At 41.0% G+C, this 72089-nt stretch overlaps 2 protein-coding genes across 4 annotated transcripts; both read left to right on the top strand.

Annotated features, from left to right (window-relative positions):
* Window positions 1–25656: 25656 nt before the first annotated feature.
* On the top strand, window positions 25657–29557 carry LOC134806246 (acyl-CoA Delta-9 desaturase-like). The gene is made up of 4 exons (XM_063779475.1): window positions 25657–25879; window positions 26133–26263; window positions 27578–27783; window positions 29053–29557. The coding sequence occupies exons 1-4, from the start codon at window positions 25657–25659 to the stop codon at window positions 29555–29557; spliced, it is 1065 nt and encodes a 354-aa protein (XP_063635545.1).
* Window positions 29558–34109: 4552 nt separating this feature from the next.
* On the top strand, window positions 34110–56987 carry LOC134806397 (myrosinase 1-like). Of its 3 annotated transcripts, none has more exons than XM_063779658.1 (13): window positions 34110–34137; window positions 35161–35368; window positions 36576–36679; window positions 37565–37712; window positions 38794–38960; window positions 40346–40472; window positions 41100–41233; window positions 42798–42886; window positions 51741–51888; window positions 53562–53725; window positions 54262–54414; window positions 55299–55390; window positions 56707–56987. In XM_063779658.1, exons 2-13 carry the CDS (start codon window positions 35244–35246, stop codon window positions 56954–56956), a joined length of 1701 nt encoding a protein of 566 aa, XP_063635728.1. In that variant the 5' UTR covers window positions 34110–34137; window positions 35161–35243; the 3' UTR covers window positions 56957–56987. The 3 variants fall into 3 exon arrangements, with proteins under 3 accessions (XP_063635728.1, XP_063635729.1, XP_063635727.1); XM_063779659.1 differs by having other exon boundaries at window positions 34115–34137; window positions 35166–35368; XM_063779657.1 differs by lacking the exon at window positions 34110–34137 and having other exon boundaries at window positions 35135–35368.
* The last annotated feature ends 15102 nt before the right edge of the window (window positions 56988–72089 follow it).

Here is a 72089-nt window from a genome sequence, read left to right as displayed (position 1 = left end):
AATTCCTCATCCTTCACAATGACACTTGTTTGCACATGCCTTACGTTACTACTAGTGACAAACTTAATACATTTAGTCTTTTTCTCATTTAACAATAAATTATTAACATTGAACCAATTTACTACTTTTGAAATGGCATTGTTTACATCATTGTAAGCTTGTTGCTGTCGTTTGACTTTGAAAATAAGTGAGGTGTCGTCTGCAAACAATACTATATCATGGTGGGTCTTAACAAGGAATGGCAAGTCATTTATGTAGATAAGGAACAGGAAAGGTCCCAATATTGACCCCTGTGGTACACCCATAGAGACCAATGACCCAGGTGATCGCTGTCCATTCACATCGACCCTTTGTATTCTACCATTTAAGTAGGACTTAAGTAAATTCAGTGCCGATCCTCTAACTCCGTAATAATGAAGTCACTCTGGGAATAGAAAACCATGTTTTATTAGACTATGCTTTAAAGTTTATTCCAAGACGCAATGTATTGCGAATTTTGTTATGTTTAAGACGTGACAAGCAACGTCAATCACCATTGTGATTGACCATATATCATATATCATTATATGGCGTGGGGCGTGGCAATGGCGTCCATTGAAGATAATAGTTATTTTGTATGAAAAATAGGGAGTCTAAATACTTCATAATTTTTTAAAGTTGTTGAACAAAAGTGTCACCGTTTGAGGAGTACAATCTATGTTTTAATTTGCTCGTGTTACAGGCCACACCCGGTATAGCGCTATCGCACATTATCATATAGCGCTGTCGCATGATGACGAGGCTTGTGTCAGTCACGTGACCACGAAAAGACGGGAAGAGAGTACTATTATTTTACCATGGGTAAAAGTATCGTTATTTCGTGGATCCCAAAGTTGACTGGCCTCCGACCCACCTAGCAAAAACTGCCAGATTTGGAAACCACCTCTTGGCCGTCCTACCACCACGCCCACCAATGGGTCGCGACCCATAGTTTGTAAAATGCTGATGTAGGTACCCTATTTGACCGTAATTATAAATTGCATTGGATATATTATTTTATTATCGTTCTTTAATTACAATACTTGCTGAATACAAATATGGTATATCGACTTAATTAATTAAATCTTATATGTGCTCTATGTTAGGATATATGGAGAGGCTCGATCTACAAACTTAATTTACTAGTTTTATGTATTTGTTTTTGTTAGTCTCAAACTCAATTAGGTACGCAAATGTAATTCGGATACGAATATTGTTTTTGTTTCCTTATATTTTTATACATACACAGCATATCTTTCCCAATAACGTGCCTTTTATATACCTACAAGCTTTTATTTTAGTTTCACCTGTCCCGTTGTCTGTCTGTAATCAAATCTTGCAAATTAAATATGATCCACTTCCTGGTTTCCCATTGAGCTGAAATTTTGCATGCATGTATAAATTGGATGATAATGCAATATTATGGTACCATCGAGTTGATCTGATGGTGGAGACAGGCGGTGGCCATAGGAACTCTGTGATGAAACAACGCAACCTAATTGTGTTAGGGGTTTTTAGAATTGTCTCGATGAGTATTAGTTGTCTGTCGTAAGAAAAGTACAGTCAGCGATAAAAGCCTGTACCAAAAAAGAAATTTTTGCCAAAAACTTAGTATAATATAACACTCATCTCTATCTGAGTATTTAAAGGGGACTTATCAAACCATCGTTCACACTGTCACAGACAGAAGTAACTATTCTTTGTGACACTATAACTGTTGTAGATATATCTTATACCTTTAAACGAGCAATTCTTGTATATTAATTTATATATATATATATATTTCGGGGATCTCGGAAACGGCTCTAACGATTTAGATGAAATTTGCTATATGGGGGTTTTTTGGGGGCGATAAATCGATGTAGCTAGGTCTTATCTCTGGGAAAACGCGCATTTTTGAGTTTTTGTATGTTTTGCGAGCATAGCTCGGCCTCCCAGATACCTATTTATTCATTATTACAAGTACTAGCCCCAGTTTAGCCTATTCTGACAGACTAGTATATAACTACGGAACCCTACATTGAGCATGGCCCGACATGTTTTTCGCCGATTTATCTAATTAAAAGCGGGCAGTATCTTACTTTTTTTGGCAGAATGGAAAGACAACCAGGAAGCAGAAAAACACGAGATTGAAATGAGAAAAAGAAATGGTTGTCTGTAAAGTCGGTTTACGGATGATAATTTTGTGTGATAATTAAGTCATAAGGAAACATTACCATTTCATTTCGTAACGTTAAACATAGGGGGGCACTTTTGGGGGGAAAATGAGAAAATTAAAAAACAAAGTTTTTCAAACCATATTGTGTTCTTATATGAAAGGGCTTATTTGAGGATCTCAAATATATATATATTTTTATAATTTTATAATGAATAGTTTAGAAGTTATTTAAGAAAATAGGCAAAAAAATTACCATTTTTTTATAGTTACTTGTAAGTATGGAGTGCCTCCCTCCCCCCAAAATATATTTTTAAATATTTTTATTTCTAAACTAAGTAGCAGCTAACAAAATACACCTGCGTTCCAAATTTCACTAAAATATCACCCATGGTTTCATGTCATGTCATGGAGAGACAGACAGACGGACGGATAGACATGACGTTTCAGGGTTCCGTTTTCGCCATTTTGGCTACCGAATCCTACAAAGACCGCACCCGAACGTATCTACGAGTACCAAGAGTCCGGGACCAAGAGGTTATTACGCACTTATTACAATGCAATTATTCATTAGGTACCTACAATAACAGAATAAAAGATAGTTCACGTGCGTACTATCATTTGTTTATCAACAAAACTAAAATTTGCATGTATGCATGTATAGTCACCACCAGATATATCGTAGCGGGCGAGGTACTCAAATATTTCGGAGCGACATATCTTTTCAATAAATTCGTTACACTAGTTATGGTCAATAACATCAGAACATGCAATTTGTCATAAATATAAGAGCAGCGACTTTTCAATAAATTCGGATCATATAACGAGGTAAAAATATCAGAAAGCACAGAACGTCAAAGGTATATCTACGCAGTCAGGATTATCATAAAGATCGGAACATTTATGGAAAATACACCTTAAGTCTTGTTCACACAGTTTAAATTACACTATATTATGCATCTTTGATTATGTTTTGTTTGGAATTCGAATCTACTCTTGTACAAATGATAAGATTTTATTTTTAAACTTAAATCTTTAATAATAGTGGTTTATGATTATGAGATTATGACCGCGGCGACGCTGCGAGAATTTATTTGTTTTACAAGGGGGCAAAGTTGTTGTTTAACCGCTCGTGCTAATATTGATACTTACCCGAAAGCTAATATTGATAGCGAAAGATTCCTAAATTGAACTACGAGCGTAGCGAGTGGTTCGAAAATGGAATCTTGAGCGTTGCGAGGGTTTCAAAGCACAATGCAATTATTCATTCAAAATCAATTAAAAAAAAAACAAGGGTTGAACAAAATTTGCCCCCGAGTGAAACACAAAATTTTTCACCACACCAACCCGAAGAAAATATTAACTGTAAGATATCAAATTAAAACAAACCAAATCAAATCTAAATCAATGTTATTAAATATTTATCATTCAAAATCATCATTTAAAAGTCAATTCAACCAGCAAACATAACAAAACAACTTAATATTTGCATTTGATTACTTTGCCTCACATGTGAATTAAATGCAACTTTGCTATCGGTTTTTGAACAATCAAGAGACGCCTTTACCAGTTGGTGTGGTGAATACGAAATTACATTTCAATCAGCTCATTAGTGAAATAAAAAGTATCATTATTGGGTATGTCCTGTTCCAGGACAACGTCTTTCTTAAGAAAAAAACCGGCCAGGGTTCCGTACAAATTTTACAATTCTTTTTTTTTTTTGTACAAATGTATAGTTTTCAGATTTTTCCTTGTATTTGTAGTGTAAGACGATATTTATAACTTGCCAAATATCATAGTTCTAAGTCAACGGGAAGTACCCTATCAATTTTGATTCCCTTGAGAGTGTCGAAATTTACGTTTTTTGTGGAATACATTTTAGAACTAACCCCTTATTTCGGTCTAGTTTCGTTGCTTTCAAAACCGTTCGGCATTATCCGGAACTAGCTTTCCATTTTCGCGCATTTGTGACGTTCGTACGAACTTCACACACAAATGCATATATCGTATATAAGTACCTACTCAACGGACAAACTAGTCAAGTTGTTCGTGGATTTCAGACTGGACATCTTTGGTGAGTGCGATTATCATTTACGGGCAATAAGAATGGGGCATGAATGGGGCCAGTACAGCGGTGTGACAGCGCTAGAACGCGATTGGTTGATGAGTTCGCATCACGCGCACGATTGGTCGCAACTAGTTGCGTTAAACTGCACGATTGGCTAGAATATGTGAGTGACGCCGCTGAACTAGTACCATTAGTGCCCCACCTTAGTGCCCGTAAGGCCCGTCCTGAGATATAAGTCAAGCGATTATAGATAACTAGGAAGTTAATTTAGCGTACATTTTAGGTGATTAAAACGCCTATCCTATCCTGTTGAACTATTTTACTCTCAGATGTTGAACTTTTGTTGCGAGCGAGACTTGACGTTATACCTATTAGCCTCCTAAGGCACAGTTATACAAATGATAAACCCATAATTTGCCATAGAAATTTGAACCTTTAGTGCAGGGAATAGAGTTGATTGTGGTTTTGTTTGAAAATTGAACTAAACAAAACAAATGCGACTCTGTTCCAATTGAATATGATTTAAATTTCATCGAACTGAATAAGTACCTACTTTAGGTAGGACCTTGGGCATTAGGAGGTTATAATAGAACTCGGAAACTTAAGAGTTTTGTTAGCAAATCAAAATGGGTCTAAAAGGTGATTGTACCATATTCTAACTACAAAGCACAATCTCTGTCGTATTTAATTATATCGTCTCTACGATTATTTGACCGAAGCGAAGCAATATAAAGGTCTTCGTTTCATAGGGGTAGCTGATATACAACAAATTGTGTCAAAATATTTTCAATAATGTTAATATCAAGAGAGGAAATGAGGACTACGTTTGTATGAAAAGGGGATTTCGCGCGGGTCCTCCACTTTCGTCTTAAGCATGTTAGGTTATTATGCCAAATTTTCGTCAAACTCGAGTTCTGATGATGGGATCCATGAGGAATCGAGGGGAGTCCTCCAATCTCTATAGGCATACATCATATAAATCCTATACATCATATAGTGATTATGACCGATAGACCGGTATGATAGATTTTGACCAGTTTTTATTGGTAGCAGTACCGCCTTTACCATAAGGGCACACGGGGCCCGTGCCCAGGGCCCCCATCCTCAGGGGGCCCCCGAAGGACAGACTAACAGTATATTTGATTACCCATAATAAATAGAAGATCATAGTACAAAAATGTTAGTTTAATTCGCTTTCTTTACTTTCCAAAAGGGCCCAAAATTCTTATGTGCCCAAGGGCCCCTGGCCCCAGCATAGTTTAAGACGGTGCTGGTGGTACCTATGTACTTATGTTCATCTGTTCGCTCATGACTTCTAAGGTTCTTAATTGCGCCGCAGGGCAATGGACGTCAATAGACGCGGTGCGGGCAAATATGATAGCACGAAGGTTTGCGGGTTGCTCCAGGGGGGTAAAGATCACTCTCTTTAGAGCGTTCTGTACTTCCCTGTATACCTGCAGCCTTTGGGTTCAGTATTCGCAACGGGCTTATAGGGCCCTTCGAGTCCAATATAATAACGCGTTCCGGGTGATGATGGGACTGCCTCGCTTCTGTAGCGCATCAGGAATGTTTGCTGAGGCGGGCGTCGATTGTTTTCAGGCGACCTTGCGGGTGCGCGCCGCATCCCTGGTGCGCCGGGTGCGGGACAGTCCCAACACCATCTTGAGAATGATAGCGGAAAAACCAGACTGTCCCATAATGCTCCACTGTGAGGGACTGCATTCCCCTACAAGTGTGATACAGTGGTGGCAAAAATTAAGAGTTTGGCTAGCACTGTATATCTTGTGTCAATTTTGATGTGTATATGTTGTGTTTATGTGCAATTCTTGTAAGTTTATTGTTTATTGTTGTGTATTGCTATGTGTGTACCTAAATCACATGAAATAAATAATTTTGAATTTGAATTTGAATAGAAAGTTCGAAGCGCGCTCTGTACACGCAGCTGCAAAAGATCCGCACCCGCCGTAGTAATCCAGTGTAATTGTAGAATTTTGTAACGTGGCTCTTCTGCGTCAAATCCGGTAGTTCTGATTTTTTGCAGACTTATTTATGATGTTGACCCAATTCATAATCCAAGTTTGTGACCTTGAACGCCGAACGCAACTTTGTCAAAAATCGAAAAACCTGCGAAAATTTCGGTTTTTATTTAGTTTTGGGCGATTCTAACCCTAAAGGACTAGTTTTTGATAGTACCTTCCTTAGGCGTTTTTAAAGAAGACTAAATTTGCTACAATACGAGATTAGAACTGTCTCTGTAGATTGAATAGTTTCCGAGATAAAGGCTTTCAAAATTTTGATTTTTTTGAAATTGAGCTCGTAAGCTAAGTAAGTGCAGTGAGTATGCACTTTTGACTCAGGCGATGCCGCTTGGCACGATTGTTCCTAAGGTCAAACAAAGCTGATTTGGCCCAACAGCTACGAGATTGTACCGTGCATACCCCCCAAAAAGGGAGGGGAAAGGTCGGATCCCCAGGTCCAATTTTTGCTATATTTCTTCCTACTTTTAGGAGCTAGGGCACGTTATATATCATTTTCATATAATTTAGGGATGAAAACATTATATTGATACTTTTAAAACGCCAAGTTAAGTGTTTTTTTTAAAGATTTTTAACTTTTGACTTTGGCCATAATTACATTTCTATGGAAATCGTCACTCAATCCGCTTCATATTTTTACAAAAAAAATTATGAATGCCTGCTTTGAAGTGATACTTTATAGAATAAGGAAGCCCTAAATTATATGAAAATCATATATAACTTGCCCTAGTTGCTAAGAGCAGGAATAAATATAGCTTAGATTGGACCTGGGGATCCGACCCTTTCCCCTCCCTTTTTGGGGGGTAGGCACGGTACGATATCGTGGCTATCGCGCCAAATCAGCTTTGTTTGACCTTAGGAACAATCGTACCAAGCGGCATCGCCTGAGTCAAAAGTGCATACTCACTGCACTCACTTAGCTTACGAGCTCAATTTCAAAAAAATCTAAATTTGTAAAAACCTTTATCTCGGAAACTATTCAATATACAGAGACAGTTCTAATCTCGTATTGTAGCAAATTTAGTCTTCTTTAAAAACGTCTAAGGAAGGTACTATCAAAAACTAGTCCTTTAGGGTTCGAATCGCCCAAAACTAAACAAAAACCGAAATTTTCACAGGTTTTTCGATTTTTGACAAAGTTGCGTTCGGTGCTCGAGGTCACCAACTTGGATTATTCATTGGACCAACATCATAAATAAGTCTGCAAAAAATCAGAACTACCGGATTTGACGCAAACGCTAAATGTATAATTTTACTGTATTATATGTGCGTGTTAAGCTTAAGGGCAAAGTGTCTTAGGAATTCTACGAAATTACATAGGTAGGTAATTAATTAGAATAATTTTCTATGCATGCCATTTGTCAACAATGCGCCATCTATGACGCATTGTTGACATTGTTGCTTTTCCACTGGAAACCAGTTACGCCAACCAGACGCTTTGCGTCCTGGGGGCCGATTTTTGAATTTCGACCACTCGATTTAGTGTATTTCGTTCAATAATATCTCCACTACTAGGCATTTAAATTCTACTAATAGAATTGATATCGAGTGGTCAATACCAATAGATTCTAAATTTCGATCGGTCGTATTTCAAAAATTAGCATTTCTCCGTTTTTCACCGATTTTCGAGTGACGAAATCGAGCGATAGAAATTCAAAAATCGGCCCCCAGACGTTTCGCGATTTCTGCGAACAAGTTTCAACTCCAAATGAGCGTTTCTTTTATTTTTTGCCATTTTTGTATATTGTGACCTTTTTTGCCACTTTTGAGTTATTTCTACTCAGAATCACGAGCTCTTTCGATCCTAATGGGATAAAAAATGCCCCAGAGTTTTTTTCCTATTGTGTTACCAGTTCCCCATATACTTTGTATGGCGGTAACAAAAAGGAAAGTTTGAAAAATGTATGGAAATTTTAGGACACTTTTTTTCTCCTATAAGGATGAAAAGGGCTCGCGATCCTGACTAGAAATAACACAAAAGTGGCAAAAAAGGTCACAATCACAATATATAAAATGGCAAAAATTAAAAGAAACGTTCAAATGGTACAAAATGGTACTCTCTACCGAGGCTCTTATATTTGTTACGTTTTAAAATTTCGGCGCTTTCCGCCGCTCCGCCAGTTTCTACATTTAGAAACGGTTCATGTCAGAACATTGGTTAAATATGTGCGAAGTACGGAACCCTTTGGGCGCGGGTCCGACCCGGACTAGGCCGGTTTTTAACAATATTTAATATTTAGGAGCTACACTGACACCTTACCTACAATTAATTAAATATTCGCATTCAATAAATTCTCATATTATACTAAGACGCATTTTTACACCAAAAGAGTCTTAGCTAAATGGCTAAAACATTGAATAAATTATATAGTAAATAAATATAATTATACCTATACCTGTATAAAATATAAAATCTAATTAAAGCCCTTCAAGTACATTTTTTTGCCATGACGAGCTCTCGCTACTGGGATTTCGTTTTTCTGTGCGTGCGGCGCTGACGATCTCTTCATCTTCAGGACGATCTTTATAGGGCTTTATATTTCGAACCATGGCAGATAGGTTCTCCAAACTACAGAAAATACGCGTCATTATTACTGTTACCTATTTCTTGCAACAATTATTATAAAAAAATATCAAAAAAAATGTGGGTCTGCCATACAAGGAACTCATTATGGTCGCTATGTAGGGTTAATGGCCGCCATCGTGAATATCTCACTTCCGGTCAAGATTTCGATCGGGCAACTGGCAAATTCGGATTCAGCGGGATCAAAAAATCTCTCTCTCTTCAATCGGCCCCTCATTGCTGACTAACCCCGAAATCGTGAAAAAAATGTTGGCTAAGATCGGTCAAAATTCAAAATGCATGGAACAGGGGGCCGATTTTTGAATTTCGATCGCTCGATTTCGTCACTCGAAAATCGGTGGAAAACGGAGAAATGCAAATTTTTGAAATACGAGCGATAGAAATTTAGAATCTATTGGTATTGACCACTCAATTTCAATTATATTAGTAGCATTTAAATGCCTAGTAGTGGAGATATTATTTAACGAAATACTCGAAATCGAGTGGTCGAAATTCAAAAATCGGCCCCCAGTCTTTTTTTTGCCATTTCGGGATTTCTACCAAAGTAAAAGTTTCTTAGTACCTATGATCTAATAGTTATGTATAGAGTTAGACCAAGAAAAGTCTGCAGCGATTTTGATACCCCACGCAGTGCAAGTGTTATTTATACGCCATAATTTCATGGAAGTTTGACGTTTAAAATAACACTTGCACTGCGTGGGCTATCAAAATCGCTGCAGACTTTTCTTGGTCTAACTCTAGTTGTGTTAATCAAAATGTATACCATCCTAGTTATATTGAAAAATAAAGTAAATGGATGCAAACAGTGCGTTGTGCACTATATTTTTTTTTTCTATTTGTATAGTTGGTTTTTTTAGCATTAGAAAGAAGGTAAGCGATCTTGACATGTCTTTTAATTGAAAAACGCTTTTTAAAAATCAGTAACTATTACTTATGAAATCAGAAGAATATAAATGATCGTATTAGATTTATAATTGTTACATATTTGCCGTGACTTATTTTTAAAACGTGTTTTTCAATACAAAGACACATCAAGATTGTTTACCTTATGACTAATGCAAAAAAAAACGAATTATAGGTAATGAATAATTGCATTGTAGGGTCTACTTAAGAGCCAACAGGAGTGGTCATTCCTCCATACAAACGTAGTCCTCGTTTTCCTCCGTGGTTTTTGAAGCTAGAGCAATGATTTTTTCAACACAGATTAATATTGTCAATATCTGTGTCGGACCGTTTTGCTTTTTTTGATATTTTTGTTTTTTAAGGCTAAGATTCCGCTGTCCGTCCGTCCGTCTGTCACCAGGCTGTATCTCACGAACCGTGATAGCTAGACAGTTGAAATTTTCACAGATGATTTATTTCTGTTGCCGCTATAACAACAAATACTAAAAACAGGATAAAATAAAAATTTTAGTGGGGCCTCCCATACAACAAACGTGATTTTTGACCGAAGTTAAGCAACGTCGGGCGGGGTCAGTACTTGGATGGGTGACCGTTTTTATAAATAATGGTACGGAACCCTTCGTGTGCGAGTCCGACTTGCACTTCGCCGGTTTTTTTTAAATTTGTTTTTATGTTTGTGGTGTAATAAAGAATATTTTAGAGTCAGACCAAGAAAAGTCTACAGCAATTTTGATAGCACACGCAGTGCAAGTGTTATTTATATGTCATAATTTCATAGAAGCGACGTTTGAAATAATACTTGCACTGCGTGTTCTATCAAAATCGCTATAGATTTTTCTTGGCCTAACTCTACTTTAAATTACAAAGTAAGGCCTAAATTATAAAATACGGCCCATCAATGTTTTTTTTTTTGTGTTTATTAAACTTGATATTTTGTCTATAGTATTAGCGGACATGGCCTCAAAATTTAAACCCGCTTAAGAATCGGGCCTTATTTCGTGCATTATATACAATACTACCCATTTTTGTGTTGTCATTATTTATACTATAGAAGCATTGTTTGAGTAGCCAATTATTTAAACAGTATTTTTTTAAAGGGCAACGGTGGCAATATTTTAAGGTCTGGATAATAAGATACAGATCTTAATAAGGATATCAATGAAAGTGAATGTTACCATGACGACCAAACAAACAAATGTGATAGAATTTGCCAGCTGGCATTGTAACATTCAGACAGTTACCTATGTACCTAATCTGAAATATGAATAAATTAGTAATATTTTAAACAGGAAAGTAAACCGAATTTTGGCCTTTTGCTGGACACAATCACAATAGTAATTTGTTTTACAAGAGGGCAAAGTTTATCGCCACCGGTTGATGCATTTGCAGCACCAATGGTAGAAAATGCAAGCTCATCATCAACTGCATAATCGACGTTTGATATGACTATTGAATCCGAGCTTTTTGATCATGAATCATGATAAAACAAAATTTTAGAAGGTCGCAGAATAGTGGATTTAAAATATTTATTTTCTGTGATCTCAAATATCAGGCACGATCATACAAATTGTACATTTGCTGATCTTGCCTTTGTCATTGAAAGACGTTAGGGTTTACACAGAGAATATATATTTAAGTGTAATATGTGCAAAAAAAAGGAAACGATACACTCTGAAGACCCAAAAAGAAAATGTTAGTAAATACTGCTCCTCCCCATGGTTACTTGGTTCCTTATTCAACTTACCTGAAATTAAACGAGTAGGTTAGTAAATTATATCATTTTACATTATAAAGTTAAATGTTTAGGTATCTCAATCACTTACTCACTGGTGGACATGGACGCAAAATTTTTGCCCATCTACTTATACTATCTTATAAAAAATGAAATTTTGAAAGTTAGCACGCTTAAAGTTCGTTTTTAGGGTTCCGTACCTCAAAAGGAAAAAACGGAACCCTTATAGGATCACTCGTGCGTCTGTCTGTCTGTCCGTCTGTCACAGCCTATTTTCTCGGAAACTACTGGACCAATTAAGTTGAAATTTGGTACACATATGTAAATTAGTGACCTAAAGATGGAAATGTTTTTTTTATAATTTTAAAATACATAGGTTCGAAGTTATTTAAGAAAACAGCCAAAAAATGACCATTCACCCCCTTTTATCTCCGAAACTACTGGGTCTAAAATATTGAAAAATACACAAAATAGTTCTTTACCTATAGATGACAGGAAAACCTATTAGAAATGTGCAGTCAAGCGTGAGTCGGACTTATGTACGGAACCCTAGTTTTTGCATTAAGGTAACAGATTTTGACATGTCTTATTAAAAATTACCATTGAAAAATAAGTCATAGCAAATATGTTAGAATTATAAATCATATTAATCATATTAATGAGCAAGAGCACCCTAAACCGGCGAGCGTGTATGAGGAATGTTATGAATGTGAAGGAAGCGAAAGTGGTATGTCAGGATCGTAGCAAGTGGAAATCCGTGGTCTCTGCCTACCCCTCCGGGAAATAGGCGTGATTGTATGTATGTATGTATGTATGTATTAATCATATACTTTTTTATATTCTTTTGCTTTCATAAGTAATATAAACTAATTTTTGAAAGCGTTTTTCAATAATTATTAATAAAAAGACACGTCATGATTGTTTACCTTCTTTCTAATGCTAAAAAATAACAAACTATAATAACCGGGCCTTATTTGGTACAGAACCTTGATTTGATAGGTACATCGGATATTCTGGGCCCCTGAGTTTGTTACGTAAAGGACAAAATGGTGACATGTGGTTAGATCTGATACTGTAAAACTAGTGGTTCTGTGCGCTAAGTATAAAAAATAAGCTTCAGCGAACTCATTAAGCCTAGAAAAAACCCTACACCCTACTGCCACTTAAGTCAGTCTTGAGTCTTTGAATCAATTTCCGTAGTAGTACTAATACTACTAAGGTACTAGGAGGTAATAAGGCCTATAGTAGGTATAATAAGGCCTACTGTTCTTACAACAGTGTAACCGTGTTAGTTATTTGAGTAACATATATGTAAAGTGATACAATTAAAAGCTAACAGCAAACCAGTACATAAATTATATCTTATGTACTTCTTATGAATTACACTCTTATAAAGGTTTCGGCTAATTACGTTTAATTACTTGAATAAAGGTAGATGAATTGCGTGCGGTCCAATAGGTAACCACAACTCACGGAGTCCAAAACAATAAGCTGATCAGCAAAGTCAAGTAAACAAAGCCAAGTCACAGTAGTAGAAAGATTATCGAGTTCCGTAAACGTAAGCCGGGTCAAAAAATTCAATCGCAACACAGTAAGTAATAAGTGAACGCCTCGTGGCAGTAACGCACGAAAAATAACATTGCAAATTGTCGGCAATGAGGCGCGCGCGGGTGCAAGCGTACGCATCTGTGTGCGTGCATTACACACACAAATACAGTCTCTCACGCCCCGTCAGAGCGACGGGTATATTCAGCTTGAAATCTCAAAATTGACTTTTAGCTCAGCTCCCGTTTCGTCTTAACCTATAGTCGGTCCCGGATACGCTCGGCGGGTGCGGCTTTTAAGGGTTCCGTAGCAAATGGCAAAAACGGTACCCTTATTATACATGACGAAACCTCATGTCCATATGTCCATCCGTCTGTCTATCTGTCCGTATGTGAAACGACTCCGCACTCTTGTTGGTGTGTATTTCACGGAATGAAATAAAACGATGTTGAACAGTTCACAATTATATTGATAATCAATTATATTTTACAATCGACCGTTAGGATTCTAAACCGTCATACGACTGAACTCGTTTCAAATCCGATGCCCGTTCATTCTTCAATCCACCCTCAATAATCAAATAATCAACTGTCAACTTATTAGGTCCGTCTACCTACAACTAAAATGTTAGTGGGTGATTACCTTCACTATAAATTAATGTTACAGTCGGCCATCCGATTTTAAAACGAGTCCCTTCGTTTAAGAGACAACTCATTGAACAGATATCACTCAATTATACATCATTTAGAATATTCATATATATATATTTTCATGAGATAATATTTGAGCAAACACAGATCATGTTACTTTTTCATTTATGATATTACATTAGGTAATCTACATGATTTTAATCTAAGATAAATAACAAAAGGAAACAACATTTAACCTCCAGAATATAAATCAGTCTTAAAGCTAAGATGTCAAAGATCCGTCTTTAACATTCAGACATAACTCATTATGAGCTATGTTCAGTCATGATAACCTTAATCATGCTCCAAACGATTACCGGTATTGATTCAACATCTCATCCTAAAGGTAATAAATCTGAATCTGTCTAGTATGTAATCTACTCTTCCGAGGAACTGTCATCAGTAGAAGATTTGCTAGTAGGATCATTATCATAACTCATCCACGGGAATATCTTATCAAGCGAGACTATACCTTCATAACGTCTACCTTTCTTCGTAAGGGGTGTGTCTTCAATTACAAAGCGGTCATGGGGCAAGACTTTTTTGATTCTATAGGACCCTTGACACTTGGACTCAAGTTTCTTCGACTGACCTGTTCCTCCAACTATAGCTCTAACCACCCTAACTAGATCTCCTTCTTTATACTGAGTACCCTTCTTTCTACTCCTATCAAATCTTTCTTTATTCTTTTCTTGGTTTTTCTCTATGGAATCTCTTGCCTGTTCCCTAATTTCTTCTAAGTTTGGTTCTACTACATCTCTATCTATTTCCTCTATCACCTCGCTTAAAATTCCCTGAGAAGCGTTGGTCGCTTTCATGCCAAAAAGTAACTCGTTCGGTGACTTCTTCGTTACCTCATGCACCGTAGAATTAATTCCAATTTGAACGTCTTGGACATATTCATCCCATTTATCAGGGCTTTGGCCGTGAGACATTGTGCTAAGGGCAGACAAGATGGTGCGATTATAGCGCTCCACCTGGCCGTTTGCACGTGGCGTGGCCACTGCGTTCAATATATGTTTGATTCCTAACTTTTGGGTAAACGTTTTAAACTTTTTACTCGTAAAACTTGTACCCCGGTCAGTCACTAATCGCGTAGGGGGTTTGAAATAGCTAAAGTAATTTTTGAAGACCTTTATACTTTCCTTCGATTTAGTGCTACGGACAGCAGTTAGATTGACGTATTTGGTAAACGCGTCCACAATCACAAGTAGGTACGAATTTTTGCGCTTACTTCGTACGAACGGTCCTAAATGATCGGCATGTACCGTGTGAAATGGCACTTCGACTTTTGGAATCGGGTGAAGTTCTCCTTCTTTGGCCCCAGCCGGAATTTTGTGGTGGGCGCATTCTAAACAGGCCGACACATACTTTTTGGTAAACCGACGCATCTTGGGGAACCAATAGTGTGATTTTAGCCGCTGCAAGGTTTTTTCGAAGCCGAAATGACCCACGTCATCGTGGTTGGCTTTCAATATTTGCCAACGGACGCCTCTAGGAACCACCCAACGCATCGTGTTCTCGTCAATGATACGATATACTCGACCGTTTTTCAATTTATATTCTTTATGTATATTTACAATTTTTGTAGTTGAAGGGTCTTGTAGAATATCTTTAATATGTTTTATTTCCGTATCACTAGATTGGACAGTCGTGATCCAGTCTTCAAGGTTCACTGAAAGGACATCGAGTACGTGTGGTGGCTCCTCATTGTCGTTGATGGGACTGCGGCTAAGCGCATCAACGTGCGCCATTTTCTCTCCTGCTCGATATTCAACTTCACAATCGTACTCTAAAAACTGTATCCACCATCTTGAGATACGAGGAACAAGGTCCCTCTTTGTGAATGTCGAACGTAGGGCATTACAGTCGGTGACGATTGTGAACTTGACCCCGAGCAGGTATACCCTAAATTTCATAAGTGAGCTTACGACAGCTAATGTTTCAAGCTCAAAGGAATGTAGCTTTTGTTCGTCGATAGTCGTTTGTCGACTATAGTATGCTACGGGGCGCCAAGGGTCGGAACCTGAACGCTGCAGCAAGATGCCAGCTAAGCCCATTTTGCTTGCGTCTGTATGGAGCTGCGTTTCAGCAGTATGATCATACAGAGCAAGTACAGGCCTTTCGACGAGACGTTTTTGTAGGCTCTCGAATGCATTAGCCTCGATTGAAGTCCATCTCCAAGGGGTGTCCTTCTTCAAAAGACTCGTCAACGGCCTAGCTATTAATGCAAAATCCTTGACGAATCTTCTAAAGAAGCTTGCCAAACCCAGAAACCTTCGAACGTCATGCTGGTTAGTCGGAACAGAGAATTTTGAAACGGCTTGCACTTTTTGCAGCCCAGGCTTGACACCCTCTTTACTTATTTCAAATCCCAAAAATTCAATACTCTGTTGGAAGAAGTTACATTTTTGCTTCTTAAGAGTAAGACCACTTTGCTGCAGTACACTAAGAACTTCTTCCAGCCGAGTCAACCCCTCCTCAAATGAGGCCGCTGGGATCAAAATATCGTCCATGTAGATAACAACATATTTGATTTTGGCCAGGACCTTATGCATTACCCTCTGAAATACTGCTGGTGCGTTTGCCAGGCCGAATGGCATCCGAGTATACTCGTACTGCCCATCCGGCGTGACAAACGCAGTCTTCTCTATGGATTCTTCTGCAATGGGTATTTGGTGGTACCCTGACGCGAGATCGAGCGTCGTGAACACCGTCTGTCCAGATAACTGGTCCAGCAAATCTTCAATCCGAGGCAGGGGGTAGTGATCGCGTTTAGTTTTATTGTTGAGTGCGCGATAGTCGACGCAAAGTCTCTTGTCACCAGATTTCTTGTGTACCAAAACAATTGGACTGGCATAGGGTGATTTGGACTCCCGAACTATCCCGCACTCAACCATGTCATCAACCATACCCTGGACAAGTTGCCGTTCTGAATGTGACATCCTATATGGTCTATAAACCACAGGTTCTGAGTCTTTAAGCTGGATAACCATTTCAGCTTCGGTTGTGAACCCTAAATCACGTAAACCAGTTGAGAAACAGGTTTCATATTTATCCAGTAATCTATTCAGTTTATGCTTTACATCGGAAGGCAGATTGTCTCCACATCTAATCGATTCATCTGAAATGTCCTTCTGTTCAGCTGTAACTGACACATTCTGCACATGCTTCACCGCATTCAAATATCTGGCGCGAGTAACGAGTGAACCCTTAAGAATGATTAAAGGCTTTGCACCTAAATTCTGTACGAGTAGCAAACAAGTGCCTAAATTGATTTCATACTCACCCGGCAAAAGATAATATTCACTACCAACACCCCCCCTAACCGAGCCACTAACGTAGACAATTCCGCTGAATTGTTTATCCGCGATGACACGAACTGCACTCATTGAGCCTTCAGCGATTGTTACGTCTTTTTCCGCTTTAAGTAACAGTTTTGTGTCATTGTCTTCATCTACTCTCACAAATCTCAATTCCGATGATGTTTTGATAATGCAAACATTTGGTCGTTCTGTATAGGAGTGTCCTAATAGCAATGAACAGTTAATAAGATGGTCGTCAACTATATAAATTTCTACTCCCTTTTCAGTGACGCCCTGAACATCAATTATGGCTTGGGTATGCCCCAACGGAATGTATGGTATTAAACCTAGCCCCTTCAAAACAGTACCATTAACTGTTGTCCACTCTAGTCCTAACGTTTCCGCATCTGACTTACGGATAAGAGTAGTCTCAGAACCCAAATCTACGAGACTAGCTATCGGTTTGCCATTAATTTCAATTACCATCTTATATTTACTGCTGGTATTGTCATTTGATGAGTCATGCAGATTCTTGTCATCTTTGTTCACATGGATAACTCTCATAACACTTTTATCCTTTACTTCAGGTTTAGTTGCCTTTTTGGGACAGTCATTAATAGCATGACCTATAAAATGGCAATACGAGTATTTAACAATGGGTTTTGGGCATTTAGAACACGGGTGTCCCTTCTCTTTGCAATTAAAACACACCACACTATCTGAACTTTGCCGTGGTTTAAGAGGGGTTGCGTCGCTACTGCTAGTTCTGTAACTTTGTTTACTAAACGTGTTATTATTATTAGAAACTTTTCTATCTTTCTTCAGGTCTGTGCTGTTTTCTTTATTCTGAACTTTAATGGTTTTAAAGAATTGCAAAACTTGTTCTGTTTTCTCAAAATGTGCCGCTTGAGCGCCTACCCTGACCCCTCTGTCGTCTACACCATGTATAATGCAATCTATAGCTTCCCTACCGAAAATTTTGCAGCGATTTAATAAATTTATTTTCGAGAAATAGTACAATTCTAAGGATTCGCCGAAACGAGCCCTCTTAGCTAGCATCTCTGTTAATAAATCTGCATAATTCTCGGTTGCAGGGAATGATTCCGCTAGAAGAACTTTCCATTCGGGCCAAGTTCGTTTCAGGGATGGTAACCCTTGGTACCATAACTGAGCATGACCAGTAAGCTTAGGCAAAGCATAGTGGATAGTTTGTCTGTCGTTCCATTTATACATTTCGGCACATTCATCCACTTTGCTTAGCCAAACAGTAATTGGTTGCTCCCTACTCAATGGGTCAAAGTCCGGAATAACATTGTTTAAGACAGGAATGCTGTTATTTTGCTCATTATTCTGTTTCTTCATAACCTTTAAAAACTCTTCAAAGAAACGAGATGTTGAATCATACCTGACCTCGTCGTCCCTTCCAGGGCTCAGTCTTCGATCACGAAGCTCCAAGTACCTCCCGGTACTCTCATTGTCCCTTGCAGGGCTCCGTCTCCGATTTCGGAGCTCCATGGACCTCCCGGTCTCCACACTGTCCCTGTCCGGTGTTCGTCTCCTAATAACAAGCTCTGTGAACCTCCTGGTCCTCTCACCTTCTTCAGGGCTCCGTCTGGAACTGCGTAGCTCCGAATCTCTATGACGTGCGCGTTCCTGAAGTTCCTGTCGATCACGCTCGTTCCTCAATTGACTTTCTAAAACACGTAAGCGCTGTCTCTCGAGCTCCAGCTCCTCCCGTAGCCTATCGTTGCGCAGAGAACTACGACTACGAGTACGACTTCGCGTTTGATCATGTCTCCGATTGTGAAGGTAATTTTGGTCGTCGTTAATCATACGACTACGACTCCGACTGTGCCTTCTGACGATTGAGCCAACACTAGGGTTTCGAGTTCGACTGCGACTCCTAGCCGTTCGAACACTACCAGTACGGCTACGGTGACGATTCTGCCTAGGAGTGGATAAGATTCTCTCTGACCTTATCTCTTCTCGGTGACCGGCAGTCGGCACACGGTGTGCAGCAATAGTAGTCCTTGGTCCTTGTAGCACGGGGCTGCTTGGAGCTGGCTGCCCATTGTCATCATCATCCTCCATTATTTAATTTTGTCTGAAACTTGCAATAAACACACTTGTATATGTTATCGTAGCCTTGTTAGAACTAAGAAAACTAGAATAGTTTCTTTAGAAAAATAAGTAATAGTTTAATGACTCAATGTTCATAGGTTCATAAAAGTATAAGGCATAAATTTGACTATTACTGGAGGGTCAAACATGTAAATGTTCACTTTATCTTAACATGGGATCATTCAACATTATAACCTACATAACATTTTATTAACAACAATATTTTGTAATAAGTAGCCTAATACTACAGCGTTTCAATCACAATTAGGCAAATAAAGTGTCAAATCTTATGTAGGTACTCCACAGTAGAATGAGTATTTTTTTTTTATAATTTGATATCCGTCAATTGCGTCATGCATGCACACGTCTTCGGGAATAAGGTAGAAAGTGACATGCACCCTTACTGGTAAACTACGATCGCATAATTCGGTCTCATTTTGTTTTATGATTTGGCTGTGCATTAATTTGACATTGTTCTATTCCGAATCCATTTATAGCCATACAAAATGATTTGACAGGTTTGAATTCCCATAAAAGAGTTCACCAAGTCAAATTTAAAACTAAATCAACAACAGATATGAAATATAATGAAACCCGCATACAGTAAACTCGCAATTAACTCACTTTTGTTTTGTTTTAATATGGTTATCATTATCATTTACAATTGAAAATTGTCGGTAATCACGTTCTATTCACGACATACTAGATAGACTATGTTTTATAAATCTCTATAATAATTCTTTATAATTCTAAGTTTAACAAATCTAACTTCCCAGTGAAGTTACATATTTTTGTATAGCCGTTATAAATTACGAAATTCATTTCATTTGAACGAACAAAGGTATCTATCAATTATTATCAATCATCTTTATGGACTATTTACTGTCGTGAAACCACTAAATACCTTTGATTATGACCATTTGTTATCCAAGCGGAAAAGAAAAAAAATCTAACCGAATTAACGGTAATTTACCTTTTCGTGGGCCTGTGTTTTTATCCCTTCTTCTGAAGTTGAAACGACTCCGCACTCTTGTTGGTGTGTATTTCACGGAATGAAATAAAACGATGTTGAACAGTTCACAATTATATTGATAATCAATTATATTTTACAATCGACCGTTAGGATTCTAAACCGTCATACGACTGAACTCGTTTCAAATCCGATGCCCGTTCATTCTTCAATCCACCCTCAATAATCAAATAATCAACTGTCAACTTATTAGGTCCGTCTACCTACAACTAAAATGTTAGTGGGTGATTACCTTCACTATAAATTAATGTTACATATGTCACTGCCATTTTACTCGGTAACTACAAGATATATTTTAATTACATTTGGAACGTACGTGTAGGTAATTTGTGAGCCATTACTTAGCTAAGAAAATAAAAGATATAAATAGTAGATTGTTAACCAATGGTTGAAAGGCACCCATTTCTGTCGAGGTAGTTTGGCGCTCGAACGCAGTGAGAGCGCCAATAGTCCGAGACGGAAATGGTGCCTTTCACCCGAGTTAAACACTCTACTTTTCATATCGAATACGAGGAAACCAAACAAGACAAGGCAATTTCGCAAAATCAGTAATTGAAGTACCCAATAGACCTACGGCCATGATATTTTTCCTTAGGACTTACTTGCAATCGGAGACTTTACATGTGTGAAGATTAATAACCCCTAGCGAAAATCATTTAGATTGCAATATTTACGAAAACACACATTTTTTAACAAACTGCAGTAATTTTAAAATGATTTGTTCATTATAGTATGAAAATCAGCGGGATTGCCTCTTACTTTTTAATTTTATACTTTTTCGTTCTAAAAGCCGCAACAGACCACCGGCCGGAACTACCAGACCGCACCGCGACCTTCGTGCGCCGCACCACGTAATAGCATAATAAAAGTATTTTAAATATTAAATAACAATTAAATTAATAATAAGAGATTTTTTTAATCTTGTATTTTATTTATTTTCATGAATATAGTGCTAAATAACTTTAAAAACCAATTTAATATCGTACAAACGTTTAACTGTGGCTGTATAAGATTCTGCCTTTGCTCATTTACGCAAGTGTAAGGTTTAAAAAAATAGTTTTGGTGTATTCCTTTTGGTTCGCCTTATGAAATCGAGTAAATAGAATTCAACGAAAGAAATCAAGAATAATTTGTTTTTTAACAATTTACTTACATCATTTTTTATAAAAAAAAAAGGATCAATGTGGGATTAGTAAAATTAAACAATTACCAATTGTTCCAGGCGAGGAAATAAAGACACTATTTTTCCATTTTGTTTCCACCCAGTTGTTCGTGGGACGGGGACGCAGAGGAGTACGCCACTTTTCTGCGCTAGAGCATAAACGTATCACTTTCTGCGCACCTTTTAGAACAACAACGATCCACTTTCAGAGCATGAGATATGAAAAATATATTACTCCATACATGCAACTTTTACTTTTAGTAAAAAAAATAGTAAAATCAAAGTTTGGCACATCATTCAATAAGTCTTTAAAAGTAATATTAAATAACGAGAGCGTTTTTAAAATTTAAAAGCGTAAAGCGCAAAGCGTTTTGAAAATAATCGCTTCGAAAGTCAAAAATATTGTGTCCCTCTCCCCCTCTTACTTTTGAACCGGATGTGCAAAAGAAATAGACAAGCCTAATAAATATTTTCCTTGATAATTATTTTGAATATAGTTGAGCCATTAATCAGTGTTTTCCAAAAAACTTATCTACTTAAATTAAAACGACTTAAGTATCGCGAAGATACGCCCTTTTGCTTGTATGGCTTTTTGTATTGTACGGAACCCATTACACAAATATAATATTTTTAAGGAAAATGTTTTAATTTTTGAAGGGTAAGTACGCGTTAGCTTATTTAATATTCATGAATACGAGGATAAATATTTACTTGCGTGTATGTTAATGATGTACTTACGATTTGTTTGTTATTATCAGCAACTGTCTACAATTAAAAATGCAGACATATGTCATGATATAGGAGGCTAATACTCATAAGGACAATTCTAACAACAATTCTTCTATTTTGTTATTTAATCTCTGTTTTATTAATAAAACATATAATATTAAAAAAAAAAAAATCTAATAACCCCAAATAAAATTAGTTTTCTTTTTTTTTTATCACGGAGTTCCTATGGCCACCTCCTGTCTCCATCATCAGGTCAGCTCCATGTCATTAGAATATGGCATTGTCATCTGATTTGTTACATTATGTATGCAAAATTTCAACCCTTTTTTGAGAAATTTCAATTTTTCAAAAACGGCCCTAGCGATTTCAATGAAATTTCTGTACAATATAAGGACAAACGACAATTCGATTAAGCTAGGGTTTATTTTGAAAATAATTAGTTTGCACGAGTTTTCGCGGTAGCCCGGTGCCGGTGGGTACTAAATTGTAAAGTAATGATGGAATATAAGAACTTCCTGAGACCCAGAAATAGTTTGGTTTGTTTTGAATTTGGAACCCTTATTTACATAATTAAAGTGTAAAATAGATTGAGGAATATGTACAAAAAATTGTACGCGTGGTCTTAGGAGGTTAAACCACAGAGGCTAAAGCAGGCCTTTACCACCAAACCGGCGGAGCGCAGCGCAGATTACTTTAAATTTATCAATGTATACCCTATTTCAATTACATTCAAGTATAAAGGACCCCGGACCTAAAGTATGCAAAATGTAGTTTCAGTTAAATATCTTGAGATTTTGATATTTATGTTATAGATTTCAGAGTCTTGAACAAAAGTGTCCAGGGGTGCTACCACTGTTTCCGAGTCCCTTTCAGAGTTTCGACTGATTTTGTACTAGATAACAAAGTATTAGTACTTTAAAGTTGAATATACGGGTCAAACAGATCACTGTGTTATGTCTTTCCTGTAGAGATACACAAGAGTTAAGGGCTATAAAGGTTAATTTTCTTATTTAACCCTTATCCACGTGAAAAGGTCCTCCTTTTATTTAAAGAACTATGATAAAATCATTACTTACATGCCCACAAGCTGTTAACTATTGCCCACAGGAGATAAAACTAGCGTGTTATCGCGAACAGCACATTGCTTTAAATGGCCAGCTTAATCTAATATTAATTGTTTAAATAAATTGTTGGGTTGTTAAGAAAGTACTAATACATACTTTGTTATCTAGTACAAAATCAGTCGAAACTCTGAAAGGGACTCGGAAACAGTGGTAGCACCCCTAGAGACTTTTGTGCAGGACTCTGAAATCTATAACATATCAAAATCTCAAGATATTTAACTGAAATCACATTTTCCATACTTTAGGTCCGGGGTCCTTTGAATGCTCAGAGACTGATCTCGGAGCATCACGGAGGATTGTTACTCCGCGGCATCGCGGAGCACGTTAGAGGATACCGCGGCGGTAGGCGCCGGCATGCCGCGGTATCCCCCGGTATGTGCCGAAGTGCTGAAATGCGCCGGGGTACCGGGTCTTAAATGTAGGGGAAGGCTTGTCGCAGCTCGGCGGACGACTTAGACTAGGAAACCTCTAGACGGAGTTTAGAGCAATTATTTCATGAAACCGATGCTGCCAAAAATACTGGGGTGCGGGGGACGAGGTGAGCGAGTCCCGTGCCGTGATTGGTCCGTTCAAAGACCCGGGCGTCACACAAAGACACTTTGACTCGAAAATGGAGTAAAACTACCGTATATACTTGTGGCAGAGGGTAGCGCTACTATGCTCAGTCTGGAGGATGTCTTGTCCGTGACGGAGGAGAACTCGTTAACGTAGTCACTAATCCCTTTTGATAGAGTATACACGGCGGTAGGCGGCGGCATGTCGCGGCATCCCCCGGCATGCGCCGAAGTGCTCAGCCGTATTCGAACAATGAGATACGTCAAATACTAGATATTGAAACGATATGGATCGTCAGTGTTAAACAAGTGTCAACATTGACGTTTCTTCAAACTAAAACGTCACTTTTGACACTTGTTTGACACTGACATATCCAATCCATATCGTTTCAATATCTAGTATTTGACGTATCTCATTGTTCGAATACGGCTGGCTCCCTGGTGCGCCGGCCGCCAGCGCTCGCGGTATTGAGGGGGATTTTCCCTCGTCGGTGTGCGCTGCGCGTATGCACTTATTTTTTAGCCACCCTGTATACGGTCATGATGGTAATATAATCATTGTTTACATGGTATATATACCTATATAATTTAAAAGTGAAAATATTACTGTCTTGGGTGGGACTTGAACTCACGGCCTCTGGATCGATACTCCAGCGCCAAAAGCAAGACAAAAAGAAGAAAGCGAAAATACAGTACCTAATTTTTCCACTTTTTTTATTCTGACCTTAATAGCATCGTTCGCAAACGTTTCTGCTTGCTAAAAAATAAAAATTATGACATATATACAGCCCGATTCGAACTTTAAGATACCTACGTCAATTAATAGATCTAGAAACGATATTGATCAGTGTCAAATGTGACGTTTCTTCAAACAAAAAACGTCACTTTTGACACTCACACATCTAATCCATATCGTTTCTAGATCTATTGATCGACGTATCTTAAAGTTCGAATCGGGCAGAAATTTCATGAATTTTCGAGTGAATGCCGGCAAAAAATAGCAGTTTATAGATTTTTTGGCCGCTACTGTATATGTCTACGCATATTTGTGACGTTCGTATGTGTTTGTGTCGTTCAAATGCGCTAAGAAATCCCTCCTAGTGAGCAGTGTATATAAGGCGATGGACAAAGTAGGTAGTTCTTAGTGCATTTTAGAGACCTGCACTGAATGGTAAGTGCGATCAAATATAACGAGGAAGTTGAGTTAGCGTATCCTGGTGAACTATAGTTATTTGTGTCACAAGCGGGCAAAGTTGTTGTTTAACCTCTCGGGGTAAAATTGATACCCGAGCAAGCGAAAGACTCCAACATTGAGCCACGAGAGAAACACAAAATTTTTTACCACTAACTCAAGGAAAATACCTACTGACTGTAAAATATCAAACAAAATCAATTCAAAATGAATCTTATTAAATATTTATCATTCTAAATCAGCATTTCTAAGTCAATTATATCAAACAACATGAATAAACAACTCAAAATTAGCATCAGATTACTTTGCCTCACATGTGTATAAAATATAACTTTCTTATAAGTTTTTGAAGTACAAAGAGAGCCTTTCCCAGCCAACGGTAAAGAGTGAGTGTACCAGTGAATGAACAGTTACCTAGTTAGCTAGGTTCTAGTGAATGACGAAGAATTCTTTATACAGGTTGGGCCAAACTATTTTGAGTTTTAAAAAAAATATAAAAATATTACTATCAATGTTATTATCTGTTTAATTTATTCCACCTAACAACAATTGCATTAGCAAACCCATTTCCTCACTGATAGCTTCCATTCTGCTTAATACGGCGACCATTTCCATTTCCAATTGTCTTATACAAGAAGGGTCGAAGATTATCAAACATATGATGAATATACGGTTTTTTGTCACAGATTCTAAGTCAAGACTAGACAGAATGGCACCTCAAGAGACGGACGCGAATGGTGTGCTTTTCGAGCATGACGCGGAGACGGAGGACGCGGCCCTGGCGAAGACTCCGATCCAGCAAGCCGGAGACGAAGAGTGGGACAACAGATACGTGAAGCATATCCTCCTCTACGGCGCACTGCTGTACACAGCCGGGCTGTATGGAGGCTACCTGTTCCTGGTGTCGGCAAAATGGCAAACGAGTATATTCAGTAAGATGCATTCCTATATTTTGTCAACATGCCCGCTGTACAGTTGAGTCGCTCGTGGCACAATTCCCGTGGAGTCGTTTTAAGGGTTCCGTAACCACAGGGTAACGGGTATTACGAGATTATAAATTGGAAACTACGATGCCATTTATTTTAGACAAGTTGGAGGGACCAGCGAAAAAAGGTTATAACGCGGTAAATACGATTAACGGGTTTCACTGTATGTATATTTACCTACTCGTATTTTATTCCACAGCCATCTTCTTGTATGTGGCGTCGATAATGGGTGCAATAGCGGGAGCCCACAGGCTCTGGTGCCACAGGGCCTACAAGGCTAAATGGCCTCTTCAACTCATCCTTATGATCTTGCAAACTAGTTCTCTCCAGGTAAGTCTTCTTCTTCTTTTGTGTTGAGGTTCCCAGTGGATGCCCTGAAAGCAGCGGTGCTGACCGCCCTGACCGTCGCGTCCCTCAGATCAGATTCCGAGCGGGAGTACGGGCACGCGGGGCATGGCAACAAGTGCGCCGTCCATGGTGCTGTGTTACATGGCGCTTTGAGTAGAGTGGCCCCATCTGGTCATGTTCTGTTTACAACAGCCGACTACAAAGCCGGCCGGCTACAAATGGGCTGGGGCTGGCCCATCAGGCCATAGTTCTTTGTAGCCAGGTGGTAATTGTTCCGACCAATGTCGGCATATGTCCAGGTTTACCCCCTTATTCATAAAACTTTACGGGCCTGATTTAGTTAATAGTACATTATTGTCGAGGCTCGGAAGCAGCTACTTGCAGGCTGAGGATTCGTTTTAAACGGACGACCCTGGGAGTCCGTTTAATTGAATCCGAAGCCAGCAAGTAGCCTTCCAGCCGAGTCATATATAGTGCTTTTCTCAAAAATGGTGCAAGAAATATAAATATCATAGAAATATTTTACAAAAGCAACGTTCTTACGTATATATTTTCACAGAAAAAAGTAGAAACAATTGAAAAAATTAGCTTTGCCGCCTTTTTATTTTTTTCATAAAAAAATAGAAGTGTATTTTTCTGCCGAAAATACGCCAACCTATTTGAGACAGCTAAATAGTCGCGGTACTAATCATCTGTTTGGCTGTTTAATGGGCCTGTGCCTTCATTTGATATGGCCATTTCATCTTTTAAAAAGTTTGGAACTCGACAAATAATGGAATTTGTATGCAACATTGCAGTCCCAAAATCGCGACTGCAATGTTTTTAACTTTTTAATTTTTGACTGACCATAAACTACGCGCTTCGCGACCTATTTTTTAAACGGCAAAGTCGACTTTGCCGTCCATTTTTGAGAAAATTATGTTTTATCCCTTTCTTACAAATACATAAGTCAAAATTACAGATAAAGACAAACGATTATTATTAGCTAATTGAGGTTTATAGCGCGTTTATGAATAAGGGGGTTAGCTGATATGGTTGTAGATAGAACTTGGCTCGAGTTACACAGTCACCAAAAATTAGATGCTAATAGCGGAATTTCCTGGGAATTTGCGAATAGGTATGGCCAGGCAGGGGAATGAGATTTATGTAGAATACCTAACCCTCTCACCCGTTTCCAAAATCTCGTCATTCGGTCTAACCATTTGCCGAAACCCTTTGCTCTTTCAAACAACGCTAAACCACAATGTCCAAATTTATGTAGTTATTAATCTTTCTGACTTTTGTGTGTGTTTTTAGTACTCTGTGATATCTTGGGTGCACGACCACCGCATGCACCACAAATACGTGGACACGGACGCCGATCCGTACAATGCCACGCGAGGATTCTTCTTCTCCCACATGGGCTGGCTGATGATGGAGAAACATCCGGAGTTCGAACGCAAGAGCAAGAGGATGGACCTTAGTGACGTTGAATCTAACCCCATATTGCACTTCCAGCGAAAGTGAGTAGCAGGAACGACTTTCTCACGCTGTTATTGAATGTACGAGTAATAGTAAAGCAGCTACTTCAATTAAGGGGCCCACTGATTAACAGTTCCCGGACGATATCAGCCTGTCAGTTATTCGGAGCTGTCAAATTTTGCGTTTAACTGACAGGCCGATATCGTCCGGCGGACTGTTAATCAGCCCCTTTAGAGGAAAAATACAAGGATTGCTATACAAGGATTGTATAGCAAACGAAGTGTCTAGTTTCGTTGCTCTCTTCATCGCCTCTTTCAACTCCGTGACCAATTAATAGGCCAATTCCAACGTACCTACACTGACATTAAAATGAGATTTAACAGTTATCGTGCATTTCGCTTGTACTTGTCCGTACACGTATTGGCACAGAATAAATAATAGTACTAGGTACAGAAGATTCACTCTCAAACACAACGCGTCTATTACGATTAGGACATATATGACTAGGGCATGCTCCCGGGGATTCCCGATTCTAAAATTCCCGGGAATTCCCGAGAATTTTATAGTGTCAAAAGAACCGGTACTGAAGACCCGGTACCGGTACTTCCCGGTTCTCATCATATGACTATTTATTCCCATTTCAAAAGTAGTAATGTTTAGTACTTTAGCTCGGGATATTAAGTGACATTTAATAATGGTGCTATGAAACGGGGGACCCAAATAACCCGACAAACTAACCTAGTAAAGTAGGCATCCGTGCAGGCAGGCCGTGTCGTCATAGTGCTGACTGAGTGCATCGACTATACGCTACAGCCGTGTGGCTCGGTCCAGGCGGAGGCAGTGTGCCGGTTAATTTCGTAAAATAGGTTGGAACGCCAATTAATTGTTATTGTTTTTATTAAAATAAGTCATTTATTAATTCTTATGCAATTATTTATATGAAAATAAGTCATTCATAAAGATTGTACGCTAACACAAAAACTTCTTAAAAGTTATCAAAAGATGCCTTGAGAACCGGGAAGAACCGGGAATCCCGGTTCTGGGCATGGCCGAATGAAATGAAATTCTTGGTACCGGGACCGGTACTGCATCCCCTATATATGACCGCTAGGTGGCGCAAGCGCCACGCGCGGCCTATGGCTAGCCACCAAAATTGGTGTGGGACGGATGTACTTGTAGCTACTTGTTGCGACGCGACGAAATTGCGGAGTGAGCCACGCCTGGTATTGGCGCGAGCGAGACGCACGTTAATATAATTCTGATGTCAGTGTACGTTTTAATTTGCACTGTAAGTTTCCAAATTGTTCCAGATATTACGCAATACTAGTCCCGATTATTTGCTTCACCCTCCCCACTGTTACCCCGGTCTACTTCTGGAACGAGACCTGGACAAACGCCTTCTTCGTGCCCGTGTTGTTCCGCCACTTCTGCACATACAACGCCGTTGCTTTGACCAACTCCGCTCTCCACAAATGGGGGTACAGGCCCTACGACAAAACCATGATGTCTACAGAAATTAGTTTTCTCTCTCCGATATTATTTGGAGAAAACAACCATAACTACCATCACGCCTTTCCTTGGGATTATAGGACGTCAGAACTTGGCGATGGCATGTTTACGTTGACTACGGCGTTCATAGAATTCTTCGCGAAAATTGGCTGGGCTTATGACCTGAAGACCATCTCTGATGACGTCATTCGGAAGCGTGTTATGCGTACTGGAGATGGATCGCACCAAATTTGGGGATGGGGTGACAAGGACCAAACTAAAGAAGAGGTGGCAACAGCTGTAAGATTATACCCTAAACATGATTAAATATAATACTTCTCTTCGAATGCAATCTACTTTAGGATTTGTAAATAAATTTTTGTACCTGGTTCATACAATACATGTAGACTGAAGAAATGTATGAGAATGCATCAAATGAAATAGTTTTATGTATTTTACAAACTTTTGTTTTATTTTCTCCAAAAGAGCAATCGATAAAATCTGTTCTCAGTTTAAAATAATTATTTTGACAATGATTGACAACACACAAACAAATGACCTTACCAGGATTCGAACCCGTGACGTCCTGCTTTGTACGCAGGGTCACTATATACAGTTTAGGCTAGGAGGCAGTATGTAGGAGGTTTTTGATGTAGCGTGTGCGTAACCTTACTTTCTATGAATATCGGGTACTGGCTAGGGAATGCAATCCCGCATGAGGAATTCAATCCCGGTATTCAGCGGGATTTTTATTCTCAGTCCCGCTGGCTCCCGGTATTTGCGAGATCCCTCAAGATACTATCTTACGAGATGTAATTTTACGGTTTGGTACTTGAATTAAAGGTTTAATTTAAAACAAAATTTAGAAATATTCATATATTTCCAATATTGTCAGGTCAAATCATGATACAATTTATTTACTACTACTAGTATTGTCTACGGGCGGTATAAAATACCCGTGTGGTTTTTTTTATTGCTTTACACGACTTGCATTTTTCAAAAAAATACTTCCACACCCAGCGTAAGATTCCTAGTACTTTGAAACTCTTTAAATCCGCCAATACTGTATTGTGTAAAAATATTTATGCATATAAACTTCGAGCAACACGGAAGGGAGGCGGCATTCGCACTATTTCCCCTCTGCCGAGGTATAAGATTAGCGCGTCAATCTAATCTAGCGCGGGTAATAAAACTAGTTGCACTTGGATTTTTCACTAGACCGAGTCCAGACGCGCGCGTGAACACTGCTGCACAAAAATGCCCGTTTGCTCGGTTTTTTGTTATAAAAAGCGGTCGGGGACATCAAATTTACAAAAAGAAAGTGTTACATTTCACATGTAATATTTAGTTTTACATATCATACGTTTAATTACATTCAAACACAATTATTATATTTTAGTCTCATGTAATTGTTGGATTTATCGATTTTGCTCGCTCAGTACAAATTGCGGATCGGTCGAGCGACAAATCCGACTTCTCATCTCTCAGAATACAATAACATACTTCAACGAAAATGTGTTAGTGTGCGTGTTGTGACACTTGTCACTCGTCCGTACACAAAAAGAGATCGAGGTTTGCGAGATTTGTCTTTGACGTGTGTCATTTTCTATGTATTTATGTCGTCATTACAGATTGGATTTTGTATGTAAGTGTGTGAGAAGTGCGACTGTGTGCACCTTTCCCCCCGCGAAAAATGGCAGAAAGATTTGTACGGTGAGATATCGCTTGGGCCCCTCCCTTCCGATGTGTCGGAAGCCGGTGTTGCTCGAACCATATAAATAAATGAAATTAAGGGGAGAGGCATTTGCTCAGCAGTCGGACACTGAAATAGGCTAGGAAATAAATAAATAAATAAATAAATGTTTATTTTTGAAAAATGTATCAAAAGCAAATATTCGTTACGTAAGATCGTTAGGTATTACAATTACAAGTTCAATCTACCAAAAAATAGACATAATCCGACGAAATTTCCTTTCGTGTCCTTATCCCCTTCCTCCACAGACGCGTCTAGGCTTCGTGAAGAACTTTCGCCAGTAGGGGCGTGACCACGCACTTGTTACTTGTTTTAACACGTCCACGTCGCTCCTCAATCCCGCAAATCCCGCGGGATCCCGCTTAAATTACATGCGGGATTAATCCCGCAAATTGCATGCTAGGAAATATAATGCAATACCGGGATACCAGTATCCCGAAATACCGGGTTCCCGGTATCCCGGTATTGCATTCCCTAGTACTGGCATATTAGTGCGAGTAACTTTACTTTCTATACATCTGTATAGAAAGTAAAGTTACGCAGACGTTAGCAAATATGTCGGTGTGAAACTCGTGGTAGCCGTACTGATGGATTTACTATTGTGAACTCGAGATTTGCACGTAGTCTCTATACAGGGTGGTCCAAACCTACCCCGGAATTTCGTGACAAAAGTAATAGTTAAAAAATTAATAACTCGAAAACTAAGAAAAATCGGCTAACATATGTATATTCTGATAGCCCACAACGTGAGGAATCTACAAAAAAAATTTTTGGACGTCAAGGGTTGGACCAACCGGCCCGAAACTGCTACAATATCGCTGCCCCAATATTACAGGGTTCTATGTTTCACTTTTATCGAACTGAAATTTGAACATTGTCATAGTGACATTAAGTCGAATTTCAACTATCTTGAAAATGTATCATAGAACCCTGTAATATTGGGGCAGCGATATATAGCTGCTACTACTAAGTAATTATACTAATTATGAATGATTTAATGTTATTGATTGTAATAATTATAGTCATGCAATTGTATTTAATTCTAATTTTATTGCTTTGTGTTTTGTAAAACAATAGGCGCAATAAAATAATAATGTTTGTAATTTTTATTTTTTTGTTATATGATTGCACGCTAAATAAGTACCGTCACAAATTGTGAATGCCTTCTCTCCTCTGAATAATAATATTATTACAGTGAAACCTGGTTAATTGGCACCTGCACTCTATAATTGCAACCAACCGTCCGGTCCCGGTCCCTTGAGACCAAAAGGCCTCTATAATTGAAATTTTGGAACCTCTATAATTGCAATTTAGATTTTAGTATTTTTCTTAATTTTGCCTCTGTAATTGACCACACCGCAACTAAGACCTCTATAATTGAAACTCTGCTTAAAAAATCCGATATTATAGCTCTTCTATAATTGTAAGATATGAAATGAAACCTGGATACAGTGGATACCTAATTGAAATCTCAAGGGACCGGCAATTTTGTGTATATTAACCAGGGGCCTTACCATGATGTCCTTATTGCGATTCTGTTTAGGACCTAAACTGAATTGCGAAAGGACGGAGTTATGCGACTTATATAACACATATCAGTGAAAAAATAAGGACCAAAGTCAAGGCGTTCTTAAAGTTTTAAGTTCACAGTAAATTTACTATGTAATAACTCTCTATACAGTAAGAGGCATTACTGCATGGGGAAATATAAATAAATGTGAAATGGTCTGCGAAAAAGTGAGGTTGGGTGGACGGGTGTACACATTGAAAATAATGGGATACAAAAGTCGTGACACTCACTGTTTTACAGCACAATAAAATCACCAGTTTTAAAGCACTTAGAAAATATATTTTTATGAGAATATGTGATAGAAACAAGCAATATTTACTAGTATGCACGTGTTCTTCCTGCGGGTGAGTTGACAGTGAATTAACCAACGTATCACTAACGGTTTTGCCAGTCTTCTTCCTCGCGTTACCCCGGCATTTTTGCCAAGGCTCATGGGAGCCTGGGGTCCGCTTGACAACTAATCCCATGAATTGACGTAGGCACTAGTTTTTACGAAAGCGACTGCCATCTGACCTTCCAACCCAGAGGGGAAACTAGGACTTATTGGGATTAGTCCGGTTTCCTCACGATGTTTTCCTTCACCGAAAAGCGACTGACAAATATCAAATGATATTTCGGACATAAGTTCCGAAAATCTCATTGGTACGAGCCGGGGTTTGAACCCGCGACCTCCGGATTGAAAGTCGCACCCTCTTACCGCTAGGCCACCAGCGCTTTTGCCACTAACGGTTTTGCCAGTATAGGTAAATAATCTTTCCTACTAGGTTTTGTCTCATTTTATACACCAGTCTATTTTTCACCCGTTTGACGGAACTCGAATTAAAACTCACATGCATTCATGAAAAGGTACACCCAACCAATTTCAGTTCAATAATTCCGAGTGGTATCTATCTACTACACCACAAACTACTATGAAGATACTATTTACCTATAAGCATAATCTAATGTAGGTGTACACTTGATTACAGAGTGAATAAACACAAGAGTTAAAAAAAAACCGGTCAAGTGCGAGTCGGACTCGCCCACCGAGGGTTCCGTACTTTTTAGTATTTGTTGTTATAGCGGCAATAGAAATACATCATCTGTGAAAATTGCAACTGTCTAGCTATCACGGTTCGTGAGATACAGCCTGGTGACAGACGGACGGTTTCCCGTTTTACCCTTTGGGTACGGAACCCTAAAAACACGTAAACACTAAGGTAAACGTACTGGTGCTCGACGCGGTCCCAGTACATGTCATCTTGAAACTTAAGTCATTGTTAATAGAGATGCCAGCAAGGTGTCATCTATTGGGCATTAGCATGTCGAGCACTAGTACGTTTCAAACAACTGGGCCATTATTTAATGTTGTACAATAATACACTTTTTTTAGATTTGGGAATTTTTATGTTATTATTAAATAAATAAATATTATAGGACAATTTTACACAGATCGACCTAGTCCCACAGTAAGCTCAATAAGGCTTGCGTTGTGGGTACTAGACGACGATATATATAATATACACATATATATAAATACTTATATACATAGAAAACATTATTACTCAGAATCACGAGCTCTTTCGACCCTAATAGGAGAAAAAAGTATCACAAATTTTCTATATATTTTTCGTTTCTTCAATTCCGTCACCGCCATACAAAATCTTTGAAAAATGGCAACGGAATGGAAATAAGAATGTTGGGCCACTTTTTTTCCCCCTATTAGGATCGAAAGAGCTCGTGATTCTGAATAGATATACAGTGAAACCGGGTTAAGTGGGACCTGGATAAGTGAGAAACCTCTATAGCTGGGACTCATGGTGCGGTCCCGACACTTTAGCACTGAATTACCTCTGTTAGTGAAATAAAACGAACCTCTATAACTGGGATTAGTTGTTGTGATTTTATAGTCACATTTACCTCTATAATTGAGACAGAGATTGTATTTTACCTCTTTTACTGAGATTATATTTATAAGATTACATTTTCCTAATTGTTTTTTAGAATTTTATAGGAATTGACCTCTGTATCTGAGATAACGTCAATCTATGACCTCTCTAACTTGGACTTTATTGATCAATTTCCATATTCTTACTAACTCTTAGTTCATCCACAAATTCCGCATTTGCTTAATTGTGTCTAAACGACTTCAAGTTTGATTTAGTTTTTTATGTAAGTAGTTAAAACTATCGAAACGAAAGCTGAAACCTTGATAAGTAACACGGACAAACAAATTTTCATTTATTAAATTTCTAAGACGCAATTAAATCCGTATCAAATTTAATGTAATTTTAAAATATCTATCCTTTGGAGAATAATTCAAACTAAATTCAAAGAAATATTTAAACAGACTTAAAAAATATTTAGGGACAAGGATTATTTTACCTTATTTATTTTTAAAGATAATTACAAAATACCTTATTAACCACCTCTATAACTGAAATATACTCTATTCTCACCTCTATTAATGGAACCCTCTGTAAATGAGACAGAAATTTATTTGTACCTGGCTAACTGAGAGCCTGGGTAAGTGGAATACCTCTTTAAGTGAGACAAATCTGCTCGTCCCTTGAAGTCTCACTTATCCAGGTTTCACTGTAACATAAAAATACTAAATCTAAAGAAAAGTGTAGTGTAGGAACATGGCCCAACTACTATTGTGTTTATTTTATCATTATCATAAATCATAAGTACTTAATTTACAATATTCAATGAATACAATAATTGTGCTCGATGTCATGGTTGTAGGTAGGTACTATTTATTCTCGTATTTAAGACGATGTGGCGTAGTGCAGTGTTCAGTCTTCGCCATGGATTTGAAGGTGGTAATTATAGGGTAAGTATTATGATTTACGTACGTGTAATTTTATATAAGTACACGGCCGGTTAGCAATCGTCACAAAACTGACGGTCAATGTCAAACCCCATATGTTTTGTCAGGAATGTGACGGTTAGGCGTTACTGAAACACGACTTAAGTCGCGCTTTAAAGTACAAGTTAAAATGAAAATTCCCATATAATTATGATTTGAACCACTTTCCGATGTCGAAGTACTTAATTGTTTATTGTAATTTATTCCATACATGTACATTGATGCATAGAAATACATGATGTTAAACTTAATGTTAGGAAGCGTACATGTTACCCTGTGAGGGTGTTACAATAAAATATTATGATTGTACCTGTCTTACAATTTACTTAATAAGTAATTTATATTAGCAATACAAAATTTTAACTTTAATCTCTAATCTCTAGTTACAGTTAGTTACATTTATAATAGTTTATTCGAATAAAATACAGTTATGTTCTTTCATCTAGAAAAGTAGGTCAGATTAGTTAATTAATTAAGGTTATCATCATTTAGGAAATCATCGATGCTATAGTAGCAATTCTGAAGACAATGCGAAAAAATGGTAACAGTGGAGCTGTTCTGATGAATCTGATGATGCACTCGGAAGTCACTCATTACATTAGCTCATTACTTGATAGATATACAATGGAAAGCAAGTATAGTCAGCCACAATAATGTGAATCAAAAATATTTTTGACTGTTTAGCACATTGAACTATTATTACACAATAATAACTCAGTCCCATGTTTTATGCAGATAAATGAATTACCTACTTATTTAAATATGTAATACAATCACTTCCTAAATATAGGAAAAAAAAAACAGGGCAAGTGGGTTTCGGACTCGCACACGAAGGGTTCCGTACCATTATCTATAAAAACGGTCACCCATCCAAGTACTGACCCCGCCCGACGTTGCTTAACTTCGGTCAAAAATCACGTTTGTTGTATGGGAGCCCCACTTAAATCTTTATTTTATTCTGTTTTTAGTATTTGTTGTTATAGCAGCAACAAAAAAGTGAAAGTGAAAATTTCAGCTGTCTTTCAGATCACGAGATACAGCCTGGTGACAGACGGACGGACGGACGGACAGCGGAGTCTTAGTAATAGGGTCCCGTTTTACCCTTTGGGTACGGAACCCTAAAAATACCTATTCAAATTGCATTAGGTAATTAAGTAAAATGTATAAGCAGTGTGGTGCTGGGCATCGCGGCGGCGGCGCGGCGCTTCCCCGCCGGGTTCAAGCTGGGCTCCGCCACCGCCGCCTACCAGGTCGAGGGCGGCTGGAACGCCAGTGGTGAGTGCAGCAGCAGTAGTAGAAAAACCGGCCAAGTGCGAGTCGGACTCGCGTTTCTAGGGTTCCGTACATAAGTCCGACTCACGCTTGACTGCACATTTCTAATAGGTTTTCCTGTCATCTACAGGTACACAAGTATTTTGTGTATTTTTTTCAAAATTTTAGACCCAGTAGTTTCGGAGATGAAGGGGGGAATGGTCATTTTTTGGCCATTTTCTTAAATAACTATGAACCTATGTATTTTAAAATTATGAAAAAACATGTCCATCTTTGGGTCACTTATTTACATATGTGTACCAAATTTCAACTTAATTGGTCCAGTACTTTCCGAGAAAATAGGCTGTGACAGACGTACAGACAGACGCACGAGTGATCCTATAAGGGTTCCGTTTTTTCCTTTTGAGGTACGGAACCCTAAATATACATAGAGTGCCCACTCCATACATCAGTTTTAGTACCAAAATGACTATTATTTTCGTAGTCGACATCTAGCATCGAGTAGCGGAATTATCAGTAGGTACTGCTACTTGACAATAGATGTTCCAACGACCGAAAAGTCAATGCTCAACAATATTCAGCTAATATTATAACCGGATTTGCCGGAACTCTATTTTCGACTGCTTCTGCTTTTAATATTAAGTTGTAAATTTTTGTTCAATACAATTTTTGTGAGTCGCGACACTAGAGAATTCTAGTATCAAGTAGCGGTACTGAGAATTCCGCTACTCGATGCTAGATGTCGACTTGACATCCGCGCTCCCGGGCACGCACTTCCGCTCCGCTTCCGCTTACGCTCAGTGAGAGTGAGAGAAAAACACGAAGTTACTGCATTCTTCACGCGAACAAACTATAGGGTGTTATGATTTACGCAACCTGGTTGTTCAGACAAGGGCGAGAGCATCTGGGACCGCTTCGTGCACTCCAGGCCAGAGGTGATCAGCGACCGCAGTAACGGCGACGTGGCCTGCGACTCCTACCACCGCTGGAGGGACGACATCCAGATGCTGGTGGACCTCAACATGGACTTCTACAGGTACAGTCTGCTGCAGAGAGAGGTGACCCCCCCCCCCCCCCCCCTGCATACAATAGTCTATGCGGGGGGCCGGTCACCTCTCTCTGCAGCTAACTGTATATTAACCGACTTTAAAGTTTCTATTTAAATATTTGTTACCTCAGAACTCCGTAATTTTTCATTCCGATTTGTCACTTCTTCGTTTATGTAAATAATATTAATGGCATTTCATTCTGTTTTGTAAAGTCGGATTTTCTCTATTAAATATTATTTTTAATACCACGTCAAGCATACGGCCCGCCTGATGCTAAGTGGTCATCGTAGCCTATGAACGCCTGCTACTCATGGCCATCAACGATCGGAGCTATGGCGTAGGTTGCGTCTCCTAGGTACCGCTGATAGAAGGAGAACATTCAGCTGGTCGAGGACCCACACTGGAGTTAGGTTCTTTTGGCGACCATGGGAGGACGGTGGATTGACGATCTCGTTAAGATCGCAGAAACTTATGTAAACAAAAAAATGTCTGCTGCCGTGAAGTTCGTTGTTAAAGTCGAAGTTACATTAAAGTACCTATCTCTCTCTCTTCAATCGGTCCCTCATTGCTGAGGATCGTGACTCCGTTTGATTCCGTCAACTAGTTGTCTCCATCGGTCCCGTTCTGTAGCTTGGTGGAGAGCGTCGCTGACAGGTATTTTTAGTTCCTCCGCTATTTGGTCCGACCATCGTTTGGGACTTCTACCCCTATAAGGCCTTACCCCCTCTATTTTACCGGTCACCATAAGGCGTTCCAAATTGCTGGTATCCCTGCGTGCAACATGGACAAATTGCTGCTGCGTGCAATATTCGTTGTAAGCAGGTTGTGGTAGACGTTGAGTCTGTTCTATTTTTAATTGCTTGAGAATGGATATGTTGGTAAAGTACCTATACTTTATTGGTATAAATAAACTATAAAGGATAGGTACTTTAATGTGCTGGTGCTCACAGGTACAGATAAAGGTGTATACCTATGTTATTCCTTGGCCTTCATAACAGCGAGAGTGAAGGGATACCTAGATGTAATAATTTCTTAATATGTTTGTTCACATTTGTGTAACATCCTCAGATTCTCAATAGCCTGGCCGCGAGTGCTGCCGACCGGGTTCCCGAACCACGTCAGCAAGGACGGCGTGCGGTACTACAGCGACCTGATAGACGGGTTGCTGGAGAAAGGCATAGAGCCCTTGGTCACCCTGTTCCACTGGGACCTACCACAGACACTCCAGGACTTGGGTAAGACCTCATCGAGCAAATACTACTGGACTAACCTAACCCGAAAGGCAAGGACGTTACCACGGGGGCTTTGATAGACGACCTGCTGGAGAAAAGAATAGAGCCTGTGATCACAACAGGGTACAGGCACAGAATAAGCAATAGTACTACCGTACAGAAAGGACACTTCCTACAAAACCGAACTTCTGCGATTCATGGTCGAATCATGATATCCCTTTCTAACTTATGGCACTATCCCTTTCGACTGTTTAGGGTTGTCAAAATTCAAGTAATTATCTTATCTGTGGTCGTGCACGCAAAGGGACGTCAAGTGCTGAGCCGAGCGGAGCCGAGTTTGCCCGAAGTCAGGAGTGTCTCCCCACTGGTACAGGGCTATAACCGCGAAAATCGAAGGTCGCAAATTGTGGGCATAAATCTTTCTCTGTTACCCTGATTAAGCCTTCATTGGAGTGAAAGAGAAAGATCCCCGCAATTTGCGAATTCCGGTTTTCGCGGTAGCTCCTCAGACGTCTGAGCTGCAGCCTCTCCAGGACTTAAGTAAGATCCGTATATCCTAGAATGTAAAAAGTCGCACAAAGTGCGGTGAAAGATAAATTTCCTCCCACGCGTTAATGAATGAGCTCCCAGCCGAGGTGACATTGTTTCATAAAAGGAGCTTCCCTGGAATTCCACGCATCTAGCGTCTATTGTATAGGTTACGATGTCCCCTAACTATCAGTAAGGCCGTATGCTTGTTTGCCACCGACATGATATTAAAAAAAAACTACCATCATCTTGTTTAGTTGACGAAGACAACACACGACCAGTCGTTATGGAGATCCTTGGGGTTTTTATCCAGTAGCTGACGTCTGGCTGATATGATAGTGATGACCAATTTCTTGGAAGAAAATCCGAACAAATATACGGTGACCTAATACGCGGGGACTATTAGTGTGAAGATTTAAGAATGACTTACGCTGGAACGGCCCGAGCTCGGCGCGCGGGATGTGCACAGAAGCTCGACGGTAGCTTATGTAATGGAGCTGATGGCCTACCGCGAACCACGTTCGACGTGTTGCCTCACTGTCGCACATATAAATTCGCACATAAGTGTGATAGGAAGGCAACACGATCGGAAGGCAATCGCGGTAGGCCCTCTGTGTCTTATGGCTCGGACTCGGTGGCGTTGCGGAAAGCTCGGTGAGTACTCGGCTCTTGTCGGGCCCGGACCGTTATAGGATGAGTCATCCTTTTGCAATTAGCATGTATTTTGAAATACAAATATTTTAAGGTTAGATAGTAGGGTAAGAGAAATAGCGGAGCAAAAGAAACATTTATAAGGAATCCTCATACTGTTTCTTTTAACCCACATGACCTGGTGTGTTCTTAACTAACTGAATTCTCAGGAGGCTGGACCAACCCGCAGATCGCAGACTGGTTCACAGACTACGCGCGTGTGGTGTTCGAGCTGTTCGGATCCCGCGTGAATACCTGGCTCACCATCAACGAGCCGCAGTCAATCTGCGATGGCGGGTAAGGCCCCGTAGACCCCGACGAAACGCAACTGTCACTGTCACACTAATATGGAAGATAAGCTAGAGATAGAGCTAAAAGAAGCTAGGCTAGGCCGCAAGGGCCACTTTGAGCGTCGGCGTCTAGTCAGCGCTATGGAAAATGGCGTCGCTGCACAGAACAGTTGCGCCAACGTTGCGTCGAGCAGCACTAGAGTCGACTAGACGCCGACGTTCGAGAGACGCTAGAGGGTCTCTCTAATGGATTTTGTTTAAATTATTCGTCTCTCTTATTAGGGTTCCGCAGTCAACTAGGAGCCCTTTTAGTTTGGCCATATCCATCTGCCTGTCCGTGCGCGGTTTTGCATCTTGATCGTTAGTGCTAGAAAACTGTAATTTGGAAGATATGCAAATCAGTCATGCCATCAAAGTGGTCAAATAAAGGTCTCTCTTTATAGTTTTTCGTAAATAACTCGTAAACAGTGACACTACAACCCTCACCGATAATCACATTTGCGATAAGTACGGTATGTTTTGATTGAATTCGTTGCACCAACTTATCCAGAAATTATCTAAAAACGCATGCCGTTTGTTGCAAGGTCTGTAGAGCCCTTAATTGGCTGGGGTTTCACTGAATATTATCTTCCAGGTACACCGGCGTGCTTGCTCCGGGGCTGGAGTCCGAGCAGCGGGGGGCGTATCTGTGCACGAAGCACGTGATGTTAGCGCACGCGAAGGCCTACAGGCTGTATGAGAAAGAATTTAAGCCTAAATATGTAAAAGGTAAGAAGCCAAAATCTTTAAGTTACATATAATTGTCGACATCCAACGCCACATCAACACCGGTGGGTAGACCCTCCACAAGGTGGACTGACGACCTGGTAAAGGTCGCGGGAGTCCGCTGGATGCGGGTGGCGCAAGGCCGGTCATTGTGGCACTCTTTGGGGGAGGCCTATGTCCAGCAGTGGACTTCCTCTGGCTGATATGATGAACGCCGCATCAAGGTGCAAGACGTGGGATATACGTCATTACCAAACTAATATTCAGTTAGGCTTGACGTGTTGCCAGGCACTGATGGCAGGTGCAATAAAAAGTTAACGGAACGGTGGCCGCTCACGGATAAGGGTCTCCCCAGATATATCGACGCGCATTCGGCAAAAGCTGGTAGGAAAAAGCTTCGGCTGACGCGTCGGCTGGCACCGGCCGATGCGAGCCGAGCCGAACGACGACTTTTTCGCTCTTATTGCGCAGACATAAACCTTTTTCCTATCGGATTTTGCCGATTCCCCGTCGACATATGTGGGAGAACCCTGACAGGAGCGCCTGGCGTCATCGGCGTCGTTAGCTTGTTGGGTGGACGACATTCGGAAGGTTGCGGTTCACTTCTGCATGAGATTGAGACAAGTGGCCCTATTAGGGGCCCACATATTTCCAGTTCGCCGGACGATATCAGCCTGTCAGTTGTTCGGAACTGTCAAATTTTGCGTTTAACTGACAGGCCGATATCGTCCGGCGAACTGGTAATCTGTGGGCCACTTTAAAGAGAGGCTTAGCAGGCAACTGTTTCAGGTTGGCCCTTTACCCGTTGTGCTGTTTAATTGGGCAACCATAGAACTAAACATTACTACAATAACACATGTGTAGATATGGGTCATTTTATTTAAATTTTTTTTTTTCAAATTTGGGATTTTTTATGTTATTTCTACTCAGAATCAGGAGCTCTTTCTATCCTAATAGGAGAAACAAAGTGTCCCAAGGTTTTTATTTCCATTCCGTTGCCGTTTTTCATAGACTTTGTATGGCGGTCACGGAATGAAAAGATCGAAAAATGTATGGAAATTTTGGGACACTTTCTTTCTCCTATTAGGATCAAAAGAAAAGAGCTCATGATTATGAGTAGAAATAACATAAAAAATCCCAAATTTGAAAAAAAAAGTGTAGGGGACAACTTTTAATATAAGCTATTGGCAAAAATTTCATTTTTGGTACAAGCTTTTATCGCTGACTGTACTTTTCTTACGACAGACAACTAATACTCATCGAGACAATTCTAAAAACCCCTAACACAATTAGGTTGCGTTGTTTCATCACAGAGTTCCTATGGCCACCTCCTGTCTCCATCATCAGATCAGCTCGATGGTACCATAATATTGCATTGTCATCCGATTTATACATGCATGAAAAATTTCAGCTCAATCGGAAACCGGGAAGTGGATCAAATTTAACTTGCAAGATTTGATTACAGACCGACAGACAGACAACGGTCAGGTGAAAGTAAATAAAAGCTTGTAATAATAAAAATGGCCCATATTTATGCGTCCACACTGTCCTCATTGTTGTGTTACAGGGCAGGTGTCGCTCACCAACCACATGGTGTGGTACGAGCCGGCGACCGATCAGGACGCCGAGCTCACGGAACTAGTGAAAGACTATGCGGTAAGAACGTTCAAGGTCCGTTTTTAAGGGTTATTCGCGGATGGTCTAGAACGCAAAATGACTAGTGTCGAGCGTAGTTACTGTGGGGCTCGCAGATTCCGAAGTCAGGAACTCGTACACGATGGCTGGAACGCGCTGGCTGGCTGCTGCAGATTACCTTCTTGATACCGCTACCACCATTACCGGGAGTGTAGTTGGAGTTTAATAAAAACACATATGTATGTTTAAGAAAACTTTGGAGAGTGTTGGGAGGCTGGCGCCTCTGTGGCTATTGATGAGTGAGTGACAAGCATCCAGGGTGGGCGCGTATATATAGGTGCGCTCGGCGCGATCCCCACCGTGGGTACTCTAGGCCACGCCTACTCAAGGCGTGGGTGTTACGTGCAGAGTAAGTATTTTATTTATTGAACCAATCACAGTAGCGTATTACAAATGTTTACAAAATTAGGGAAAAAGGTAATATTTAATTGGGGAACAATAAAGACTTATAACTAGACACGTGACATAATAAAATGGTAAAAAATAAGACACAAGTTACATGGTAAAAATAAGACACAAGTTACATGGTAAAAATAGACAATAAACACACAAAAATAGATTAACATAGAAGAACGATTAAAACTAAACATGTATGATTAAAAACTAGCTATACACGACAATCTCCCCCACGTGTGTCAACACCGTCTGATTGCGAGGAGTATATAGGTATAAGCCGGGAAACTGGGCGGCGGACGTCACCTGCGCGGGTGCGAACAATGGCTACTCTTACGTGGCCATCAGGGCCGGGAAAGAGTTGTGCGATTACGCCTCTAGGCCATGTTCCTCGTGGCATGGAGCTGTCCGCCACGATGACTACGTCGCCAACATGTAGTTTCTTCACGTTCTGATGAGCACCGGGCCGAGGGAGGAGGCTGGGTCGGTATTCTCGCTGCCAGCGCCTCCAAAAATGGTCGGCTAAGGTCTGCGCTGTCTTCCATGACGAGAGTGACATAGTCGCGTCTGTGAAGACGCCCAGTGGTGACATTGAGCTCGATCGCCCGATGAGAAAATGGTTCGGCGTCAGAGCTTCGCTGTCTAGGTCTGGATTCACTGGTGTCAACGGTCGAGAGTTGACTATGTGCTCGGCTTCCAGCAGTAATGTATGCAGAACTTCTTCGTGAGGTGCTCTCTCTTTGAGTGTTACCTTTAGTGACCTTTTCACGCTGCCTACGAGCCGTTCCCATGCACCGCCGGCGGAAGGGTTGCCGGGCGGTATCTTTTTCCAGGTTATGGCTCGCTCGATCAAAAATGGCTTTAAAGTGTCGGGCAGCGTCTTCTTGGCTTCTGCCAGTTCTCGCTCTGCGCCGTAAAAGTTGGTGGCGTTGTCAGAGTAAAGAACTGTAGGCGTGCCGCGTCGCGCTATCATTCTGCGCAAGGAAAGTATCATAGAGGATGCCGAAAGTGAGGCGGCAAGCTCTAAGTGCACAGCGCGTGTCGTGAGGCATGTGTATAGTACACCCCATCTCTTTTCGCGGCGGCGGCCTATTGTGATTTGCATAGGGCCAAACAGGTCTACGGCTGCAGCGGTAAATGGCGGTTGATTCGCCTGGAGCCTCTCTGGCGGGAGGTCGCCTACAGGAACCTTGAGTGTGGTTCCTTTATAGGTCCGACACCATTGGCACTTGTTCGCTATATAGCGAATATTACCGCGCAGCCAGATAATAAAATATCTCTGCTTCAACTCGTTGATGACGGTTGCGTGGTTGCCGTGGTCGAAGAGCGCATGAAAATGATGTATTAGCAGCTTGACGAAATCTTCTTTCGCGTATAGAACGGGTATGTGCACGTCTTTGTCAATTCTAGCGTTTAGCACTATGACTCCGTTCTTATCAAGTTGTATTGCTATCTTATGCAGCGGAGACTTCTTCGGTAGAGGCCGCCCAGTTTCCAATAGCTTAATCTCCTCTGGAAAGGCAGCATGTTGACTCCGGCGAATTAGCAATATCTCTGCTAAATTTAAATGCCCTTTATTCATTTCTGTATCTGTTTTCTTAGATAGCAGTGAGGCTTTAAATACCTCGGCGGCAACCAGAACCCTAGCGGTGGCGCGAACTAGTCGTACGAACTTTGAGAACCTACTTACCTCCGGCAGGTACTCAAACTTATTTTTCGCGACACCTACTGAGCATACGAGTTTGTTGACGCGCTCTTCGCCCGTATCGGCGACGGGCGTTGGCGCTTTTTCGGTCGGCCAATGCTCTTCGGGTTTACGTATAAAATCGGGCCCTATGAACCACCGGTGGTTCACTCCGAATTGCGCAGGTATACCGCGAGTCGTGTCGTCAGCCACGTTAGCTGCACTAGGCACCCAGCGCCAGTTGGCGGGGGTGGTAGTGTTCTCGATTTCTGCTAACCTATGTGCTACGAATGTTTTATACCTACGTGGGTCCGAACGTATCCACGTGAGCGCCGTTTTGGAGTCAGACCAAAAATACTTGTCCTTTATTACGTAATCTGACTCCTTGACTATGGTTTCCGCTAATCTAGTAGCTAGTACGCAGCTCTGCAATTCCATCCTCGGAATGCTAACTACCCGGAGAGGCGAAACGCGGGCCTTAGCGGCTACTAACGCGGAAGTTCTAGTCCCCTCGGGGTTGACGCTAACTAAATACACGGCCGCGGCATATATTTTTTCGCTCGCGTCGCAAAAAACATGCATATATGCCTCCCTATTAAATGCGGGCACGTGTCGCGGAATCTCTAAGTCTCGTAATTGTTGTACGTTATCGATGAACGATCGCCAGGCGGGTGCGAGTGAGACGGGTATAGGCGAGTCCCAACCGATTCCTGTCCTCCATATTTCCTGCATTAACGCCTTGCCTAAGACGGATATGGGGCTTACGTAACCGATCGGATCGAATATTGACATCGCGCTACTCGTTACCTGTCGCTTCGTTGGCAATTTCTGACCGTTAAGTACGTCTTCGGGCGTATTACGAAAGTTCACGTTGAAACCTAAGGTGTCACGCTTGTGATTCCATTTCAAACCTAATGTACGTTCGCTCTCGCTCGCGCCTAACAAAGACGTTTCCTCTTTGCTATTAACTACGTCAGAAATTACCGCAGGGTGGTTCGAAGCGAACCCGCGGAGTTCGAAGGACGCGCGCATGTTTAGCTCGTAAATATCGTTTACTACGCGTCTGGCGTGCTCCTCTGACGTGTCGAGGGCGATCAACATGTCGTCCATGTACGTATTTTTAATTGTTTTTTCAGCTGCGATCGGAAACTCAGTACTATGCGTTTTTGCGTTTTCGTTTTTGACATATAACGCGGTTGTCGGCGACGCTGCCGATCCAAATATAAGCCGCTTCATTCTGTACTCTTGTGGAGGAGATGTACGGTCTTCCCCCCTCCAAACGAAACGTAACGCGTCCCGATCTCGCTCTACTATTTCGATCTGTAAAAACATCTCTTTGACGTCGGCTATTACCGCGATTTTACCTTCGCGGAACCGCACTAATACGCTAAAAAGTGACTCTAACAGATCGGGGCCGGCTAACAGCGCGCTGTTAAGCGAACGTCCGTATGCTGTAGCAGCCGCGTCCCAAACTAACCGCATTTTACCGCGCTGTGGGTGAAATGTGGGGAAATGAGCTAGGTACCACGTCCGGGGTGAGTCGGGGGGCGGGGGCGAGTTCATTTTCTCCGCGTAACCTTTATCGAGCAAGTTGTTCATGTGTTTCGTATATTCGGCTTTCAACTTTACGTCGCGGTCTAGTTTACGTTCTAGACTGAATAGCCGCTTTAACGCTTGCGCTCGGTTATCGGGGAGTTTTTCGTCGTCAGTTCGCCATAATAAGCCCGCTCGATACCGATTCTCCCCCGGTATCTTATCACACGTGGCTTTTAATAAGTCTAGCGCGCGTTGGTCGGGATCGGCCCGAGGCAACTTTTGCGAAACGCCTAACGATTCTATGTCGAAATGCTGTTTCATAAGCTCTAGAGCTTCGTCGTCCGCGGTTTTGGGCCGTGCGTGCCCTACAAAATTTACCGCGGCGCGACGCGTTCGGTCTGGGCCGTGTAGGACCCATCCTAATCTAGTTAGACTCGCGACGGGAAGGTTAGGCGGGCCGTCTATGACTTGCCGAGAAATGATGAGGTGCCAGTTATCTTGGCCTATCACGATAGTAGGTACTGACGTCGGGTAACTTAACTCGTCCGCGATTTTCGACAAATGTTCGCACTTGTCGACTAAGTCACGTGGTACGCCTTGCGAACCTATACCTATATCGCCTATCGTGAGCACCTCCATTAACTCCAAATGTCGGCTACAAAAACCCCTAATCGCGACCTGTAGTGAATACGAATCAGGGTCTGTGACTCTGCCGCCTATTCCTTCAATTTCTAGCGTCTCTCCGCGTACACGAGGCGCGATTTTGTCAGCTGTCTCGTGCAGCATTAAAGTCATTGCCGCGCCTTCATCGAGTAGCGCGAGGGTTTGTACGGTACCTAAAGGTCCCGACACCTCCACAGGCATGACTTTAAGATACGTTTGCGGGAGTCTAATATTGTTTACAGATACGGCCGGCGTACTGTTACCGTTCGCGGGCGCGGCCGCGTTCAGTCCGTGTAACAGCTTACTGTGTCCGGCTTCGCACTGATTTACACCGCACGCGACGTATTTACACTTAAACGGCCTACGGTGATTCACGTCCAAACATCTGTAGCACAATCTAGCACCCTTCACCAGATCCCATCGCTCAGATATCGTCGCGGCTAAAAACTTTGAGCACGCACTGACTTTGTGCTCGTTCCCGCTCTTACAAATGGCGCATGTACTGCGCGAGACAGGGACGGACGATACCTGCTGTTTGGGTCTAGCTCCGGTTGACGCGGGTTTTTTTTTATTGTTATTTTCGCGCGGTTTTACTTGTGCGACAGTATGTTTACTACGCGACCTACTCTCCGTTTCGCGTGGGTAATCTTCGTGGAAATCTGACTCCGAGCCCGTGCTACAGTCGCGGGAGAACGCGGGGACGCGAGATCTAGAGGGAGCGTTGCTCGACCGCCTAGGTTCGTGTTCAAAAGATACCGTGTTCACTACAGCTCGCGATCTAGCAGCTGGTCTGCGGTTTACGCGTTTGGCTGCAGTACTAATGTCGTTGAGAAACTCAGATAAAGCGGCTAAGCCGGGAGTTTCCGAATTAGTCTGCCTATATTTGGCCCATTCGTAACGCACTATCAAATTTAATTTGTCCACTATTTTGTTCACTAGTTCAGGCGCGTGCAAATATTTTTCTTGACGCAATGATTTTACGGTGGCGACGGCGTTCGCAATATGCGCGGCAAACGACGAGATATTAGCATTGTCTTCCGACAAACGCGGCATGCGTTTGATATTATGCAGCTCCGTAAGTACAATTTCCTCGGGGTCGCCAAATTGCCGTTCTAGCGCTTCCATAATTTCGTATGGATCCTGAACAGTGTACATGATCGATTTTACGGCCGTCCGGGCCTCGCCTTTAAGCGCGCGTCTGATTCTACTGACATTATTGACGGCACTAAACATGGGCGACGTGTCCTCGAACTCCGCTCTAAACGATATCCATTCGGTGATATCTCCGCCGAACGGGGGTAACTCAGGCGGCTTGTGATACATTGGCGGGTAGGTACCGTGTGGTACCTCTAAATATCGCGGTTGCGGTTTGCTGGCCCGGTCGGGCGCGGCGCGCGGCGCGGTCTCTTTCGGCGGCGGGATTTTTACGTTTTTACGCGCGATCTCGCGCTGTAGCGTCGCTTGTCGTTCTACCCAACTTCTAGTTCGTACCTCGGCCTCGGACTCGACACTGCCGCCGTCAGACTGCGCCTTAACTTGGGCAATCTGCAGCATTAACTTGGCAGTATCGGACTCTGCTTTGGCTACGACTAGAGCGGCTTTACGAACCTCGAGCTCTGCTAACAGCACGGTTAATTCACTATCGCGGTCCCTACTTACCGATTCGCGAACAGACCTAACTGACTCGCGAACAGACGGCGCTCGCGGCGGCGGCGCAACAACGGGTGGCACTAAAGTATTCGACCGACTGCGAACTACCACTGTATCGTTATGACGCTCGTCTGAGTGTACCGACTCATTTTCTTTCTCATCACTAGTTTTCTGGTCGCCACTGGTGCCTTTGCTCCACGTATTGGTCGCGCCGGACGTAGTATTGCCGGACGAGGGCGTAGGCGTGGGGACAGGCAGGTCCCGTTTGCGTGAGCGTAGTGATCTTCCGTCTTGCGACATCTTCTTCTTTCTTGATTTTTACGCACACAACACAACACAACACTTGACACACGCGGGGGGTCCCTAACTATATACAAATTTACCTGCCTAACGCCTATGCTCTGACGCTACCGAGCGCAGCGTCAGTGCCCCTAAGCGTGGATCCCTCGGTGCACTGAATCTCCCGCAATGGCTAAAGTGCAAGGCCTAGAGCGTTCGAAAGCAGTGTGATGGTATCACCATGTGACACATGCAACTAAAGTTGCCAGGACACGTGAGTGGAGGCGAACCTACAACACTGCACGGTCCACCGGCAAGCCGGTAATGGTGGGTTACGGAAAAGGTTGGTAGATAAGGTCTGAGCCGAAGCGAACTTCGGGGGCTCAGCGCGTTCGTTTTTCTTATTTCTTTGTTCTCCTGAATTAAGTATAGTTCTACTTAAAATTCAGCGCGTACTTGTTTCTTTCTTCATTCGGCAAACGAAGGACCATAATGTCGAGCGTAGTTACTGTGGGGCTCGCAGATTCCGAAGTCAGGAACTCGTACACGATGGCTGGAACGCGCTGGCTGGCTGCTGCAGATTACCTTCTTGATACCGCTACCACCATTACCGGGAGTGTAGTTGGAGTTTAATAAAAACACATATGTATGTTTAAGAAAACTTTGGAGAGTGTTGGGAGGCTGGCGCCTCTGTGGCTATTGATGAGTGAGTGACAAGCATCCAGGGTGGGCGCGTATATATAGGTGCGCTCGGGGCGATCCCCACCGTGGGTACTCTAGGCCACGCCTACTCAAGGCGTGGGTGTTACGTGCAGAGTAAGTATTTTATTTATTGAACCAATCACAGTAGCGTATTGCAAATGTTTACAAAATTAGGGAAAAAGGTAATATTTAATTGGGGAACAATAAAGACTTATAACTAGACACGTGACATAATAAAATGGTAAAAAATAAGACACAAGTTACATGGTAAAAATAAGACACAAGTTACATGGTAAAAATAGACAATAAACACACAAAAATAGATTAACATAGAAGAACGATTAAAACTAAACATGTATGATTAAAAACTAGCTATACACGACAACTAGTGTAATATTTTGTCTATATCACTTTTAGTCTACATCGCGAACGGTCCAGAACGCAAAATGCCTACTCGTTTTATCTTTACGTTAGCGATGTCAACGGAGCGGAGCGGAGCCTTCGGCCATTTGAAGATAACTAACGAACCTAACCTACCCTAGTGATATACAAAAAATGGTCATTTTGCGTTCTAGACCGTTCGCGATGTAGACTAAAAGGGATATCGTCGGTTGAGAATACGTTTGTGCCATATCCATTTTTGGCAATCTCGTTTTTTAATGATTCCTAAAATAACAAAAAATATGCTATAATTGACAGTACCTAATAGGTTTTTGAAAAAAATATTTTTGAAAAATGTTGTGCCATATCCTCATTTTGCTATAGGATAATTACACTCTTTTAACAGAAAATTATCACAAAAGTGTGACATATCCAAAACGTTTGTGTCTTATCATACATTGTACGTTTAACATTTACTCATCAAAAACGGATATGGCAATCATAAAATAAATATAGTGGCAATCATAAAATAAAAGCATAAAAATGCTTTTATTTTATATGATTGCCACTATATTTACAATAATTGTATGGTACTAATGGTACTATTAAATAGTCAATATATGTGCCTAAATGTTAAATAATTTCAAAATTTCCTAAATGTAAAACCTATCGAATAATATATTTTTTTGCTTCTTTTTTGGCTCTCCTGCAAACCAATGTAAGTGGCGTGTGGCACAAACGTATTCTCACCCGACGATATAGGCAAAATATTACACTAGTCATTTTGCGTTCTAGACCGTCCGCGACTATACCGTTTTTAAGGGATTATACCAGACGGGGACAGTATTTCGCCAATCTGATTAAATTGTCCGATCAAAGTAGGCCGTGCAAACGCCAATTTGGCTCGCCGAACGACCGCAAATTATGACCGATATTACCGATAAAATGGGGTGCGGACGCAAGAATACCAAATTGTGACGCTAGTGTGCGCGTTTGGGGGCATTATTTAATTTAGAGCGAGTGAGCGAGACAATTTAATCAGATTGGCGAAAAATTGTCCCCGTCTGCAATGGGCTTTAGGAAAAACTCAACAAAAGTAGCAGATTACAATGTACTACTCCACACTAGCGTCTCCCGAGCGTCGGCGTCTAGTTAACTCAATGGAAGAGACTCACTCGAGAGACTCGGTGGTGGTTATGTTTTCGAAATTAAACTGACCATTTTGGAGCCAGATATATATCCTACTAGAATAATAATTTTAACAAGGTACTTCCAAAGAAGAGTACTTCCAAAATTTCGATAAAAATGCAATAAATAACATGCTAACATGCAGTCTGAAAAGAATCATTTCCGACCAACGGAACTCCTCGATGGAAAACACAGACACATTGTGTTTAGGCTCATTAGGTAGGTCGAGACCTACTTCTCGATAACTTCTCGAACCGGTCACCTGTTATAGAAATGAAGTGTCGGTTGCCTCGGCCCGGACGTTCTAGTGTGATTCATCCTTAACTTGTGTTATTCCAGATCGGTCGCTACTCCCACCCCATATTCTCTGCTGCGGGGGGCTGGCCGCCGGCGCTGGAGCGCCACATAGCACAGAAGAGCAGAGAAGAAGGCGAGCCGCGCTCCAGGCTACCACCCTTCACGCAGGAGGAGATCGAGTTGATCAGGGGTAAGTTATACTTTTCGAATGAGCAAGCAAAACGAAGTTTATACATTTAACTAGGGGCATTTCGATGCTTTTAGGGTTCCGTACCCAAAGGGTATAAACGGGTCCCTATTACTAAGACTCCACTGTACGTCTGTCTGTCTGTCACCAGGCTGTATCTCATGAACCGTGATAGCTAGACAGTTGGAATTTTTACAGATGATGTATTTCTGTTGCCTCTATAACAACAAATAGGTACTAAAAAGTACAGAACCCTCGGTGGGCGAGTCTGACTCGCACTTGTCCGGTTTTTTAATAATTTGTTCCTAGTACTCCTAGTTCCATAACCCCTTGATCGATTCTGCTCATATGCGTCGGTATGATTCAGCCTATATACGTCCAACTGCACTCATGCGCGAGAGGGCTTGGGCTATAGTCCCCACGCTAACCCAATGCGGATTGGGGACTTTACATACAGCTTTGAATTTCTTTGCAGATGTATGCAGGTTTCCTCACGATGTTTTCCTTATACTAGGTATAAACAGGAAGGGTAGGTGGCTCGTTACAAGTGCATGGCCACTTTAGGAATGAATTCTATATACTAGTGGCTCTGTGAGCTGTAGACCTCGCGAGCAGAGCTTTAAATAACATGGTGCTAAGAGTTTTAAATATAGTAAATTAAAAAAAAAAACAATACGAAATGTATGTGTAAAAAAATACAAAAAGTTATAATAATATCCCAGCATACAATTACTGGGGATCGAACCCAGACCCTCTGTGCAAACAGAAAAAGCGAACGTTTACAAACTGAGCCAAATAGTTCTTAGATGGGTTGACGAAATTTAGCTACTCCTTCTCAAATTAAAATTAGTTAAAATTAAATATCTCCATACCTTCGAAACCAGCGAAATAAATTTTCTGAATTTTTGGCCTTTTAATCTATAAACATATCTCAAAAAGAAAACACTCGTATGGTACCGATACCACTATTTGTTTAGGCGCGAGCTATCACAACTCCGCCATTTAAAAAAAAATCAAAAAACCGGACGGACAAAAAAATTTTATTTAGACATAGAATCCAGTCACAAAATTTCACGAGATTCGGTTAAGAATTACGACCTGTAGAGGAGAACATCCGGACATACAAAAGCAAAATGCTCCAGTCGAAACGTAGACCTTCGCTACGCTCCGGTCAATGAGTGTTCAGAGATGTACAAATGGCAAATAAAAGTACGGGAGTAGGAATAGTTATTTGTTTTACAAGGGGGCAAAGTTGTTGTTTAACCGCTCGTGCTTATTATTATTGATACCCGAGCAAGCGAAAGATTCCAAAATTGAAATAATGGAATGGAATCGAAAAATGGAATCTTGAGCGATGCGAGGGTTTCAAAGCACGAGGGTTAAACAAAATTTGCCCCCGAGTGAATCACAAAATTTTTCACCACACCAACCCGAAGCAAATATTAAATGTAAAATATCAAACAAAATCAAACCAAATCGAATCAAAATGAATGTTGTTAAATATTTATGATCCAAAATCATCATTTAAAAGTCAATTCTACCAGCTAACATAAGAAAACAACTCAAAATTTGCATTTGATTACTTTGCCTCACATGTGAATAAAATGCAACTTTGCTATCAGTTTTTGAAGTGCAGCTTTCCGAGCTGGTGTGGTGAAAAAACATTATTTGTCCAGGGTCATACGACTTCATGGGGCTGAACCACTACACGTCGAAGACAGTGCGCGCGGTGGCGCCGGGCGAGGAGATCGGCACAACCGTCTTCGGAGCCTTCGAGGAGCTGGGGGCCAAGCTCGGCGCCCGGCCCGAGTGGCCCACTGCCACGTCCAGCTGGCTCAGTGTAAAGGGGCCCACTGATTAACAGTCCGCCGGACGGTATCAGCCTGTCAGTTGTTCGGAACTGTCCAAATTTTGTTCTAACTGACAGGCCGATACCGTCCGGCGGACTGTTAATAAGTGGGCCCCTTAAGGCTACATGCGAGCATGGTCTCTCCCAGTAGTACAGTCTTTAACATAAGGGCACACGGGGCCCGTGCCCAGGGCCCCCATCCTCAGGGGGCCCCGAAGGACAGACAGTAACAGTATATTTGATTACCCATAATAAATAGAAGATCATAGTAGAAAAATGTTAGATTAATTCGCTTTCTTTACTTTCCAAAAGGGCCCCAAATACTTATGTGCCCAGGGATTGCAAACCAATGCTAAGAGGACCATTTCCCCTGTGACGAAATAGCTTCTTGCTTCGTTTGTGGACTTAGCCGCCTCGTACGACACCCTTATCCTATGTGAGAGTTGGCGCTATTCTAAAGCCGACCACCACACGGCGCGTGACCTTATAACTATAATAATATTTGATTATATTTGTTCAACAACCAGATTAATCCCGAGGGTTTCCGCTCCCTGCTGTCGTACATCAAGCAGCAGTACGGCAACGTGAAGATCTTCATCATGGAGAACGGAGTGTCAGGCTCCGGGGAGGAGCTGGATGACCAGTCCAGGGTAGACTACTACCGGAACTACTTAGCACAGGTAATACGAATCCATATAAATAGGTCTACCGCTTATCTCGAGCTAAAGGCCAGACTACCTGTTACCATAACGTACAAATATCGGAGGGGTGCTGACCTGCAGCGAGCGTGGCAGCACATTTGCTGCAAAGATTGGCTACGTCAATCACCGAAGAGCGCACCAGCGACGCTCTCAGCGGTAGAACGCAGTCGCTGTAGCCGGAAACGGCTAGGAGAAGATGATAGGCCTTTCAGACTGGATGCTAATAAGTATGCCTTGATTATGAAATTTTAACACATGTCACCGCCTTTTTTAATCTGTTAGCATCTCAATTTTAGGATTTAAAATGGCTAGTGCACTACGACAATACTAATACTACCTACACGTCACGTACCTACTTATAATTTTTTTAGCCTATTTGTGTGTCCCATTGCTGGGCAAAGGCCTCCCCTCTCCCTTTTCAATCCCTGCGCTGAACAAGATCTCGCTAATCCCGTTGGAATCATCCAAGCCATCCCGCCATCTTTTTCTCGGTCTGCCTTTGCCACGACTACTCTGGGGATGCCAGCTACTGGCTATTTTAGGCCCATCTGTCATCATTCATCCGGCAGACATGACCAGACATGTCTAGTCCACGTAAAATAGAAAAGATATATCCCTTTGAGGCTCGTAGGACGTTTAGTGTAAGGCCTGAGTGGACGCTCGAGTTGAGCGTGCAGCGGGGCGGGGCGTGCGGCGTGCATGTTAAACAAATGCAAACGTATAGGAGCGGCCTTAGTGCACGCTGCTCAAATGAATTGTGAGCCCGACGCCACGCTGCACGCCCTGCCGAACGCTCCGCTCCGAGCGTCCACTGAGGCCTTACACACTTCGTTTATAACGGCACTGACTTTGAGCGTGTGCAGTTGCTGCTGGCCATGGAACAGGACGGAGTGGACGTGGTGGGCTACACCGCCTGGTCCCTCATGGACAACTTCGAGTGGATGGACGGATACCAGTGAGTATTGACCTTGAGCGTGTACAGTTGCTGTTGGCTACGGAGGAGGACGGAGTGGACTTGGTGGGCTACACCGCCTGGTCCCTCATGGACAACTTCGAGTGGATGGACGGATACCAGTGAGTAATAACATTAGATAACAATGTTGCTGTGTTCGTAACCTCTCTGATGCCGATATCTAAATATGATTAAAGCCTGACAACAGTTTATTTAACCCTGAGATAGTGTCGCTGCAAACAGCTTACGTATGGCAATAATGTGCGTACATCATGTATAGTCGGGGTAGTGGGCATTGGCTTCATGTTGATACTCGTATAATGTCAAAGCATTGCTTACAGAGAATTCGGTTCTTTCAATTTACCTATTCGTCAAAATCTGATTCTAAATATTCAATATTTATATTTTCTTTGTTTTCTGACTCTGACGAAGTCTGATTTTCATCAGATGTTGTGTCGCTTTCAGGACCACCAACCTCGATTATAAAACGTTCAGTCTCCAATTCGATTATAGGACCTTTATTCCTATAATCGATCTACATAAACCTTAAACGAAATATTAAAGGAAATATTAAAGTTTAAACCAAACAACTAACCAGTTCAATACAACCGCACTATAAAATGTCAATACCGGTCATGTCAATTACCAACTTTAAAACATTGTTTATTGGAATGCTATGTAATCCTTCGTCTTTTTTAAGCTGTAAGTATTTGATTGCATTCACTACATTTTTTTTCGCATCTTTGGAAATTTTTTTTGGCATATTTGTAGTAAAACCGTTTATATTTGATTAAATTCGTAGATATTTTCCATTTGTTTACATCGGCGAAATTCGATGACATCCAACGTTCGTTGTCAAAGAGTACTTGTTGCCAGTAAAAGAAATTAGTACCATTGAAAATCCGCAAAATGGCGAGGGTCAAATAAACTGTTGTCAGGCTTTAAATATAAAGTGAGCCGATCGATCTTGTTCAAACTTGTTCGAGAGATCGGCACTTTCGGTTCGATTCGGGAAATGAATTCATTAGATTCACTAGATATGAAATAGTAAAGATATGTGACGTTCCACGGCAAAAGCTACCTTATGGCAGCTGGCGCCGCGATTCGGGAAATGAATTAGAGATTCGCTTAGCGCCGCAATAATATTGAAGCGACGTTAATAATAGCGTAGGCGCCAACCGGCATAAGGTACCTTTACCCGTGGGACGTCACATATCTTTACTATATCGTATCTAGTTAATCTCTAATTAATTTCCCGAATCGCGCCGTTTATATTTCGTCAAACTTACTTGTATATATATATGAACGGTGTGACGCAGGTCTCGCTTCGGGCTGTACCACGTGGACTTCTCGTCGCCCATGCGCACGCGCACGGCGCGGCGCTCTGCGCGCTACATGGCGGCCGTGGCGCGCACCAAGGACATCGACGCACAATACCACTTCGACAAGATGGCGGACGAAGGGCAACACACTGTACAATTTTGCGTGCGATTATCGTTGCCCGCGCCCCTCAAGACCCAACCCCGACTTGGACATGAATTCAATATCTCGTTTCACGAGACCAACTGACTATGTAATATTTTAATTGTCTGATTCGACCTTAAAGGGGCCCACTGATTAACAGTCCGCCGGACGGTATCGGCCTGTCAGTTGTTCGGAACTGTCAAAATTTTGTTCTAACTGACAGGCCGATACCGTCCGGCGGACTGTTAATCAGTGGGCCCCTTTAAGTTACCTACGTCAATTAATAGATCTAGAAACGATATGGATTAGATGTGTCAGTGTCAAAAGTGACGTTTTTGTTTGAAGAAACGTCACATTGGACTTCAACTTCATCTTCAACATTTATTCAGCAAATAGGCCACGAGGGCACTTTTGCACGTCAACATTGAATTTACATACAAGCAAAAATAATATTAACAATACATCATCAATTTTATAAAATACAACTACCAATTCAAACTAACGTATTACAATTACTTAGGGATGTATAGGTCTCTTCTTCTTCTTCGTCAAAACCTCATGACTGAGGGTCATGACCGCCATAAGTCGTTTTAACTTGGATTGCTCTCCAACCTGGCCGATCTTCTGCCTTCCGCATAGAGCCCTATAGGTATAGGTATAGGTATACATATGTATAGGTATCGTTTCTTAATGTCGAATTACATAAAAAAAGAACTATAAAAAAATACAGACACAAAAACACAAAAAAAAACTATAATATTTAGAGGTGTAAAGTCTCTAAGTGTCAGAACTATAAGATTACCTATAATATAGTTTATCAAATTACCCTTAGAGATGAATACGATCTCCAAGAGTCAAAATCCTGTATAATTAACACATTCATTAACAGAAAAGAAACATACGAGAACAGAATGAGGCGTCTCACTGTAATTAAACTCATGACACTGGCATATCTAATCTATATCGATTATCTGGCATATCTATTCATTAAGAGAAAAGAAACATATACGAGAACAGAATGAGGCGTTTCACTGTAATTAAACTCATGACACTGACATAAGTATCTAATCTATATCGTTTCTAGATCTATTAATGGACGATTTTAAAGTTCGAATCGGGCCGTACTCTCGTGTTTAGTACACATATTCAATTACAGCTGAGTTGCACCAGATGTGGTCACGGAAAGACCGTGAAATTCTCTCAGAAATTTTAGGTTCCTACCTACTCAGAATCGCAAGCAATATACATAGATTCTACGAGAAAATAAAAGTGTCTCAACTTTTAAGAATGGTGTGAAATGGCGTATTTATGAAGTGGTACTATACTACTAACTCTAATACAATTCTATGATCACTTATTATGGATTTTTCTTCTCTCATTTTATCTGCAATCGGCTGTTTTAGCCATAATTATTTGGAAGTAACGCAAAAATCGCAAGTATCTAAAAGAAATAATGAACAATACCTACCTTACCTACCTACTATAATAATTGGCAATTTGGCACTTATTATTTATTTTTCTAATTATTTCAACGCCTAGCGTCTAGACGCTAGCGCCTATGTCTAATTAATGTAGACCCCCCATTTAGCGATGTGCGCAAAAATGATATAAATGGGTTTGCCTTGAAACGATACATTTTCGAGGGATATTTCTCGCCTCTAGAATGCCATATTTGCGACGAAATCCAGAAGGCAACATCGTAAAACTTAACGGCTCACCCATAAACGCGGTAATGGAAAGGGTTTATTAGAACGGCACGGTGAAGCCAGAGGGCTTACCGCGAACCACATTCGACGTGTTGCCTCTCTGTCACACTTACGTAATAATTTACAAGTGCGACAGAGAGGCAACACGTCGTAGGTTCGCGGTAGTTCCTCAGCGTAGCGCTGAACACAGACAACACAGACCATAGATGGAACTAGACGTGGCAAGCACTCTCGACTGCAATATGGTGATTGATTCGGTCAAATTGTGTTTTTGGAAAAAGCATTTTTTTGATATGACGCACCATATTCATGTTATGGCTAGATGAACTTAACCGTTGAAAAACTTGTTGAAGTTCAATATAACATAGTACGTAATAGTACTGAAAGAAATCCTACACGGAGAATAACCTTGCAAGCTTATTCTCCGTATAAGATTTCTTTCAGTACTATCACGTACTATATTATATTGAACTTCAACAAGTTAATACATGAATATGGTGAGTCTTATCAAAAAGTTGCATATAACCTTTTTTGTTCAGAATTTATTAAGGATTATTTCTTAACTTAACACTTTATTCCTAATTCTAATACTTTTCTCAAAAAATTATAAAAACCGTAAACCGGGACATATTTCATGCAAAAAGGGGGGGTTGCGGCAGGGGGCGGGAAGGGGACGCTAGCGTGGGTAAAGCACCATACCCAAAGGTATCATACTACATTCATAAAAGGCTGGCTATAATTTGTTTATCTTCACCATACATTAGAACACAACTTAACCGAATCAGATGATACAGTACTGTTTTCGAAGCATATTTAAGCATTAGCATATTAGGAGGGGACGTACCTACAACCAGGAAATAAGAAGAAAACAAAAGATATGGCGCGCGGCGCGAAACTTTGGACAAAAAAAATGGCCGTCGAGCGGGTTTCTTAACTTTTATGTCAATAACTCTTAAAATATATTTCAGTTAAAAATTTTGCTGGCCAGATCTCTCGGTTATACCTATCACTAGCTAATTTATACTAAAATAATACTGCTATGGTATGCAGGGTTAGAGCTTCCAAAAGCACCACGTGATCACCGATCAGCCGTGATAGAAAATGACAATACATGTCGGACGCCTAGGCCCGGGCACGTGAGTCATCCTTTAATTACGATGTAGGTACTTGAAAAAAAAAAAAAAAAAAAATAGACATGTTTCGTGTTTTTTCTTCTATGGAGCCAACTTCAACATTGTTTTGGCTGAAGTCTGTCCTTGCCTTAATATTAATCTAGTTTTACGTATTACAATTTTGCGTAGTATAGTATCTCAAAGCAAAGAAAAGTTGTTTTCTACAATATTGCCACCTCTACAAATATCTCCATTCTAGAATCGGAACATATGACGTCTACTTTAATATTTGTCTGTGGGTTTATTAGAGTGACATGGATCCAGCCAGCATTCCTAAGAACCTCGGCAATTAGAATAAAAACAAAAATGACGTCATTAAGGCACATAAGGCGTCAACGTTTCAAGAGCGAGCGAAATTTTGGGGGTTTTAAATACGTGCTAAAACCATGTGCTTGGGCGTTGGTATAACTGAAAAGTTTACTTCATTAATCTGAACAAGTTGACTTTACATGTTCTTTTTAACTACTCAGACACGCTAGTGCCTGAAAAGCATTTAATGCTGAATTACATTTAACACCATGTATTCTGATCCATCACTGTACCTACTGTACATGTAAGTATACAATAAATACAAATACTATTAATAGCATTCCGTTAATGCTTGTGGGATGAGGGGGCAATTTTTGTCGCTTGTACTTAAGAAATTAGCCGTTTGTACTTAAGAAATTGTAGTTTAGATTTTAGAGTGACGAAATCGAGCGATCGAAATTCAAAAATCCCCGTGGTCGGTATTAAGCCTCTTGTAAATGACGCTTCTGGTGTAGATAGAGCCAGGCTGAACGCGGCTTCGGTAACGGAATCTGGAGCTTGGTTGCACGCCCTCCCCTCTCCGAACTTAGGCACCCTGCTCGACAATGAGGGCCACCCCACACTAGCGTCTCCCGAGCGTCGGCGTCTAGTCAACTCTATGGTCGCTGCTCGACGCAACGTTGGCGCAACTGCGCAGCGACGACATTTTCCATAGCGCTGACTAGACGTAGACGCTCAAAAGTGTGAGGTGGCCGGTGGTCCTGACTCGTTGCGGGTGGCCATTGTTCTTGGCTGCGATGTTTGTCAACCACGTCTATGCATCTGCGGGTCCATGGTGGAGAGCCCGGGCATCATGCTTTGAGCTGTTGTCGGTGCGATGGCCTATGACATCACGCGTTGAAGTGCACTAGTGTCCGCCAATGTCCCATGTGTGATGTGTGCTGAAACCGCCGTGCTTTAAATAGTCGGTCAGATGGGAAATAAACATTGCCTCGCTTGTTGTTTTACCTTTACATAATTATTTAACATAATTGTGACTTAGCAACGGCGCTGGTGGCCTAGCGGTAAGAGCGTGCGACTTTCAATCCAGAGGTCGCGGGTTCAAACCCCGGCTTGTATCAATGAGTTTTTCGGAACTTATGTACGATATATCATTTGATATTTATCAGTTGCTTTTCGATGAAGGAAAATATCGTGAGGAAACCGGACTAATCCCAATAAGGCCTAGTTTCCCCTCTGGGTTAGAAGGTCAGATGGCAGTCGCTTTCGCAATACTAGTGCCTACGTCAAATCATGGGGTTAGTTTTCAAGCGGACCCCAGTGTGGTGGCGGAGCCAGGCAGTGCAGGCTCCCATGAGCCGTGGCAAAATGCCGGGATAACGCAAGGAAGAAGAAGAAGATTTAAGAATTGTGACTTGTACTGTTTTTCCCTATACCTATATACATACATATATACTTAAACCGACTTAAATTCAGGATAGCGCTTATTCTCGCTTAGTATATACCCGTGAGCATAAAGCACGAAATGAAGCAAGTATTAAGCCTAACTTCCTTCATAAACCAGGTTGCTCGTAACATCGCTATAAAGGTATGAGCGTCTTATTAAAGCAACATGTCTATTCACAAAACGCGTAACAAACGCGAGTCCATATTTAAAATCGGGTCTATGGCGAATTTCTTAGATGCAACGGATAGTTGTTTGACCGGATACCGGATATTCGCCCTGACCACCGGCCGAATATTCGGTATCCGGCCGCCGAATATTCGGCCGGCGGAACTATACCTACATTTAGATTTTTCAGGTGCGCATTATGCAGGTTTTGACCTATTTCGTAAGTGAATTCGCGCGGACTCGTTTCTAGGTTCGAAATGAGTGCGCGTGCAAGTGAGTGGAATGTTTAAATTGTTTTAAAACAATAAACGAGTACGTTTATAACCGTGACTGTTTCTTATTCCAATTTTGTTTACTCCGAAATCAAGCAATGTTACTATCCGGTATCCGGCCGGATAGTAGGCCGCTATCCGGCCAATTATTTATCATCCAGCCGAATACCGGATAGCGGCCTACTATCCGGCCGGATACCGGATAGTAACCGAATATCCGATGCATCTCTAGAATTTATCTTGTTACCTTTGTTTGTAGGGTTTGTGCGGAAAGAGAAGTCGTAGAGTTAGACCAAGATAAGTCTGCAACGATTTTGATAGCACACTCTGTTCAAGTGTTATTTTAAACGTCAAACTTCTATGATATTATGACGTATAAATAACACCTGCACTGCGTATGCTATTAAAATCATTGCAGACTTTTCTTGGTCTAACTCTAGAATGTATGGGCTCCCCTACATTTCACGACACTTCTCTTTCCGCTCAGACTCTAGTGCGACGTGCGACACTGACAGGTTGCGTTTCGTTCGCTACGGAGCGTTAACGACTGGCACGTTGCCTACTCACCCTGGTCGGTTAACGCCGAAGCGGTTGCAATAGGGAATGCGGTACCGGTACTGTTCCCAGAACCGGGACTGACATTTCCGGTACTGAGAAAGAACCAGGATTTCTTGGTACTTTTCGGTACTGAGTATTTACTGTTATATTTTTTGTTAAATAATGAAATACTTGTATGAAACTGAAAATTAAGAATCAATTTTGTGTAACTCAGTATAAACACAACTTAGAAAAGAACAAAATGATGAAAATTGACACTAGCAAAAATCACTATTTGTAAGTTTTCTTACTCTAATCAATAATTTTAGTAAAATGTGTAAGTTTATGAAAACATGTCATAACTATAATTTTAATAATCAACCAAAAATAGTAGATTGTACAACAAGGGCATAAAGTGACCCATTTTTACCCGAGGCAATTTTTACCAAAATAGTAGACGAGGGTAAAAATGGACATTTATGCCCTTGTTGTACACTCTGCTTTTCACTTCGATTGCGAGGAAAATGAAATTATATTTTTCACGGCAATTTACACCACGAAATTGTCGTAAAGCGAAAGAACATAATACATAACCAATTCCCGCCAACTAACTTTTGAATTTTTTTTTTTCAACATGTGATCAGAGTTTCAGACGCTTGGTTTTCTGCCAAGTCAAACATTTCGGAGCATTTTTGAACGATAATCGACTCCTATTTTATGTGATTTACTAAATTTAATGACAGAAAATACCGATTTCTAATAAATTGTAGCAAAAATAAAATAATATAACAAGTTTTGTCATCTACACAATTTTATTGGTCAGTAAAATTGTGCAATATGTTTTAACTGTTTGGCTGTTGAGACCGATTACCTTTGTCTTAGAAGAAAATTTTACTTTTATGCTCTAGAGCATAAAATGCGATTTTATGTCGTCTACGCACGACATAAAGGTGCACTTTTTGAGCATGAGAAGTGAAAAAGTAAATTAATGACCGATAGGAAGAAACAACAGTTTTATAACCTTGCTTAAGAAAAAACCTCGGCTTGCGGCTCGCCTCGGTCTCGGCTCGAGCTCGTCAGCCCGTCGAACTAATGATTACACTCTCGCCTCATGGCTCGGCTCGTGGCTCGTCTCGTGTCTCGGCCACAGCTCGTAAGCTCGTCGAGCTAATCGATTTAACGACAACTACAACAATCAATCAATCATATGTACTATAGCAAGTGTTTATCTGACTACTTTAGCCTGACTGTCAGGACTTTGGGTAGTTATCAATACCGATGTCGGGTCGCCAACGCCCCAATCGTAGCAAAATACCGAGAGGGTCAAACCGCCGGGCAGCCAGGACTGCCGAGGGTATCATCGCCCACACTGTTAACTGACAGTTCGTATACCTTATTACAAAATGCATAAGGTCTACCGATGGACAGTGAAGAGTGTTGCTGTTACACGGATGCTACGCGGAGATTACGCGCTAGATTTTAAACTGATTTAATGGGGTTTTCTATACCAGAACCGGTACCAGAAAGTTAAAATTTCCCGGGATTTCCCGGAATTCCCGGGAGCATTCCCTAGGTTGCAACAAACTTCACGAATAGCCTCACTGCCTCTATTATACAGTACCTACGAGCTTTGGTACAGGGTAGGACGTGATGTCATAAACACCGGTTACATCGAACGTGTACGCAGACATAAATATATACAAACATGTGTACAAGTAAGTATGATTTAACAGGATTCCTTTGATGAATGATTAGAATTCTGGGGGCCGATTTTTGAATTTCGACCGCTCGATTTCGTGTATTTCGTTCAATAATATCTCCACTATTAGGCTTTAAATTCTACTAATAGAATTGAAAACGAGTGGTCAATACCACTCGATTCCCAATTTCTATCGCTCGTATTAAAAAAATTAGCATTTCGCTTGTCCACTGATTTTCGAGTGACGAAATCGAGTGCTCGAAATTCGAAAATCGGCCCCCTGAACCCCTAGTGTAAATTTAATTCGATAGCGTGACGTGACGTACGTCATTTTGTATGCGATGGTGAGTTTCCAAAACGTCCCGCTTGGCGCGCTGTTCAAAATCCGATACAAAAATAGACATAACGCTTGTCACTCTGTCGAATGAAATTTACACTTTCTCGGTAAGCGATTGTTGTAACTCCCAATCCCTTCGAAAATAACCCATTGTCGACCCAGGCACAAAACAAGTGTTTTGTCATGGTAATTTTAGGAAGTTTCTGCCCCGATTTAATATAGAATGACTTTAGAGGGATAATCTCAAGTATCAAAGATAAGATTAGTGGTGGGATGTTCGTGTTTCAGGAAATATTGCCAGCAATATAAGAAAGCGGCATGTTGCCGAAGTTAAACATATTTAATACTAGCTTTAAGACTTTGTCTGCGCAGAATGATGATGATGATTGATAAAAACTATCCTATGTCCTTCCCCGGGCCGCAAGCTATCTCCTTACCAAATTTCATCTAAATCGTTTCAGCGGTTTAAGCGTGAATAGGTAACAGACACAGCCGGACAGACAGTTATATGACCTATGTTACAGTTATATACCTACTTAAATATAATATGCAGGTACCTTCGTATGTATGTCACTTTATTGCACATAAACAAGTTTACACCAAATAAACATAACAAAAGTAAAACATGTAATTATAATTATATGTACAATGGCGAATTTATCCCTAATAGGATCTCTTCCAGCTAAACCTTTGAGAAAATGAGAGAGCAACAAACACTAAAAGGTGAAAGACAACTAGAAATGAACATATAACAATTAACCATGTTACAATTTTTTTTAAGAAGTAAAACGTATAAACTAAAACTAACTAAATTATTGTGTAAGTATCCCAAATTAAAAACATTAAACATCCCTAAACATAAACTACAAAAAAAATCACCCCACGGCAAACGCCTACGTATGTATTTATTCCAAGCTGTATTACTGGCAATATTGTCAGCAAAGTTTTCATTTCCAATTTTGCCAAACACGGCACATCATTGCTGCTTGAACGAGCTTCTCTAAAACAAACGGGCAACTCCACTGTGAAACAAAGGAATTCGGCTTTTATTAAACTCCAACTTGTTAGTCGCTTGATTAAGTTGAAAACAAATATTTAGACCCATATTACACTGTGAATGACACGAGCATGGTTGGGTTTTACAGACATATATTTAAGTAGATCACGCATTGTCGATTATATTGCTTGTCAGTTAGTGTAAAAACTAGCTATTATTACCTATAGCTATACATAGTTCTACAGGGAACAAATGAAATTATATATCCTGAAATAAACTTTAAGTATTTATTTTATTATTTCCATGTGGCGAAATCGCTTCGTTGTAATTCAGATGTCCCTCAGAGAAGTGGCGTATTTGCAGTCTTTGCCGCCTAGGCCACAGGCCCTGTAGCCGCCCCTTTCTCAGCGCCCATCATATTGACTACATAATGAGCTATATCTTGTTATCATCAGCGATTTTTATGTCACAATTTGCCGCCCCTAATATCTTGTCGCCCTAGGCCCGGGCCAACTGGGCCTCAGGGCAAATCCGCCATTGCCTCAGAGTCGTAAAAGTGCGAACAACTGAAATTTATAAGCGGTGGCGCTCCCATACTAAATTTGTACAGGAGCCCTTATGTTTGGTGACCTCGATTTGTACAAGAGCCCCTATGTGTCGTGACTTCGATTTGTACAGGAGCCCATATGTATGGTGACCTCGATTGTTTTACGTGCTGTTAAGGTGGTCTATGAAATGTGTACGAGGTACGAGTATATGTCTGTGAGCAGCACTTAATTGGTAATATCAGACGACATGTCGCGCCGGCCCTCGTCAAACAATGACAGTTGCCAACTTCGGGTGTGTTGCGGTTGCGGTTGGGGGGAGGGGGAGGGATGAGCACTTCACATTTTGGGTATTTCTACTTTCAGAATATTGTTTAGAGTTTTAGACAATAGCACTCAATCCACTGTTATAAGTAGGTGTTTTACCTTTGTAATGTTCCACCTCCCATCACTTCAATATTGCGAAAATAATTATACAAACTATATATTGTATGTAAATAAATTATATTATACAAACTTAATAGAGTGGTCGGACATAAGACCACGAAGATAATTTTGATTACCTATTCATCTCTACCTTGTTTCTCATACCAATATGTGTTTGTCAGTTCCCTATGTTCCCGAATACGCCTAATAACTAATTAAATAAAACCTAATTAAATCCGTATTTCTCCCAGACTCTAGAATTAGTGCTATCTCTAATCGGTCTAATTGGACTTGCCAATCAGACGACATTTCAGCGAGGCAATTTACTGCCATTCCCTAAAAAGGGACCAGGCCCCGTAGACAACATGCGAATCGCTAACGCTACGCAGCGAACGAAACGCAACTGTCACTGTCACATTAATATGGAAGAGTGATAGAGAGACATAAATCGATTCGATGGCGCAGCGCAAGCGATTGTTACCTTGGCTAGGCCACGATCTCTTTTCGACTGTCCTATTTCAAACTACCCGGTCAATCGACTCATTTTTTGAGCGTCGGGGTTTAGTCAGCGCTATGGAAAGTGCAGTTGCGCCAACGTTGCGTCGAGCAGCAGCCACAGAGTTGACTAGACGCCGACGCTCGGGAGACGCTAGTGTGTGGTGGCCCTTAGGGTTGTCCAGTACTTTACTATGAGTATACATATTTATTAATATTTAAAAGACTAAATAGCACATGGTCCTCTGTTATATAGGTACCTGATGACATCTGCCCGCGACTCCGTCTGCGTGAAGTGATGATAATGATATTAATGATCGTCGTTAAAAACTACCTACCCTTTTAATGGGCCTCAAACTATCTCCAGACCAGAGGTATTTATTTATCTATATAAATATGTATATGTATATCGTCGCCTAGTACCCATAGAACAAGCTTTGCTTACCTAGTTTGGGGCTAAGTCGATCTGCGATTGTCCCCACAAGCATTTTTTTCTTAGCCCGTTATAGTGTCCCACTGCAATGCTGTCCCACTCCCGTTGCTGTGCTTTTTCCGGCCATGGTGATGGCGCCTAAGTCGTCCCGCCATCTCCGTCTGGGCCTGCCACGTTGGCGCTTCTTTTGCGGCATCCACTTGGTGGTTATACTAGCCCACCTATCCGGATGCAGGCGGTAGACGTGACCCGCCCAGTCGCATTACAGCCTGGCGGTCTTCTTCCCCACGTCAGCTATGCGTGTTTTGGAGCGCAATGTAGTGTTTCGGATGCGATCCGTCCTTGTGACACCTAGAATGCTGCGCTCCTTTGCTCGCCCAAATATTTATTTATTAACCGACTTCCAAATCTCAAAGAAGGAGGTTATCAATTCGGTTGTATATTTTTTTAATTTTTTTTTCGAGCGCACCATTACGCCCGTGTTCCCGAAGTAAGACTGGCATAACAAATAAGGGTCAGTTTCTTTAATTAAACCTGCAAATCGAATACGGCCCGGAACGTGACTTAATTTCATTCTAAGACACATGTAAAGAGGAAACAAGAATAACGGTGACAATACTTAATACAATACGTGACGAAATGAAGAGACTTTACTTCTAGCTTGAAAGCTCACGGGAATGCGAAATTTATATTATAATTGACAGAAAATTATACAGGTTGTTTTTTACCTGCAATAATTTACCGATTATATAGGTCATATGTACCGAGCAACTTTTTTTTACTATGGGACCAATACCGACATTGCGAAAAAAAAAAGACTCTCCCATACAAACTCGTGAGACATTTCGTAGGCCCTAGTCTAGGGACTACAGCGATTTAAATTCAAAAACATGATATCCGTGGTCCCGAGCACGCACATCCATCTCGCTCAAGCTTACGCTCCGTGAGAGTATTAATTACTAGCACTGGTGCACTTTTCTCCACGTCAGACCGGGGTATGCTGATAAGTAAACTAAAATAATCTTCAGAAATAGTATATTACATACCTATTATATCGTTCCTTATTATTTATCGTATGGCATTACTGTTACTGGATTCAATTATTTATTAATCTAGAGATTGAGGTTTGCACTCTTCAGATACTCGATGGCCCTTTCACTGAGGTTGAGGTTTGATATCATTCCTACAAAATTACAAAAATCTAAAGTAAACTTTCTTGAGACATATTTTAAAATATTTAGATCACAACCACAGATGCTCTGAGATAGCAATCGTTACACTCACGTGAATTATTAGTCGCTATTGACGACATGTTTTAGACCCATCGGGGGGAGCACTCGAGCCTGAACAAGCACCCCCGATGGGCCCGAAATATGTCGCCCATAGCGACTAACAATTCACGTGGTTACAACCGTTGGAATCTAAATATTTTAAGATAACAAAACGCCGCATTAATGTACCCATATTAGCGCAGCTCAAATTGGAAATGGAACCTAGACTATCCACCATCTGTCTTCAACGAGTACTGAGATACTTCGGTCACATAGCTCGCAGAGACCCTGACAACTTGAAGAGACTTGTGGTGATGGGAAAGGTGGACGGCAGACGGCCTAGAGGACCAAGTCCAACGAGATGGTGTGACCAAATATCCGCCCAGATGGACATCACACTAAGCAACGCTTTCTAAAAAGCAACCGACAGGGAGAAGTGGAGACCTGCCATAGGAAAAAATATATTATAGTAAGCGGAGTCACGATCCTCAACAGTGAGGGACCGACTTAGAAGAAGAAGATAACAAAATTCCAGTATCTATGTATGAGTAATCCTGAATTACATAGAAGCGAAGAACTGCTCAGCGGACTGTTGGGAGTTAGATACTTTATTCATGAAAACCGCACAAAAGTTTCCGGCAGGTGTCCGTAATGCACTAACTTTCTCGCAGACTAACGATGCTGAATAATAAGACGAAGAGCTCTGGCTCCGGAAAATGGTTTACGATTTAGTTACTATCATTTTCCTCGCGTTGTCTCGGCATTTTGCCACGGCTCGTTAGCCTGGGGTTCGCTTGGCAACTTATCCCAGGAATTGGCGTCGGTAGGTACTAGTTTTTATGAATGCGACTGCCATCTGACCTTCCAACCCAGTGGGGAAACTAGACCTTATTGGTATTAGTCCTGTTTCCTCACGATGTTTTCCTTCACCGAAAAGCGACTGGTACGAGTAAATATCAAATGATATTTCGTACATGACATTATAGGACATTTTTACACAAATTGACTAAGTCCCACGATAAGCTCAAGAAAGCTTGTATTGTGGGTACTCAGACAACGATATATATAATATATAAATACTTAAATACATAGAAAACAACCATGACTCAGGAACAAATATCTGTATCATCATACAAATAAATGCCCTTACCAGGATTCGAACCCGGGACCATCGGCTTCATAGGCAGGGTCACTACTAGGCGTCACAAACCCGGTTTCACCGAAATCGAAAAAACCGGGTTTACAGCCAATTGCAAAAACCGGGTTATACTTTAATAAAACCGGCTTTTTCGAGTTTTTCGGTTTTACATACATAGTTTAATTATTTTGAAGAGCAGATAAAAAAAAAAATACATTCTACGCACTAATTGTATAAATGAACAGCTTTTTAGTCTCCAACGTTATACCTATTTGGTCAGTTTTGCAGGTAGGCTGCTTAGGTGCTTCGGAGATATTTAGGAAGGAAGTTGTGTCGGAGAAGATTGCCCCAGAATTTTACTCTCAGCTCCTTGTTGGCTAGTTTGTTGCACTGGTGAAAACAGGCCACCTCGGTTTTGGCAGTGCTGGGGCACAAACGCCACCGAGACAAATAGTCATCTAATAAATCCAGGTCCTTTTCCAGGGTATTTTGTCCTATTTCCAAGTTGTGTTTTTGTGTCATAAGATTCTAGTTCGTTGGTCACAAGGGGCAGGTCATCAGCATAAGCAATTTTTCGCGATGTGGTGTTAGGCAGGATACGACTCAACCATCGGTATTTTCAGACCTATGACAACTAATACTAGGCGGTGTTGAGAGTGTGGAAAATCAGCTAGCACGTACAGCTCGGCGGTCACTGGGGTACCGTCTACTGCTCTTGTTGTGAAGATTAGGTCCGGGTTGTGGTCACTTCTCCATCGAACTGATTTGAACGTTCCTTTGCCTTTGTTAGAAACGACTTAAGACTAAGAGTTTTTATTTTGTGTTTGTGCTTACGAATAAAATTATTTCTATTCTATTCTATTCTATTCTACTTAAACAGTGTTGAATGATCGTATATTTGCATTAAACAAATGTTGTTCCTATCTGCCCAGTCCATGATCGCCTCTTCGTTGGCGTCAGATTTCCTATATCCCCAGCTGGTATGGTGGCTATTCAAATCTCAAATGTAAAGGGATGGGTGTTCCAAGTAAGGAAGGGGTGGAGTATGTCAGCAGCTACGTGGAGGCTTATATATGTTGCATATCCGCGTTTCGCCGATTTGAATAATCGTGGTGGGGATGTTGTTGCTATCGATGTTATTTGAAATCACGTTGAGCAGGGCAGTAAGAGAAGACCGGCTGTATGTAGAAGTTCTATATTGTTTATGGTATAATGCCGCTACCAAATCAAATCCTGATATTTTACCTCGTTTAGCGAATTGGGCATCATCAGCGGTGTATTTCCAGAAAAGGACTATGTCAACACCGTTGACATATAATATTTTGCTTAGGCATTCCGCTTTAGAATTGCTAACTTAGTTAAAAACTTTATTCATGGATTTGGATTGATTTATTGATGGTTTTGGTAAAGAAACAGTAAATAGAAATGTCGTGGAAGACTTAACATCAAATTATTGATCCTAAAAATACTTGCTTATTTTACAAATTATACGTAAAATCGAAATCACCGAAAAAACCCGGAAACCCGGTTTTGCAGTTTTACAAAACCCGAAAAAACGGTTTTCTAAAATATGCACGGTTTTGTGACCTCTAGTCACTACCCACCAGGCCAGACCGGTCGTCACATAAGTTTCGAAAAACTCATTAGTAATACGAGCCGGGGTTTGAGCCCGCGACCTCCGGATGGAAAGTCGCACGCTCGTACCAGTCTTACCGCTAGGCCATCAGCGCTTCTTATGTATTTAATTCAAATAATTTCTGTATCACTCCGTTGTGATAGCACCATTCTTGGTGCCCATAAAGCTCGTCTTTACGAAGTAATGTATAAGTCAATGGTTGACACAGATATGGAAAATCGATCGATTTCCAAATCTCATTTCCGCAATGATGCCACACAAAGCTATTAATTAATGACATTAATAGCAGGTGCACCTAACCTGATTAGCTTTGTGTTTGTGTTTGATCACGGGATTAAGGAAATTCCATATTAGTAGGTATAACATCTATTATTATAGTTTAACTAGCGACCCGCCCCGGCTTCGCACGGGTTAGCAAATTATACACCTTAAGTTTCCTCAAGAATCACCCTATAGGTGAAAACTGCATGAAAATTCGTTCAGTAGTTTTTGAGTTTATCGCGAACAAACATACAGACGCGGCGGGGGACTTTGTTTTATAAGGTTTTATAAGGTGTCGGACGCCTCGGCCCGGGCACGGCCCGGTCTAGCGTGAGTCATCCTTTAGCCTTAGCTGAAACCTTAAAAAGTCGGTTAATTTCCTATGTTCACGGTGGATAGGGCATTTATCTTCATCCGCGGACGGAGGCGTACCTCCGTTTAATTAACAGCCG

Source organism: Cydia splendana, chromosome 3, assembly GCF_910591565.1.
Source record: "Cydia splendana chromosome 3, ilCydSple1.2, whole genome shotgun sequence".
NCBI lineage: Eukaryota > Metazoa > Arthropoda > Insecta > Lepidoptera > Tortricidae > Cydia > Cydia splendana.
The sequence above is the reverse complement of the archived record's forward strand: the minus strand, read 5'-3'. Positions and strand labels throughout refer to the sequence as shown.

Excerpts from the sequence above, each read along its gene's own strand:
- LOC134806246 (XM_063779475.1), top strand. The coding sequence starts at position 25,657 with ATGGCACCTCAAGAGACGGACGCGAATGGTGTGCTTTTCGAGCATGAC. Across the intron at positions 25,880-26,132 it reads ATGGCAAACGAGTATATTCA|CCATCTTCTTGTATGTGGCG; the intron begins GTAAGATGCATT and ends TTTATTCCACAG. Across the intron at positions 27,784-29,052 it reads ATATTGCACTTCCAGCGAAA|ATATTACGCAATACTAGTCC; the intron begins GTGAGTAGCAGG and ends AAATTGTTCCAG.
- LOC134806397 (XM_063779658.1), top strand. The coding sequence starts at position 35,244 with ATGAATACAATAATTGTGCTCGATGTCATGGTTGTAGGTAGGTACTAT. Across the intron at positions 37,713-38,793 it reads CTCAACATGGACTTCTACAG|ATTCTCAATAGCCTGGCCGC; the intron begins GTACAGTCTGCT and ends TAACATCCTCAG. Across the intron at positions 42,887-51,740 it reads AACTAGTGAAAGACTATGCG|ATCGGTCGCTACTCCCACCC; the intron begins GTAAGAACGTTC and ends GTGTTATTCCAG.